General features: G+C 37.0%; 1 protein-coding gene across 2 annotated transcripts; it reads right to left on the reverse strand.

Annotated features, from left to right (window-relative positions):
* Nucleotides 1–21200: 21200 nt before the first annotated feature.
* Nucleotides 21201–58917, reverse strand: SLC35F5 (solute carrier family 35 member F5). 2 transcript variants are annotated; one of them, XM_025857162.2, is made up of 16 exons: nucleotides 58674–58917; nucleotides 57728–57818; nucleotides 57448–57589; nucleotides 53189–53332; nucleotides 50560–50622; nucleotides 48396–48477; nucleotides 47349–47539; nucleotides 42842–42923; nucleotides 42118–42205; nucleotides 39241–39305; nucleotides 36996–37100; nucleotides 33653–33812; nucleotides 29372–29462; nucleotides 24993–25147; nucleotides 24181–24274; nucleotides 21201–22044 (listed from the first exon to the last, which is right to left on the reverse strand). In XM_025857162.2, exons 1-15 carry the CDS (start codon nucleotides 58711–58713, stop codon nucleotides 24199–24201), a joined length of 1575 nt encoding a protein of 524 aa, XP_025712947.1. In that variant the 5' UTR covers nucleotides 58714–58917; the 3' UTR covers nucleotides 21201–22044; nucleotides 24181–24198. The 2 variants fall into 2 exon arrangements, with proteins under 2 accessions (XP_025712947.1, XP_073740864.1); XM_073884763.1 differs by lacking the exon at nucleotides 57728–57818.
* Nucleotides 58918–72089: the final 13172 nt, after the last annotated feature.

The raw sequence follows: 72089 nt of genomic DNA on the forward strand, positions 1-72089 counted from the left end.
GCTCCCACAAAGAAAGGCAATTTAAGTAATTAGCCAGTCTTTATGGCAGGATCATCTCCCAGCCTCAGCAGGGTGCACGGGCTGTTATGCAATAAAGGCTATCCTTCATTTCTACACTCTCATCTTCTAACTCAAACTTTCAAAGCATGCCCAGAGAGGACACTTTTCCTCAGTGACGCTCAGTGGCCCAGATGGGAAAAGGCCGATGGCTGAGTCCAACTAGCACGTGCTGACAAGCTTTTGTTTCATTTGCGCTTTATTTGTTTTTAGATGAAAACAGCGTCATTGTTTTTTTCCAGATTATAAAAGGAGTCTATGCTTGTTATTAAAACAAATCTCGACAAAAACAAATAAGGACAGTTATCACATTGAAAGTTAAAATTACCTATTACCTGAGAAAGCTAGGGTTCATATTTTGGTTTATTAGCCTTCAGGTTTATAAAATCGTAAGTAAAAATATGATTATACTAAAGAAGCTGCATTATAACCATTATGATCTTTATTTTCCTCTTACTTGATCAAAGTCATCTTTATATGTTAATAAATATAAATTCATGACATCATACTACAGAGACACCTTTGCTCAGATAACCCCATAGAAAAATAGGCCAACCTTAGCAGCCTTTGAGGTCAATGCTCAGTAAATATTAAAAGAATGCTCAGCGGGTGCCTGGGTGGTTTAGTTGGTTAGGCATCCGACTCTTGATTTTGGCTCAGGTCATGATCTCAGGATTGTGAGATCCAGCCCCACATCAGGCTCTGGGCTTGGCGCAGAGTCTGCTTGAGATTCTCTCTCTGCCTCTCCCTCTACCCTTCCCTCCACTTGTGCTTTCTCTCTTTCTAACAAAAAAAAAAAAAAAAAAAAGAATGCTCAGCTTCATTACTCATCAGGAAAATTTGTATTAAAACCATGACTTCCCACCAGAATAGCTAAAATGAATGAGACAGAGAAAAGCACATGGTGGCAAGGATATGAAGCCAGCAGAACACTCATAGATTGCTGGTGGGCTGCAAATTGGTACAACTACTTTGGAAAACTATTTGGCACCATCTATCAAGATTGACAGTATGTATACATAGAGGTCAGTAGTTATATTCCTAGCTAGACAGCCACCAGAACTACATATACGTGTTCACTGAAACATAGGACAAGAATGTGCATAGCCTCATTATTCATGACAGGCCTATACTGAAAACAACCAAATGCCCATGTATAGTGTAGAATGGATAAACAAACTATGGTATATCTATAATGGAATACTATATAATAATGAGAATGAATGGATCACTCTACACATAACAACACAGATGACTCTCACAAAGATGATGTTGAGAAAAAGAAGCCAGGCACAGAAGATTAGACATGGTACAATCCATTTATAGAAAAGAAACATCCAGAGCAAGCTGACTAATCAGGTAAAGTCAGGATAGATAATACCCTTCTCAGGGGGTAGGGACTGCCAGGGGTACCTAGAGACTTTTGGGGTATGGCAAAGTTCTCTTTCTTGATCTGGGTGCTGGATATATGCATGTATTCACCAAGTGAAAATTTATCAAGCTGTGCCCTTAGGATGTGTGTGTTTTTCTGTATTTGTATGTCAGGATGTAAAAATATTACATGCAGTAATACTACTAATAAAATTAAACTGCTCAACTCTCCCAAGCCTAGAATCAATTGGATTATATTCAGACATTTTTTTTCCCTCACAATCAAATTGTAGGAGTTTCCTGACATTTAAGGCAAAACGATATCCAAACTGCATACTCTATTAGTGGCACTTCCATTTTTAACCCTCTTCAGCTATTTTGACCCATACCCATCTGTTCCCTCTCAGTATGCATTGCTATGTTGAGTAACAAAGACTATCCCAATCCTTGGCCCCTACAGTGACCCCTGAAAGACTAGAACGGTGGTTCTTACCAGGGATTACATCAGAATCACCTGAAACCCACATGCATCTGCATAAATGCAAGCTAGGTTGTTTTTAGTTGCATGTTGTAGAGATGCTATGGATCGCTGCCTAGATTCTGCTGCAGAGCTGAAGGATTCATTTTCCTAGCTACAGGAAGTGTTGCCTGAGAGGGACTCAAGAGAGTGTAGCCCCAGGAATTATTGTCTGTAGAATGAAGCTGCCTGCTCAAGGTTAGGCTCCTTCCTACATTCCATACAGGGATACAAAGGCTGGCTCCTGCATCAGTGGGGGACCACACTGAAGGCTCATCCCAGTTCCAGGGCACCTCAGGATTAGCTGGAGCCTTTGTTGAAATTTCATCACAGTTCAAATTTTTCCTCTGTCCAGTCTTGCTTCCCTGATCCCCTCCCAAGTATAGTATCTGAGAATAGTCCCCCATAATTTTCCAGTATGCAAAGTTTGTTTCCAAGGGGACATGACCTGAGACATTCACTTATGAGAAAGAACTCAAAATATATGCTGCATTATTGTAAGCCGATGTTGTCCAGGGTAGGCTTTATGGAGAAGGTGAATCTCTAAGTCCATGCAGAATTGATGATTTTGGAGAAGCCAACTTAGTTTGCCAGGCAAGGAGCCACCAGAAAAGCCTAAGGTTAAAAGTATAGTTGGGCAAAGTAAGTGGGAGAACCATTGCAAAGGTTGGCCTAACCAGAGCAGAATGGCTTTACTGGGAAATAGAGGTACAAGGTTTCATAGACCAGTTAGGGTTGTTTGTAAAAAACAAAAACAAAAAAACAAAGCCTTGGCTTGAAATTGGTTCTAATTAAACAGGGACCCTGTGGTGATTTTTTGACAAATGATTGACAAAGGTGATGCTGCTTTTGGATAAATCTAGCAGATAGGGACAAGATTGATTGCAGGTGAGATTGGCAACTTGAAGACCAGCATGACCGATGGGGCCACAATTCTAGGGAAAGGCATGACATGCCCAGGCTGTAAGTAGCTCACAGCGTGGACATAAGATGAGAGCTGTCTTCCCTATCACAAGGCCGTCATGAGAAAGAGGAATTGGCCTTGCTCAGTGGGGCAACACCAAGCTATTAAGGAAGCAAATATCAGCGAAATGCAAGGAAGCTCATTAAACCAGAGAGCTATCCAATAAAGAATTGGACTTCTCTTTGGCAGAAGTGAACATGCAACCCTGGAGACTTTTAAAAAGAGGCTGATGGTTTCTTATTGAAGATAAGAGGGAGGCAGCAATGAGTAGAAGGTTAAACTAGAGCCCCTTTAATCCTGCTTTTAAGCCTTCTGCAAGGTTGAGAAGGAAAGCTTAACTCTGCCAAGAGAGAACTAGCTCTACTTTAGTGGCTTTTGGAGATATGGGGGCGAAGAAATGTTTCTAAGTTGCCTGCAAGTTTTCAAACCCAGAGGATGGAATGCAGCTGGTAAAACAGTCTCTAGTGTGATAGTTTAATGGTTGGGCTTTATAGAACAATAAAGTAGAAAATCCGATTCTACTCCCAGGTGAAGTAGAAACAATGCATGTGGTGTCTTGTTCCAACCACAAGACAGGAGCAACGCAGGAGGGTTGCGTGCCTCACTTCATCCAATGCTCCCTCCCAGTTTTCAAAATGGTGCTTCTCACTGTCACCTGGCTCACAATGGCTCTCTTTTCCTTCACAGCTCCTGCACTATTTGAAGAGAAAAGGGACCCCCAGCAGCAGCAAGGCAAGATTTCAACATCCCCTCCTAGTTTCTTGGCCCTCACTGCCGCAGTGGGGAGAGTGGAGGGCATCACGTTCTTCTGCAGTGCAAAGGTCAGCCTCCTGGGGCTTAGCCAGATGGCTCTTCTTTCACCTTCTAGTTACGACTGGATGGACATATCCTGGGTCTTTTAAATAATTCATTATTTTGTTGAAGAGTTTTTCTGGTGACTCCGTTTCCTTCTGGAGTTTTGTTTTGTTTTGTTTGGGTTTGAAGATGTATCTTTGTCCAGAGTTTAAAAAAGGGACTCTGTGGCATTTGATATTTGCAATATATTTATTTTTGTTATATTTCTAAAATCAGCTTTTTTTTTTCTTTCTGCTGGAGTTCTCTTTCTTTCTCAAGTTTGATTTTATTGTACTAATCATTTCCTCTCCCTATCCCACCTCCTTCCCTACTTTTCTGAGGCCTGAGCTGCTTCATGGTTTTCCTCTTATGGAGTCCATATTTTTGGTTCATACTCAAAGGAAGAAAAAAAAGAAGGTATTTGACTCACCTCCTTCCTCACACTGTGAGCCCCCATCTTTTGAACATATGACATTTGTTCCCAGAATGCCAGCCTTGTTTGTAAGTATTGATCAGAACTGCATGTGAGCACAGGTCTGTGGGCACCATGGGCACCGAAAGGGTTCAAGGCACATGGTGATCACTGTGTGTTTTTAGATTTCCTGCCTCAAGTTCACATATCTGAGACCACTTTTGCTCTTATTGCCTGGCTAACTGCAGGAGTCAGAAAGGGGAAATATATTTTCATTGGAGAATTTTATGTGGATGAGAAGAACATTCTTTCAGTAAAAACAAACTATAACCACAACTATTTTTCAAAGGGCTGAGAAAAAATTCCAAGGGACACTTCTGCGACATTTAAAGACAATAGCAAGCTCTACAAAATTGCCATAGAGTCAGCCTGGGTGGGACATCAGTGGTGAGGTCTTCACCTGTGTCTCCAGGCTAAAGGACAGACATGAATGTGCTAGGGAGGGTTATTCTTTTCAAGGACACCTACAGCCCATAATTTAGTGTCAAGATCCTTACTGGTAAAAGAATGAAACCATGTATTTGTATAAGTTGTTATTCTTTCACTGAGAGAGGTTCTAGAACAGGCTTTCCTTTAGACTTCTTGATGTATAAACCTTCCCATGTGATGTTGGCTCATTACCCTGTAAATGAGGTCAGGGTCATTAGTTCAGCATCCTGGGGACCTGTTTTCTGCTCTGTTCCACATCCACAGATCACAGCTCAAACCACAGTCAGCAATAGCATGACTGTATTTAGGATGTGAGGAGTCAGGAGAAAACCATGTAAGGAAATATTTGTGTTTCAACTGGGAAAGAAATATGTGCAATACCCAGGAAAATGTGACTTTCTTACCCCAGCCCCCACTTTTTCTCTTCAGAAGGTCTTTTAAAATTTTAAGTCTATTTTTGCAATTATTTGTTAATACACTTTCATCTTTGGGGGTGCTTGGGTGGCTCAGCAGGTTGAACATCAGTCTCTTGATCTTGGCTTGTGTCATGATCTTGGGTTGTGGGATCAAGCTGAGCTGGGAGCCTGCCTGGGATTCTCTCTCTCCCTCTCCTTCCCCCCACCCCCCCTTGCATGTACATGTGCACATATGCCCTCTCCCTCTTTAAAAAGAAAAATGTATTTCCATCTTTTAAGAACAGTAAGTCAAATGTAGACAGGAGCAACTCCACCTCACTCACTTTATATGCCCAGGGTCAACCCTCATTGCAGGAATCTACAATTCTTGATTTCTTAGGAATCCTTGCAAAGCTTCTTTACATGTATGTAATAAATATGCACATAGACACTTATTGTCTCAATTTTTTACACACAAAAAATACTAAGTTCTAATCTTTTTTTTTTCATTGAACAATTATTTGGGGGGAGACTTCCAAAAGAATACATAGAGAGTTTCATGTTTCATTCTTTTTCATGGCCTCATAGTATTTCATTTGTTCCACAATTTATTTAACAGCCTATATTGGTAGACATTTGGGTTGTTTGAAATGCTTTGCATTGAAAAAAAGGGTTAATAAATAACCAGAAACATCCTTAGCCTGTTTCTGTAGGACACATTCCCAGAGGTGGAATTGGGAGGGATATACATCTGTAATAGAGATCACCAAATTACCTCTCATAGGGATTCTTATTTCTTTAACATATAACATGTAATTTTATTTTACTTATTAATTTTTAAATGTTTTATTTATTTAGAGAGAGCACGCGTGCAAGTGGGGAGGAGGGGAAAAGGGAGAGGAAAGAGAGAATCTCAAGCAGATTCCACGCTGAGGGCAGAACCTGAGTGGGGCTCCATCTCATCACCCTGAAACCATGACCTGAGACTAAATCAAGAGTCTGACACTTAACCGACTGAGCCACCCAGGTGCCCCAACATCTAACATGCAATTTTAAAAACAATGTACCTTCACCTCATAACACATAAAAAATTAATTTGAGGGGCAGCTGGCTGGCTCAGTCCATAGAGCATGCAACTCTTGATCTTGGGGTCATGAGTTCAAGCCTCATGTTGGGTGTAGAGATTACATGCACATGTACATATATCCATAATAAATCAATCAATCTGAGGAATCAAATAAACCCCAAATTTCTTTTTAAAAAATTAACTAGAAATGGAACAAAGATCTAAATGTAAGATTAAAACTATGAAACCCTTAGAACACATGGGTAAATCCTCATGATCTCAGATTGGGCAGTGAATTTTTAGATATGATACCAAACACAAGCAACTAACATCCAGAATGTATACAGAGCTGTTACAACTCAGCAACAAAGAGACAAATAACCCAATTAAAACTTGAGTAAAGAACTCATAAAGACATTTCTCCAAAAAAGATATACAAATGGCCAACAAGCAAAAGAAAAGATGCTTAACATCATTAGTCACCAGGGAAATGCAAATCAAAGCCACTGTAATGTACAATATTGTGAATGTACTTAATGACATTGAACTATCCACTTAGAATGGTTACAATGATAAATTTTGTCATGCATATTTTACTACAATAAAAAGATATTAAAGCATAGACACTAAGAACAAAAACAAAAACAGAAAGCCACAAAGAGCTACCACTTCAACCTGCTAGAATGGCTATAATAGAAAAAAAATTCAAAACAGAACAAAGCAAGTGTTGGTGAAAATGTTGAGCAATTGGAACACTTGTACATTTATGGTCAAAATGTAAAATGGTGTAGCCACTGTAGGAAACAGTCAGGCAGGTCTCAAAATATTAAACATAGAGCTACCACTTGACTCAATAATTCTCTTAAGAGAAATGAAAATATATGTCCACACCAAAACATATACATAAATATTCATAGCACCATAGTTTATAATGGACAACAGGTGGAAACAACCCAAATGTCCACCAACTGGTCGATGGATAAACAAAATGTAGCATATCTATACCACGACATATTATTTGGCCTAGAAAGGAAAGACGTTCAGATACACACTATAACATGGATGAACATTGAAAACCTCATAGTAAGTGAAAGAAGCCAGTCACAACCTGCCACATATAATATGGTTCCATTTATATGAAGTATCTTGAATAGGCAAATATAGAGACAGGAAGTAGATTAGTGGTTGCCTAGGGCTGGGTAGGTTGGGGGCATGGAGGTAACAGCAAAGGGGTGGATGAAGATTGGGAGTGATGAGAAAGTCCTCAAACTGGCTGAGGTGACTGTTGCTCAACTCCGTGAATGCACTACAAACTGGTGAAGTGTGTACCCTCAACAGGTGAATTGTGTGCTATGTTAATTCTATCTCAAGCCATCACAAAACAAAGGTAATCTAACAACTAAGGAATGAATGCCCAGTAGGAATGGGGATATCAGCGGTCAGGCTCATGATTACCCTCACCTGAGAGCCAGTTGACCCTTGACATTTATCACAGTCCAGCACGTCCAGGACATTCTCTGGAAATGCTCCATTTGAAGCACTGGGGATCTGAGAGCATCACCTGCCATCTGATGATTTTTGACCAGTGAAAATGTGCCAACCACAACATTCACTCAAATCGTCACCATGTAACTCTTGGCTTTTCTGCATATCAAAGTAAACTATAACATGAAAGAAATTTGGCATTCTTGAGGCAAACTATTCCACAGAGCAGACTACCCAAAGGTGATTTAAAACAGTAGTTTCAGACATGTGCCAACAAGTCATGTGATTAGTGGGTCAAGGGAGCTGGTGGGCAAGGGAATGCTTGGGAGGCCATTCATCACTCATCTGTGGAAAAGCACACTTTATTCTACTGTTAACTAAGTCTTTTGATTGACTTCATAAAAAGAGCTCCTACAAAAATCAGTAAGTAAAAGACCAGTCACCCATTGGGAAAAGAACATAACTATACAGTTCACAGGGGGGGAAAAATGTAAAAATAAGATTTAAATGTGAGAAAGGGCCTGTCCTCTCCTAAGAGAAAAATGCAAGTTAAAAGTATCCCCAAATTCCATATTTCCTGTCAGAGTGGCAAATATTAAAAAGCTTACTTAGATGGTGGACTTTCAGAGGTGTTAAGAAATCAGGCCCCGGTGCATCGTTGGTGCAGAAGGAAACTGGCACAGGCTCTCTGGAAGACAATCAGACAGCATCTAACACAGCAAACACTGCCCATATCCTGTGACCCAGCGGTTCCCCTTGTAGGACTCATGCTGCATTCCATTTGTTCCTCGGTCTTTTCTGCTTTCCCAATCTCTTAGTCTCTGTGCCTCAAGTGAAGTCAGTAAATGGGTAATAATTCCTTTAAACTTTGGAATTAATTTCTTTTTGACTATAGGAATTGGCAGTTCAAAAAAAAACCTAGATGCCTTAATAATTAAAGAGAAACCTTAAAAGCTCCTTCTATGAAGGTTCAGAGCTATAAATGTAATAAATGAAACTTCCCCAATACTGCACTGTGGATCGGGTTAATAATCCTATTCAACAGGAGCAGGCAGCGCCAACTATCAGCATGCGTGCTACCATAGCGCCCCCTGCTGACCCAATGCAAAAACAAATTTCTGTGGTAGGTTTTCGTCAACCCCTCCCCCCCCCATTTCCTGCCAGTTGGGCAGGTCTTCAAAACATTAGAGTTACCTGATTATTACCTCTTCTCTGCTTATGCTCTCAACTCTTACTTGTATCAGATAAGCTTGCCGCCTACTTCTCAGTGAAGATCAAAGACCCTTGATACTTCACTTCCTAAAGAGATTGGCTGCTTTCACTTGCCGTATCCTGGATGCTTGTCCCTTCTTTTCTCCTTTCTTCAGCAATTCTAGTTCTGCCTGTTTTCCTCTTCCAGTCTATCTGTTGGCTTCTTCACTGGCCACTTAACTGTGTGCCTACATTGCATCTGAGCCCGGCACCCACAAACAACCTGCCATTTCCTCAAGGACTGCACTGGCTAGCTCCCCACGCATTCTTTCATCTAAGGTTTCTTTGAAAAGAGGTCTGTGGACCATCTTCACATTATTCACCTGGCTGCTTGCCTAAAATGTGGATTCCTGGGCCCCCCTGAATCAGACTTCCTGGAATCTACTTTTATAACAAGTACCCTAGAGAATTAGAATTCTTATGTGTACCCACACGTGCGCGCGCGCGCGCGCGCGCGCACACACACACACACACACACACACACACACACACAACCTCCCTGATTGTTTTGCTCTGATCCAGAGACTTGCCATACCCCTTAACCTTCGAAGTCTATCTCAAATGCCACTTCTAGTGTAAAGCCCTTCCTCATTCCTCGAGGGGCTAGAAATAACCCTTCCTTTCAACTCTCCGTAATGGCAACCATTGTAACCTGTTGATTTTCATTGTTTTTTTCTTTCTACTTTTCTTATCTCCCCCTAAAAGATCATAAACTCCTTGAGATGAAAGACTATTCTATTCATCAATGTATTCAGTGAAGGTTTGCAAGCAGTAGCTATCCACACAAGTATTGTTGAATTAAATTAGCACTCCCCATTAGAGAATGGCTGTTTAATATATTTATGATGTTTTTAAAGGTAGACTTAAAAAAACACACCATAGTCATTGAGGAAGCAAAATTAAGATGCAAGTCGAATTATTTCTAATAGCAAAGGTTCCTGTTGAATGAAATACAGCTCAAAGTTTAGTGAACCTCTGTGTGTGTGTGTGTGTGTGTGTGTGTGTATCTTGTAGTCATCTGGGAAATCTTGGGCTTCATCTCTTTCTATCCCTTGCTAAGCCCAACAGGTCTTGAAGCAAAAGTCCCAAGGAAAAACAATGGATCACAAAGTTATTATTTCTCCTGTTGCATTCCATATACTAAGGGCGATTTTTACAATTATGGCTCAAATTAGCTAATGTATATTTTTATATTAAGGAAAATGTACTTGCCTGCCTATGATTAAAATTCAACAAAATGGAATTCCAATTTCAAAACAAATACACTTACCAAACCCCAATAACAAAGTGCTGCTGCTGCAAATCCTCACAGCAAATGGGGTCCTTACTCTTGATGACGAGCACCTGCCTCTGTCCTCACCCCTCTCCAGCTCCTGCTAACCTAACACCCTCTGAAACATTTTAGCAGTAATTGCAAAACTTCTTTAGGTTTTTCTGAATCTAATTTTAAAAGGATAGGAGACATTATTTTTTAACTGCCTATCAATCTCATGCTGTGTGATGTTTTAATACAAGCTGAAGGTAAAAATACCTTGTATTTATTAGGGACATAAAGTTGCTTGCCAGAGCACCTCAAATAGGCTGTGTTGGGAAAACATGTCATCCATTCAGCTTCTTCATTATCTGAGAAGGGGAAATATTTCTTCCACCAAAAACTCAAAGTCAGCAAAAATACATAGGGATTACTGACCTTTTGTCAGCCATTTGCTGTCTTTAATATTAGCATTTTCCAAACCATATTCTGTGGAATGGAAGGGTCTCCACATATATGGATAGAGATTTAACAAAAAAGCAAGAACTTATGTGGGGAGGGGGCGAAATCAGTGATCAGCTAAGTTTGAAAAAAAAATGCAAGTTGGACCTCATCCCCTCTAGGGGGTCAGAGTTCATAAAGGATATTAAATAGTTCACATGGTCCTGCAGTGAAGCGGGAACGTGTAAACATGTTTTTCTAATTTATTCAAACATGGAATTAGACTTCAAAAATTTGGGGTGGGGAGGGAACATCTCTCAAGTTAAATCTTGTGGGACGCTGATATTCAGCAGGACTTGAAGTGAGAAATAGTTTCATGCAGATATGCTCAAATAATCCATCTAAAATAAATGCCAAGAAAAAAATGATCGGAGTTGAAAATTCAGAATCACACAAGTACATCCAGGACAGAGTGTCTTCTCAGTGCTACCCACAAAAGTAGGCTTAACGCTTCTGAATTAAGTGCACTCAAAAGAAAAGGTGGCCTAGTTCTGGCCTTATTTTGGTAGCTGAAGTGCTTCCATGCACTCTTAGTTGAACTTGAGGGACGTCTTCCGACTGGGTTCAGTGCGGCACAGACAGATGCTGTTGGTCAAGGTCAGCCTCTTCTTTTTCTCTCCCTCACATTTATATCAACTTTCATAATTGACGTTTATTAAAGCACCCGATCACATTCTCCACACTGTTCACTGAGTACATTCCACGTCAGGCTCTTTGCCTATGCTCACATAATTTATCACTCCCTACATAGGCCTTCGTATTTGCCTTATTTGGGGGTATACACCAGAAATGTTTTCTGGACCAGAAAGTGATTACTGCTCCCGCATTAAAATGATTTTCAAATGCATCTACCAAAGTCATACTATTATTTCTAGGACTTAGTCACTTTGATTATATCTCAGGTCACTCTGGATTCATGCAAGACCCTTTCGAGACAGTGCTGTAGTTGGTCATTTGATGAAATCATGGTTACCTGCTATTTTCTGTTTGCAGGTAGTGTTAAGGTACCTGTTAGGACTCTTTCCTTAACCTTTATGAAAGCAGTATCCATTGTATAATTTGGATTCTCTCAGCTCTTGGGGCGATTTGGGTCTATGTGGCTAGATCTGATTCTACTTGTTTCTCCTCAAAATAAATTTAACACCAAATATTTGTGGTGTCCAGCAAGATTCACATGGAGATGCTCAGACAAGAGGGAAGACTGCACTGCCCAAAAGAAGAGATATTTGCACCTTAAGAGGACATCACCAAGGTGGCTAGAGAGGAGACTCCCAATTTTCCCTCCTCCCATCATGCACCAAATATACAGCTACACAATGACCAATTCCTTCTGAAAGAGATCCAGAAATTGAGTGGCCCCTACACAATCTGACTGAGAAAATCCCTACATTGAAATGAGTACGAAAGGCTGAGACACACTCTTGCCACAAACCCCTGGCATTCTCCTTACAATCAGACCTGTTGGAATGGTTATTCTCAAAAAGACGAAACAAAAGCTGGTATGTGCAGAAAAGAGAACCCTTGTACAGTGCTGGTTGGAATGTAAACTCATACAGACACTATGGAAAACAGTAAGGAGGTTCTTCAAGAAATTAAAAATAGAACTACCGTACGATCTAGCAATCCTGCTTCTGGGTATATATCCTATGGAAAAGAAATCACTGTCTCAAAGAAATATCTATACTCCCATGTCCATTGCAGCTTTATTTATAATAGACAAGGTGTGGGAACATCACAAATGTCTGTCAACATATTAATGGATAAAGAAGTTGTGGCGTGTGTGTGTGTGTGTGTGTGTGTGTGTGTGTATGATGGAATATCATTCAGACTTTTTACAAAAGGAAATCCTGCCATTTGTGACAAGGTGGATGAAGCTGCAGGGCATTATGCTAAGTGAAATAAGCCAGGCAGAAGACAAATACCACACGGTATCACTTATATGTGGAACCTTTAAAAGAAAAAAAAGTTAAACTTACAGAAACAGAGTAGAATGATAATTGCCAAGGGCTGAGGGACCAGGAAAATGGGGAAGGGTAAAGGTTGGTAAAAGGGTACAAGCTTTCAGTTATAAGATGAATAAGCTTTAATGATCTAATGTATAGCATAGTGACTTAGTTAATAATACTTTATCGCATAATTGAAATGTGCTGAGAGAATAGATCTTAAGCATTTTCACCAGAAAAAAAAAGTACATGAGCTGTTGGATATGTTAATTCACTTGATGGTGGAAATCCTTTTACCATGTACATGTATATCAAGTCATCATGTTCTACACTTTAAATATATTAACATTTATTTTATCAATTATACTGGAAAAACAAAAAAATTTTGCTTGTTAACTTTTGTTTCCTGAAAATAACAACTGGTGTATGGCCTTCCTTAGGAAGGAAAATTCAAGCCAATGCAGCAAGCTGGATAATCTGGTTCTTCACTTACATCCATGAAGTACCCTAGCAACCCACTAACCCACTCCAGGAGGAAAATGGACTCAACATCCTGATCAAAAGACCGAAGATTAATTATTGGCCAATACTGATTCCATTATACAAGCACACAGGTCTAGTATAAAGAACACCAGAACGGGAGTCAGAAAATGTGAAATTTGTCAGCAGCCTACTTGTCAGGAAACATAAGGTATATTAGGGTGTTCACATAATTATCTAAACTGTGACACTTGAGTGATAGGATACACCGTTAGTGACTATACTAGGACAGCAGTTATAAACTGGGACTGTCCTTAGCAAATTGGGACACATGGTCATCCAAATTCTGTCCATAGATATTCTCTAGGGACCCTTCCCATTGTAAAACAATGATCCCATGTTAGCAAACTGGTTTTAAATTTTTATCTCTAAAGGTTAGGGTTGACAGATAATTGACATTTCAAAATTATTAGGTTGATTTGACAGAAATTTTAAATACTAAGAGCAAGGTTTAGAACACTATCTCCCTAAGATTCTATTTTTCAAGTCTTTCATGAGTCTTCTAATTAAGGATTATTGTTCTTCTTTTCATGAATACACTATCCTGAGTGCTTTAGCTCTTCTCGATCATCAAAAAATATTTTTCGTGTTCTACTTTCACATTTGGTTTTTAAAAAGCAATCCTATTGCTCACCTCTCCCTTCAGCCCAGTCTGAGGGGAGGAGGAAAAGGGAAAGGTGGGAGGTGGAAAGTGGAGGAAGAGGGATGGGAATGAGAAATACAAGTCCAGGGCAGGCATCTTCCCTCAATTTCTTTGCGGAGTGGACCTGAGATGGACAAAACCAACAGTGGCCTCTGGGCATTTCCTGTACTGTGGCGTCTTCACACACGCTGTGATGCATTGCTTAAAGACAGGTCTTTTCCATAAAATCTGGCCTCCAAATGCAAGCGAGGCACTCACTGCTTGTACCAATCCTCTCCTCTCTAACTCTGAGAGTTGACACCCGAAGGCTCCGTTTTCCAGCTCGTTTGGTTGTTGGCTTCCAGTCAGGTCCTGCCGATGGGAGTGAATGGCAGAAAGAAAAGAAAAAACAGTATTTCTTTGCCTTCTATGCCTCCAGCTGCATCACCTACAAGGCTCCTGTTCCTTGTTGTGATTCGGCTTCCTCTGGGTGACCCTGGCCTTGGGGTCTTAGGAAAACATGTCATCCATTCAGCTTCTTCATTATCTGAGAAGGGGAAATATTTCTTCCACCAAAAACTCAAAGTCAGCAAAAACACACAGGGATTACACTTCCTCCCTTTGCCCCATCAGCCTCGGGACCGCACTGGCATCCTGCTCTTGCTAATGTCTGAGTTGCCTCAGTCTTTTGCTTGTCCTCTCAGCTCTTTTAATACCTGAGCTATCAATTCTGTTTTGTTTAAAATACTCAAGGGTAGTTTTTGTTTTATTGGTTGAACCCTGACTGCTATTATAATCAATAAAATAGTAAGCTGCTCCAGCTGTGGAGGAAGAACTCACCGGAAGGGCTTTATGGTGAGATGGAATATAGTATCTCCCACATGGATCTTCCCCAGAGTAGTATGATTATTTGAAAATCTCACCTTTTATGTTGGCTTTAGACCTGACCATGCATAAGATGCAACTTATACTTAACGTGTAGAGCTGACCCATGTTGTTCTACAGGAAGATCTACTTTATCAAACACCTGAGATATATTTAGATTTAGGTATGAAAGAATGAGTAGAAATGTTCTAATAAAAGAAGCCTTAGAAATCAAATACTTGTTTGTATAAGGATAGATCCAGACATTTTATGTATTTTTACTGAAACAGTAAAATACATGAGTATGCAAATGATCTTACACAAAAAAATGCATTAAAAGAAATCACACGTATTTTCCATTAGGCTATTCGTAGTCTGTAATCTCTCCCAAATAATATAGTATAAAAATAAACAATGTTGCAAATGGCCTTCAAAACCAGGATAGTTTGGGCCCCAAATTATATCAGAATTAGTAACATTAAGAGGTAATTAGAATTAATTTTATAATTATGTTTAAATTTCAAATACTCCAGGATCTTAAAATATGAGGGATAAAATTATCAAGTTTATAATAACAAATTTCAGGTAAAAATCTGCATTAAATTATCCACACCAAGAAAAATATATCTAAGAAAGTTTCCTTAATTTATCATAAACATTTCATCTTTCTAAAGTTCTTTTTCATTATATCTGGCCTTCTGGGTCCAGTAAGTGAAGCTGACTTTTATAGAAAATTACTCCTATACCAAATACTACTTTCCCATGGGAATGTCTGCATCTAGCTCCTGATTGCTCAATACAGACCTATCATATAAAATTAAAATGTTGCAACTTGATCGGAATGATGCACTCTTGCCTTATATAAAAATACAAATCACAGTATGCTGACACTCAATAACTTCAGCTTTAATTTACTAGCCTAAGGGGATTAAGAAGATACTATAAAACTTTAGTAGAGCAAATATCATGGATGTAAAACAAACCTGCACAAGAATTTATCAGAATGACTATAAAGAAATGAAAACTAAATACACATACCTGGCCCCACAAGTATCTGAATATTAATACTAATCTGAATATTAAGACTCACTTTAGTGTATACCAGTTGGAACTTTATCCTGCACTATCTTGATGGGTTTTTGCCATTATCACATACTTCATGTTATACTAATAAAAGGATTTAACATTTTCTTTTTTTAAAGATTTTATTTGAGAGAGAGAAAGAGAGCACAAGTTGGGGGGTTGGCAGGGAGAGGGAGAGGGAGAGGGAGAAGCAGACTCCCTGCTGAGCAGGGAGCCTGACGTGGTACTTGATCCCAGGACCCTGAGATCCACTGTCCTGTCTGCATTGTTCCTAGCCTCTTAGCTCAGGTTTTCAAAAATAGTAATTTCAAATGAAGTTGTAGTATCCATTGTGTTGGGAAAGCCCTCCCAACCCTTGCCCCTGGGGCTCATCCTGCAGACACCCAGCAGTCCCTAATTTAAGGATACCATTCTGGATGGGTGCAAATGCTTTATTCAAGTTCCACCTGTCTCCAAACCCCAATTAGTTACACAAGTTTTTTATTATATATGCTCTTCTTCATATTTATGGTATAGCAGATTAAAATGGTGGAGGAAAGGCAAAAGGATCCTAGTTGTGATTATTTTCTTTAACAAGATGGAAATAAAAGATAAGAAAATCTAACAGTATTTTAGCCAGGTACTATTAAGTGTCCCAGTTTTTAAGATTATAAATTCACAATAGTGAATACACTAGTGACTACTTTTAAATAAAACACTGAATAATTATGTGCTATAAAAATCATAGGCTCACAATTTCAGCTTGGATTTCTCAGCTTATTTAATGCTGCCTAAAAATCAAGCAGGTAATGAAAACTACATGTTTTGAACATGTGCATTATAGGAGGCAATGTAGTGAGACTCTAATAAGGCCAGTCACTTAGAAAACTTAGCGCCTTTATCTGATATACTCAGGCTCCATAAAATGGTCATGGATGCAGGCTGTACTGGAATTTAACTTCTGCAATGCTACTTTATAAATCTGACTGAAAGCTTTTTGGAGTCCAGATGCTAAGCCCTAACAAAAGCAAAATGGAACTATGGTCTACACAGTATTACTGTTATTACTATTCTATTAAGCACCACACATATATATGGTGTTCGGCATTCTCTCTTGAACTAGAGAACTTCTAGAATCACAGGATTTGAGAGCTGGGAAGAATTTAGAAGCCACTGATAGAACTCCTCACTTTCCACTTGAGAATAGTGATGGGGCACTAATCAAGGAAGTCAGCATTTATAAAGCACCCAGGCACAAGGGGCTGAGCACTTCTGGCTTCACTATTTTATTTCAGATTAAATAATTCCCCCAAAATCAGTTTTAACGGGTAAAAGGGAAAATTCAGCTTCAAAGTTAGTGCTCTTTCCTCAGGATAAGTATTCACAAAGTGTGGCCATGGGACCAGCACCAGGGGCATTCCTAGGAAACTTAGAAATGCAAATTCCCAGGCCTCCCTCCAGACCTATTCACTGTGGGGAGGGGGGGCAGCAAGCCCTGCAGGTGATGCTGACACATGCACAGTGAGAGCCACTGCTGCTTAGCAGTGGCTAAATTTAATTTGAAGAATATATATTAAAGTATACTCTTATACTAAGCTACTACAAATGTATTGTTATACTTTATACCAGAATAATTAAGACAAGGATAGCCTTCAACAAAATTTTGTTTTGATGTTACATGGTTTAACTGACACTGAATTTTTTCAAATGTGAAAGCTATTCCAAATAAGCAAATACTGGTAATAAGATTCTAAAGAACTGTTTTCACCTTATGTCAAAAGATTCTTGAAACAGAAATCTGTCTGCCTTTCAAGGACCCACCGAAATTAATAAATACTCTTGCCTGACACCCAGCAGTCCCTAATTTAAGGATACCATAAGGACTGACTTTATTATTACTTGCTATAATTAAAACTAGGTATAGAAAAACCAAGTAGAGAAATACTGAAGGCTTAGTATGTAGGGATTTAAGTTAAAGTTAATAAAAGTAGCTCTGAAGAATGAAATCATATATAAAATTAAAAACTAAAATTTCATGAAGTGCCTTGTTAAAAGTTTCAATTTTAAAAAGTTTCACTTTAAAAGTTCCAAGTTGGAAATTTTTCTTTTCCAACTTTGAAGTATCATGAAGGAAATGTTGTCTTTATCGGAGTACTTCTCCACTGCCAATTCCCAACGCAAAAATAAATTCACATTCTCCTTACCAAAAACTCAAAATGTTCTCAATTAGATATTTTTAGCATTTCAGCAAATATGCCTAACCAGAGTACTAATGACTTTCTATAAGTAATTTTTCCTTAAATATGTCAATGATTTCATTGTTTGACATTCTAGTAGTTAATGTATATTGCACATGAGAAATTTCATAGGAAACCTTTTTTTAAATGCAATGACATGGAGCGCCTGGGTGGCACAATCGGTTGAGACTGACTTTGGTGTTGGCTCGGGTCCCGTTGTGATCTCAGGGTCTTCAGATCAAGCCCCACCTCGGGCTCTGTGCTCAACATGGAGTACGCTTGAGACTCCCTCTCCCTCTGCCCCTCCCCTTTCCTTCACCTTGGGCTCTCTCTCAAATGAATAAATCTTTAAAAATAAATAAATGCAATGACATTAAAATGATGCTTAGTTTTTATTTTTTTAAAAAGATTTTATTTATTTATTTGAGAGAGAGAGAATGAGAGATAGAGAGCACGAGAGGGAAGAGGGCCAGAGGGAGAAGCAGACTCCCTGCTGAGCAGGGAGCCCGATGTGGGACTCGATCCCGGGACTCCAGGATCATGACCTGAGTGGAAGGCAGTTGCTTAACCAACTGAGCCACCCAGGCGCCCAAAATGATGCTTAGTTTTTAAAATATATAAACCAGAATTTTTTGAGATAACCAAAAATTAGAATGAAAATAAGGTGATCTACTAAGAGTTAAAGTTAATAAACATTTTTCAATCATGCAATCTTTATGCTGGATGGCAAAACAGAAAAGCTGCATGTTAATATAACAGTAAATTCCCAACAGTCATTATTTGCTTCTAATTTGTAATGAACCCCTCTTCTATCCTACTTATTAAAGGCTCTTAAGATTTAAAGGGAAATTTCCTGTGTCCATACAGTACACGAACTACAAAACAAAACTTTTGTAGAGATAGATGAGGCTGATACTATTTAAAAAGGGAAACGGGAAGAGACAGTCTAAAAATTACAAGTCTATAAAAAAATATACCTCAGTATATCGAAAAGAAATTTTTGGTATACAACAGACATACTAAAACAGAAACCTAACTTCAAACTCTGTAGATTGAAAATCTTCTGTTAGCCATGTCACCATTTAAAAAAAAAAAATCACACAATCTTAGCTACATGAATTAAATCTGCAGATGTCACAAATACTATTTATGTATTTCTGTGAATTCTTCCTAAAATATTATTTAGTAATAAAGAATATTTCAAAAGGAAAGGAGGGAGAAATGAAGCAGGATTATAACAACTAGAATTGCTTAAAATAAAAATAACATTTATTTGCTAATATAATTCTGGAAAAAATATCTTCTAATTAATTCCTACTTTATCCTTCTTTAAAGATATTTTGTTTCCTCAACCAGCACACTGAAGATTAGTGCTACATACCTTACTATACTGACTTATGAAAACCCTTGGCTTCCTGAGAAGTCATACTTTGCAACCCCAAATTGGCTCTGCATGATTGACTGTAATAGGGATATTAACAATTCTTCCTGAAACATGGCTGTATACCTTTGAGAACATTCACATTTAACCTTGTGAACTCACTTCTACAGAAACAGTAAATTTTATTTATCAGCGACCAGGGAAAAATCAGTTTAATGTAAGGAATTAATTAAGCCAGCCTGACAGAAGCCAATATATCAATTTCTTAAAAACTTAAAATTTATTTAAAGGACTAAGTATAGGTGCATTGCATATACCTAACGGCTTTTTTGAGCTCCAAAATGCATTCATCTAAGCACTTGTAAGTGCTTCATTTTTCAGTTTTGTTTCAGTAGAGTCTGATGTTCATCAAACATCAAGTCTGACAAAACAGCAAACTTCCTTCAATTAAGGTCATAATTTGAAATATTATTCAATTGTGGGATTTAAATTACATATAGGAAGAAAAGTAGAAGACTGAAAGAAGGTATCAGAAATCGCTATTTGGTCTTTAGATTCAGAAAAATGGCTGTAGGCCAACACTGCTCTAACAGAGGAAGGACATGAGCAGTTACTGAATGTAACCCTCCAACATTTCCAAAGGCCGGAAATGCAGTTGCTGTGATCTATGGGCCTTGACACCTACATTTCTGGGAAATCACAGAATGGAAGTAATCCACAACTCTATTAAGAGGATGAACCCTTAACTACAGAGGTGCAGGAAGGAAGTCCTCAATTGCTTACTCTTCATGACTGCAGTATTCAAATAAAAAAATCATTCAGACAAAACTTGGTAGAAAAGGTAATAGGTGAGCAAAGCAGCAATAATTCATACTTGTAGTTAACTGATTTAATGATGCTTTCTTCTACAAAGGTTCTTAGATTAAAACACACACAAAACAAAACAAACAAATCCCAGCAGCCTAGTGGAAGAAGTCCTCCGCACGATCTATCCAGCATGTTAACTAAGGCTGACTGAGTCCTGAGTGACAACACCTGATCTGTATGACATGTGAACACAGAGCAATGAATAACCAAAAATCTCTCAGTTCAAACTCATCTCCTACCATTTTTAAAGAATAATTTAAAAGTTGAATTCTACCTTCACTGTTTCAACGATCTTACCCTGTAATTTGCTGAAGGTACTGGTGAGCTGTCAAACAGCAAAAACAGAAAGTAAAGTATCTAGATAATAAACCTCAACTGAAATTAGTCTTTGAGCAACCGAAATGTTACTTCATTAAGTTCTTTTTAAGAAAAAAATTCCTCAGAAGGCCACATTCTTTACACACCTTTTCCGAGTCAAGGTAACAAAATCAGTATTACTTTCAGCTTAATAAGAATTATTGGTGGTGCCAAGTAGGAGACCAGCTGTTTGTTTTTTAAACTTAATATCATAAACAGTCTTTTAAATTAATATAAAAGTTCTCACGACAAGCAAAATGATGGCCAAACTCCATTTTAGACTCACGGTAACACCAAAACAACTTTAAGAATGTAAGACAAACTGAAGCTAAATACTGTAGAGGGAATTTAAAAAGTCAGAACTGTTAAGAAATTTTGAAGAGAAATGCACTATTCTCACATAACTTGAAAAGGAAATGGGTGATTCATCAAAAGTCTAGATGAATCCAGAGACATGTTCATTCACTGATGTTCTACAGTGAACAGGGGCAGTTGCACAAGAAGTACACATAAAAGCTAAGCTTAAGAGTTGTAATTAAGAGTATTTTGTATTTAAGCTCGGTAGAGGAAAAATTGAAATGAAATTTTTAAAGTAGAATCTCTTTTGACCTTCTTTGGTATTTTAGCCATTAAACATTTATTTAGGAAAACTAGAGGCATCCAGTTCTAGAATAATTGGGCGTTTATATATGAAAAAAATCAGAAACCAATTAATAGATCTGTCATACACAAATACATATATATAAACATTTTATTTTAAGTTTTTCACTTCAATTTAAATCATTCCATTATGAAAACGTCTTAATTGAAGAGAGAATATTTCTTCAAAACTCTAATTAAGCAGAGCTTTATCCATTAAATTTACAGCAACAGAGCCTTTAGAAATACATAATTCTTCATTTTACAGTAATACTTCCCCTTTAAAAATTTGTCATAGTTTATCACAGATTTAAAATACAAGGCACCTAATGCTAGGAAAGGATAATACAGTTTATGTAGTGTGAGTGAACCAGACGTTTCTCAAATATGGATTCTCCTTAAAGTCCCACTAAATTTACATGGACACATTTGCATAAAATTAAGCATTTTTTCTGTGTTGTTAATTTGCAATATTCTATGAAACTCAAAAATATAGTCCGTACCTATTATAGGCAGCTTACTTCATCACTTTATCTGTTAAGAAACACTGATCTATATACTTAAATGATTTCTTGAAAACATTTTCATAATATAGTCCAGCATTTAACAAATAATATGTGAAAATAAAGTCTCCAGAACATCAGAATTTTATTCCTTGATTAGTTCAAATTATTTCAATCAGCTGAATTCCTTGAGATGTGTAAGGCAGGTTGGTCCTTTAGAGGGACTGTGGATTGGAAATTCCTATAACTGTAGTGATATGTACACAGCTACATAGCAAAGTACTTCATTATGAAATGAAGAAAACAGATATGAGGAAAATATATTTTAGAGTTCCAAAGAACTGAAACTGTTATTTTTCAGACTAGGCACTGAAACATTTCCTACAAAAACTTGCCAGAGATTGTCTCTTCGCTGCATAATGTTCCATTATCAAGCTAAAAATAAAAACAAACACACAATCATCATTAGTTTCCAACTGTCATAGCCTTAATTTTCTAGTTTATATTGCAAAAAGCAAATTATCTTAACATTGAAAAATATATCAAACACAGTTTATGTACTTAACAGCTGGTTAGTGGAACTGGAGGTGAGTACTAAAAACTCACAGAAGTTAGTTCCATACTAATGTCGAAGGCTGACAGGCAGCGCTGCTTTAAGACTGCATAGTAACCGTTTTATCCATGGCATACTCCACCATTACCTCACGGAGACAAAGACTCCTGCCACACCTGTCCTTTACACATTATTGTAGTCCGTCTTCACTATATCCCCATTATCCAGCTCTCACTTCCAAAAATATTGAGTCCTCGCCTGGGTGGGGTGGGTATGAGTGTGAACATGGGAATAATGCACAGCATACTAGGGAGGGTATGCATACATTATAGTACTAAAAAGCTTAATTTAAAGAATAACTATATGTATTTTTTTTAACTTGAAGATGGCAAGTAAACATATTTAGTTTCACTCTGTCCCCAAAAGCTCAGTAGAAGGACAATAAAGGGATTTTTTTTTTTAAAGGAATAAATCACATGGACAAAGAGAAGAGCAGAGACAAGAAAACAACAGCCAACCAGATAGCTCTAAAAGGAGGGGTGAAGAAACAACTAAAAACAGGAAAATTAGCATGGTTTACAGAAAAAGCAGTTAGACATTCAGATGCCCTGCTTTACTTTTCACAGCTCGTCAAGTGCCTCTTCTCCATCCCAGGAGAAGATACGAGGTGTATTCTCTAAAAGGGGTAAATAGAGGGTCTCTGGACTGGGGAAAGGCGAGGCACAATCCAACATGACTCAGGTAAAAGTAACATTTATATAATCATAACAAGGTAACTAGCTATCCAGAAGTATACAATAACTATACAGGGATTAAGAGGTGGGAAGGCAGGCAAATGGGGCGGAGGCAGAGGAGGGAGAAACTTGAAAGTAATCTATTCTCATCTACCAAAGTGGGAAAATCGACTGATGATGCCTAAAGGGGGGGGGGGCGGCAGGGATCCAAACAGCTGAGAGTTTAAAGTGCTTCCTCAGAGTAGGACAAGAACTGAAGCAGGACAGGCAGTGCGGGGCAGGTGGCAGATGCTTTGTACAAAAAATCTGTAGAATTCTAACTCTCTGAACTATGTGCACGTATAACCATCATAACAATAAACGCTAGAATAAAAAATTACCAAAGAAACCCAGAACCAAGACAATTAGCCCTAGGTTAGAGGTGAATTTGCCATGAAGACAGTGACACTTAAGACTCAAAGACCAATTTGAGTGCAAGGAGTCGACAGAAGTTGTTCAATGTTCTAGGTGAGGAAGGGAAGCTCAGTTGCTATCAGGAAACATTTCAATATAAAAGGACCTGAATCTCTCGAATTTCAGTAATTTACTGTGATCTCTCACTCTAAATGAATACATAACCACTTTTATACATGCCAAAAATATATGTTGGATGTATTTCAAGCATTCATTCAGTGAAAGATAAAATATCATGTACTCATTTGTCATGTCATAAATATAAAAGATAATATTTCTTAAAATTTTTTAAGAATGAGGAAATGTTCTTGAAACATTAAGTGAAAAAGCACAAAGAATCAGGATATCCACTATGTTAGTTATGGAAAACACAGACACATATATATAGGAAAAAGACTGGAAATACACCAAAATAATACATTTTTTACTTTTATACTAGGGGAAAAATATTTTTCTAAAATGTATCATTACATAAAATGATGATTCTTAGCATGAATAAAAGTAATAAACTTGGCATCATTTCATCTGCACACAGTTTAAACTTACCAAGCATTTAATACTTCCTATAAGCTTAAGAGAGGGACTACTGTAATCCCATTTCACAAATAAGAAAACTGAGGCACAGACAGGTTAATAACCTTGCATAAGATCACACAGCTAGTACAGGGAGAAGCTAGAATTGGAACCCAGGCAGTGTGACTCTAGAGCTTGTCCCTTACCCTCTAGACTATACTGCCCCTGAAAAAGCTAATTAGGAAAAACCAATTCTGTATTTGATCATTACAGGAATAAAGAACCTTATTCAATACTAATGCTAGTTAACATACAAACCTGGACTACAGACAACAGCTAACTAGCTCCATCCTCCTGAGAAACACCGTGCATAGGAATCAGACTCTCGCACTGTTCACTGTCTTCTGGAACCCTTAAAAAAAAAAAAAAATTAAGACAGTAGTTAAGGAAAGCTTTAGAACTGAAAGGAGCCCTTAAAAATGATCTATTCCATTGTCTGAATCTCTGAGGTCAGAACTAAGATTAGGGCAAGATTTCCCAACAACTTGCCCCAAGTTCTTTTTTTTTTTTTTAAAGATTTTATTTATTATTTGAGAGAGAGAGAATGAGAGATAGAGAGCACGAGAGGGAAGAGGGTCAGAGGGAGAAGCAGACTCCCCGCCGAGCGGGGAGCCCGATGCGGGACTCGATCCCGGGACTCCAGGATCATGACCTGAGCCGAAGGCAGTCGCCCAACCAACTGAGCCACCCAGACGCCCCCAAGTTCTTTTTATAATAGGATATAAAAATAAAAATCTTTTCAAAAAGAAAGAAATTGAAAAAGATTTGAGGCAGTGTTATCATATTTTATTATAAATTTTATTCACACCAGTGAAAGTTTTCAACATTTAAATTCATTACGGCAAAACAGTAAGCACTTAGTTTTGCCTGTAAATCAAAACATTTTTTTAAAGTAGTTGTTTTACCACCCAAAGGATCTGAACAACTTATTTTACCTGGCATAGTACACATACAAATTATAATCTTTTATTATTTCTTCACAAAATGTCTAAAAATTAGGCCAGCGTATGATTTCCAGTTTATTTAGCAAGGAATATATTTTTTAAAACTTATATTGGAACCAAACCTACCTCTGAATTCGATGTTTTCTGCATATAAAGGCAAAAATTCTTCTGATTCCCACCATCACAGGATCCCAATTATTATAATGGCATAAAAGAGTCACAATAAAAAATGAAAAAAATACAGGGATAGCGCCTGCAAAAAATAACCAAGAAAACTGCACCTAAAAATAAAAGATAGAAAAACAAAAACAACCCACAATTAAGACAATTTTCTCCTTTAATGTAAGTTTTCCATTTATGAGAATCTGCAGGAATAAGTTAAAACACTGAGAATACTAAGCACTGACAGTATATTATTATGTTATTATCAAATATGAGGATTCAGAACTTCAATGTATGATTCCACGTGCTTACATTACCAAAATACGTCTTGCTTAGGAAAAGGCCTAAAGGAAAGCCAGAAGGCATGCTTTTCATTTATTAGGTGTAGTACATCTGAGAGCAGAATTACAAAACATTAAGCTTTGTCTTCCACATCACAATGCCCATTTTTTCTTTACTGATTACTGCTGACTCTCAAGTAGATCCTCCCCACTTCAGTTTCTAAAGTCACCTTCAAAAACTCACATTTTTAAAAAATATGTTACAACATGCTGTGATATGCTGTGATATGTTACAGTTCCTTCTTGAAGACAGCACCAAAAACAGATGAACTCTTAAGTGTAATTTTTGCAAACCTTTTATTAACAATTTGCAACAAATTCTAATCCTGACTCTTAAAACTAGTTTGTTTCTGTAGTAACAAATGAAAAATTTCAAAAGGAAATCATGCTAAATAAAATAAAGATGACAAACAGGACTACTTTTATTAAGAAATGTGAGCCAGAGAAGACAAGCAGCAAGCAGAACCCCAGTGGTGAGGAGCCCCTCAGATATCACCAAAATCCATCATTTTATCAGGAAGAAAATTAAAAATAGTAAGATGCCATAAGGTGAAGAAAAAAATCATTCTTTCCTTTTTTGAGTTTACCTTTACCATCTAGGTTCAGCAAAGATCAAAAACAATTGTCAAAGAAGACTGCACGGATTGAGACTTACTGCAACCCACTGGTGTGATCTGCTTTCAAATAATGATAAAAATAGTAACTCCTATCTTTAAAATAGGAAAGAAAAACTTTTTGCCCTCTTTTAAGTGTTAAAAAAAAGTGAGGTTTAGAATCACAGGCAAGACTCCCTCTGGTGGGTGCTACTCTATTTCACAGCACCATTAGTCAGAGTAAAGGGGTTTTAAGAGAATATTTTTATGAGGGACTCAAATGCCTAACATAAGAATAATCACTGACAACTTGTAACATGCATGTCCTGCTTGTATGATACACACACAGGCTGTCAGTCTAAGACCCAGGAAAGAGCAGTTAGTAAGAGAAACTAAAAACCCTTCACATTGTTATCAAATTACGGGTATAACATATTCTGGGAATATTTGCCAGAATATATATATAATCAAGAAAAGCCACGATGCACTTAAAGTGCACCCAAGACCAGAAAAAGTATTAAAACTATGACTAATGAGAGTTAAAAATGCAGATATAGTTGGTAAGAGTGGCTTCATGAATATTCAACTAAAACCCTACTTTATAACTGAGTAAAAGCAAACTTTGTAAAGGTAGGTAAAACCCTCCCTAGTTGACTGTTAAAGACAAAGTTCACCTGTAACAATGCAGTTATTTATGTTGCCACATAATAAAAAACGTCTAATTGGATTTCCAACAAGCTATGAAGACAATTTTTCAAAATGAAGACATTTATTAACAAAATATTGTCTACATTACAAAAAATATCTAAAACCTGAATATATCTGAATATAAATCTGAATATAATCAGAGATGCTTCCTATCACACAAAATATCAATTATACTAAATAGGTTAACAATTTATTTTAGGCACGATAAAAGATATTGATAACTGCTAAAATTTCAGAAACTATATATACAGTTAGCTATTAGAATCAAAAAACCCCATGAAAGTAGATTTCTCCTGTTTTTTGTTTTTTTCACCTGGTTTATTTGAAAGAGAGAGACAGAGACAGAGACAGAGACAGGGACAGAGAGCAGGAGCAGAGGGGAGGAGCAGAGAGAAAGGGAGCTAAGCAGGGACCCCGACGCCAGGCTGGATCCCAGGACCCTAGGATCATGACCTGAGCCAAAGGCAGCTGCTAAATTGACTGAGCCACCCAGGTGCCCCTCTCCTGTTTCTATTACAGCTCTGGGGCACACCCTGTCACTTTTCCCAGAAGGTATCTTCCTACCCTCAATTCCCACCCACCAAAGGCCCACCTCTGACTCATTTAACTGGTTGTCTAATTCTAGATGTGAAGACAATAGAGAAAGGCCTAGTTACGTTTTTGTAATTATTCAATCATTTATTTATTTTCATTTTCCCTTTTCTTGTGTTTTGCCCTATCTTACAATATTTGATTAAACAAATTACATAATCATTTAATAAAATTAGATCCCCTGTGACAGTTTAAAAAAAATCCTAAAATTAACTTTCAATTTTTATTTTTCAAATCTGCAAAAGCTGATGTTTTCAAAATATAGTACAGAAAAATTCATTTACACAGCAGTCTACCAAAATCCTCTAACAACAACACTTTTCCAGTTTCACTAGAGCAAGTTTGATTGATATTCAAGATCCTGAGATGTGGGAGGACCTGAATATTATTCAAATCTGTAAAGAATCTAATGACGTGTAACTTTAGTGTTATGTCCATTTATAATGTTCACATTCTTTGAAAATGTATGGTACACAAGATAATTCTCAATTAAGGAGAAGCTCTCTGTTTTTAACCATGACAAATAAATAAGAATTTACTGAGCCATGAAACAAAGTAAATACCAGCACAGAACTGTTTTTTAAGTAAAGAGAATACGTATCACTTAGACTACTTTGCCTTTATCCTAAGAACTGCACAAAGATCTAAAGAAAAATCGCTTTAAAAATCTGATTATAACTTCTACATATTATAAGTCTTTGGGCTTTCAAGTATTTCCTCTTCAAAATTTTATTAAAGCAAACCACATACACACATACACCCACATACCATTTTGTCATTTAACACTTGGGAGTTCAGGGGAGCCTGGGTAGGTGAGTCAGTTAAGCATCTGACTCTTGATTTTGGCTCAGATCATGATCTCAGGGTTGTGTCACTGAGCCCCGTGTTGAGATCAAGCCCTGTGTCAGGCTCCAGGTGGGCGTGGAGCCTGCTTAAGATTCTCTCTCTCTCCCTCTGCCCCTCCCCGCTCGTACTATTTCTCTCTCTTAAAAAAACAAAACAAAAACTCAAAAGTTTGTAAACTTTGAACTGTGTGATAAGTGACTACATCTTTTAGTACTGTATATATGGGATGACTCTTTTCTCTGTTAACCCCCAGAGGCACTAAAGAAACTCCTCCCTTCATGCTGTGGGGAGGGATTCTCTTTTCCATGATGTTATCATTGCCAATGTTTATCATAAAAATCCCTGCATCTTTGGGGCACCTGGGTGGCTCAGTCGCTAAGCATCTGCCTTCGGCTCAGGTCATGATCCCAGGGTCCTGGGATCGAGCCCCACATCGGGCTCCCTGCTGCGCGGGAAGCCTGCTTCTCCCTCTCCCACTCCCCCTGCTTGTGTTCCTTCTCGCGCTGTGTCTCCTTCTGTCAAATAAATAAATAAAATCTTAAAAAAAAAAATCCCTGCATCCAGACCAGGACATCATAGAAGAGGGACAGAGCACCTGCCCTCCTAAGTCCAGACAGAAACGAGCATTTGCTAAGAAACATTATTCCTATGTTGCTCATATCTGTAATAGTATCACAGTATTAAGGAATCTTTGGAATTTATCCTAGAAATCAAAACACCACTACTTAAATAATAAAATATATCCCATCCCCTATTCTATACCACTGACTTACCAATGAAATGTGGAATAATCAGCTCCAAAACTGGAGAACTACATATAAAGATACTGTCCTTAACTTAGAAATTAAGAAAAAAAAAAAGAAAAGTTAAAAATGTAAGAGATTATTCATTTCTTTGGTACTTTTGATATATCTATATAGTAAAGCACCTTAGAGAGGCAGAGCAGGCATCAACTATATTATTCATGGTTGTACTGCTTATAATTTAATCACATGCCCTAACTTTCATTATCTCTATTTTAAAAATGCATCTAAAATAGGGGTGCCTGGGTGACTCAGTTGGTTAAGTGTCTGACTTTTGATTTTAGCTCAGGTCACGTCATCAGTATCATGAGATCAAGCCCCACATGGGGCTCCACTCTCAGCGGGGAGTCTGCTTGAGATTTTCTCTCTCGCCCTCTGCCCCTCCCCCCACTCATGCTCTCTTGCACATGCTCTCTCAAAAAAAAATTCATCTGAAATATCTAATAAACAGTTTGCCTTACCTTTTGCATACACATGTCAGCTATTATGGACAGAGGTATTGTAAGGCTTAGTGCAAGTGTGCCTATCAATGATGAGGTAAGAAAGCAGCCCCTAAAAAGGAAAAAAAGAAAATATACATTTCCATATTAAAAAAGTAAAGCAACCAAAGAAAATACAGGCATGAAAGATCAGGAGTAAAGACAAAAGCTTAGGACAGACTGAGACACAAAAGTAACTACGATGATTCTTAAAGTTCACCTTCAAATATAAAAAATCCAAATATGTAAGAATAAAACTGTCCAAGTACTTTGTGTGTATATATATATATATATATATATATATACACACACACACACTCATGCTATTTTCAAGATATACTTACAGATATTAATCAACTTCAGATGTACAGCTTCTATTTCATTAATATTTTTTATAAAACTGTCAAAAGAGTTCTTAAAGTTTTGTGATGATACTTAGCTAACAAAGAAAATAGCTTTATTAAACTGCAGGACAATACTTCACAAAACAGACTTTTAAGAAAGTGATAAGCCAACTTACGAGTCTGTCACCAAAGCAAAAATATCTTACCCTCATGAAAACTAAAATAGTCTTCAGATCTGTGTTGCTCCTTTAGTTTGGCTTAGCATTGAAAAGAACTGAAAATGTTTTAAGGATACTTCCTTGTTGCTTTCCTTTTTTCTAGCAATTGTCCTAATCAAAACCTAAGTTCTTCATTTTATTTTCACCTTGAACTATCAATGTTGGTATCAAATTCTGAAATATCATTCTGCACATAATTTAATTTAGTTGAAGGAAAAAAATGAAAGGAAGCATTATACCAAATAGATAAGCCATTTATACAGACTAATAATTTGAGTGTATAAAAAGAAAAAAGGAGTGCCTGGCTGGCTGTCAGTAGAGCATGACACTCTTGTTCTCAGGGTCATGAGTCTGAGCCCCACACTGCAGGCAGAGGAAGGAAGGAAAAGGAAAGAAGGAAAGGAGGAAGGGAGGGAGGGAAGAAGGAAGGAAAGAAATTATAAGCCAAGATAAAACCAAAATGTATATAATAAGGACTACAGACCCATGGAAATTCTAGACTAGTAAATTCTAGCTCGGTGTATGACAGAATTAATACTGTCCTGCAATAAAAGAGCCTATCTCTCGATAAAGTGTCACTCAACATATTCAACAGAGGCTGTACCATTAGTTCTTATCAGTACAGTAAAGAGAACTCAAGCGTTAGTGGTTCCTACTACATAAGCTGCTCTGTGAAAAGACAGTTCAGGAGGTCAATTTTTTTTTAATGTGGCGTATGTTCTTAGAGATTTATAACACAAAGTACAATCATGAAGAGTCTGAAACAAGGTATTAAGAAGAAAACTGTTTGACTTACACCAGCTTTTCCCAATTTAGCTGATGGTTGAATCCTTTTGTCATCTATTATCATTTCAGGGACACACTTTAGGAAATGCTGAGACAAGAGAACTAGGTGCTATCATTCAACATCTATACAAATGGTACAGTATATGGGTTTAATAGTGCACCTCAATTTTTTTTAAATAAACAATGAGTGACAACTACACATCTTTAATTTACAAAGAAAGCTCACAACCACACTTTGAAATCTGTAGCTTACTACTCAGCACTTGGATTATGTATGCTTAAGTTTCCTGTACTTTTTATAGGTAAACATACAATAGCCCTGATCCCCCCCAGCAAAAAAGGGAATCGTCCTACATGCAGATTATAGCTTCTGATTTAAATGTGTATTTTCTTATGATTTAAAAAGATGTAAAATATATAGAGATATGCTTCTTACACTTGTTTTGTTGCCAAGAACACCCAGAATTTAAGGGATATGTTTGTTTCATTACTGACTGATTTACTGCTACTGAGCTGTCACCATTAGTACTCTTAATCACTTGAGTGTCAAAGTATATCTGAAAAATAAACCTTCTTGAGGTCCTGAAAAATCCATCCTAGGTAAGGATGGATTTATCATAATATAGGACTACAAGTGTCCAATTTAACTATTCTACAATACATACTCATATACACAGTTGGGAATATAAGTTGTGTTCCCTCCATGGGGAATGATACTGCAATTCTCTATCAAAATGTAAAGTCCTTATGACTGACTCTGTGCGCATTTAACCTACAGAACACTTACATATACATGCAAAGATATATATAGGAGAATATTCAATGCTATTTTCTTTACAAAGCAAAGAACTGGAAACTTAAAATGTCTATCAATAAGGAGCGGGTAAAACACATTATGTTCTACCCAGTATGTCACATAATGGATTGGAACATAATATACCAGAACACTACACAGGCTTTAAAAAATGAATTGAGCCTAAGTGCTGATATGTAAAGATTTACAAAACAATCAGTGAAAAAAAGCAAGTACAAAACAATATCCATAGTATGTTCCCATTTGTGTGTTAAAAATAAGACAAATTGGGGATGGATTAGGAGACTGATATACACTTTTGCATGTATAGAAAATTTTGTAGAAGGTTTAGAAGTTAATAATGGTTGCCTCTGGGAAAAAGGAACAGAGATTTAAAGTGAAAGAGAGATAAGACTTCCTTTTCGTTGTATACCCTTTTGTATAGTTTTGTATATACTATTCTTTTCATTCTCAAAAAATTAAATTAAAAAAATTCCAAAACATGTTATTATTTATTTAAATGGAAAGTTTTCCAAGGGAGCAAACTAAAAAAGCTCACACAGAGGGATTACATGTCACAACTCCTACTTGATCATTCCCTAAAGCCTACATTAAATTCTGCTAAACATAGTAAAACTCTCTACTGTATATGTTTAATTAAAACTGTAGCTCTCAATAAAGAATGAGCATTTTAATATTTGTAGTGACACAGTCCCGGTTTACTATGAGGCTTAATGTCATACGCATCATAATAAACCCTTCTCTAGTCTAACATCCAAAGAAAAATTTAATAATTGCTTTCAAATATATTAATTTGCCTTGAAATTGTCTAATTTAAACTAAAGTTCCTAGAAAACATGAACCTGTATTAAAATACAGTGAGTACATAATTGTAGTAAAAAATGGCTGAATATCAACAATCCCTCATGATTCAACAGAGTTCAATCAAAAAACTACCAGTAAGTAGTTCTATCTGTTCAGAACCAAGAGTAGGGAGAGGCAAGAGAAATGAGAACAAAAGGAATACCAGAATTGATAGTAAAGAAGCAACAGGATGAGAGAGAGTATATGATACATATTAATATAGAAAATAAAATATGTAACTCTTTGCTTAAATAATCTGAGCACCTAAAATATACATAATGAAAGATGGAAGAATGAATGAGTAAACGGATTCTGATATCAGAGAGTTTTAGATCAGCAAAGAAATTTAAGTACATAAATTAACTACAAAATAAAGTATATCTTTAAGTACTACATGAAAGGGAGTAAGTGTGGAAGAATATGGAGAAAACAGAGAAATTTCCTTAATTGAGGAGGGGGAAAAGTACAGGTAGAGCATTAAGGAAGTCTTCATGGAAAGGGCTACTCAGTCTTTTGCAAGGGAAAACTAGTCAGTAGTCTTAATTGGCATATCATAAAATCCATTTAGGAGTTTAAGTACAATTTGTGGGTTTTTTTTCGGTTCCTGTTAGACAGAAACATGACTAAGTATCAAGCACTGTATTTGAAAGATTTCTTAAATTCCATACATGATATTGTCTTCAAACTATTTTAGGGTCATTACCACATATCAACATATTTGATATAACATTTCAAAGCACGTTAACATCTCAAATTAATCAGGGTTTAGGGTTACATATCTGGCTCACTTATATGAAAAGTCCTAAGAATAAATAAAACAAAAAAAAGTCTACGAACAACCAAACATTCCAAAGTCTCTTAAGTTCCCTAGATTCTCACTCAGAACTCATGTTATTCATATTTAGAATATAAACCTCCATTAGATAATGACACCTTTCATTTATATAACATCTACTTTTAAAACACTTCTACAATTTAAGATCATTTATATGCATCCATTCATTCAAATATTTATTCAACAAATACTTATTGAGCTCCTTCTATGTGTAAGGTATTAGTCTATACAATCAGTGCACAGAAGTTAAAACACAAAGTTCCTGCTCTAGTGGAGTTATTAAAATAGTGTGAAGTGTGTGTGTGTGGGGGGGAAGGTGCACAGAAGGAGCCATCAGAAGACAGAAGAAATATAAATGCTTTAACTAACCAAAAGTCCATGAACGGGTATCTAATAAATCATAGGGTAATAAACAGTACATACCACAACCACAGGAACTCTGAGAGAACTGTTCCAATAAGGCCATTAATGATAATGCACATCAATACTACTTTATTGGGAAACTCAAAGTCCTCAAATCCAGTATAATGAAGTAAAAAGAAACCTGGCCATAAGAGCAGCAGATTAAACAGACCTACAAAACCTAAATATGTATAAGAGAGACAACAGTTAGTAATTGAGATTTAAATTTTTCAAACTTATAACTCTATAATTAGAAAACATTAGATCTTGTACAAAGCGTTCCAACAGGTTTCCTTAACTGGAACTTCTGTTTCTTTCAGTCAGATGTATAGATAGCTCAACAGAGAAAACTGTACTAGCAACCGGTGGTCACTGAGTCTTCAAAGTTCCACTATTTACACTGCACGGAGCAACTACTATGGAATAAACTACTTAATTCAAAAGGAAAGGTTGTTAACCTTAGCTACTAATAAGTTAGTGTCTTCAAACTTTAAGAAATAACTGGTATATCTGTGTGTATGGATATGCAGCCTAAATTAATTATGAGGAAGTAGAGAGTCAGCTCTCTGATTCAACTCATATTTATGTTTAAAGCGCCTGTGGTATTGCTGGGAATAATGGAGGAAGTTTCCAAACCAGATACATTCTTGGTTCTTGCCTTCCAGGTGCTCATAAGCTAACTGGTGAGATAACATACATACACAAATAGCTCCTCAATATAGGAGTCATACAGACTGACTATCTGTAAAGAAGGCTATAACATTTAGTGGTCAAAAATGTGTGCTCTGCAGTCTGACTGCCCTGAGTTCCAATCCCAGCTCCACCATTCACTAGTACTGTAAATCTTATACAAGATGTGAAACCTCTTTTAAGCCTCAGTTTTCCAATCCATAACTGTAAAATCATATTTAAATAGATTACTGGGAAAATCAGATGAAACACTTATAAAATGTAGCACAGTACCTGGCATAAAAAGTTAGTAAAGGTAAGCTGCTATTATTATTAAAAAAATATAAGGTTACATATTACTACGTGTGAATACAAAGACTACAAAGGAAAAATTTACAATTTTATAGTAATTTTTATTGCACTTCCTATACAGTTGAACATCACAGATCCATTAGGTAACTATAGAGCTTTCTTAAAAGAAAGTTAAATTACAGTAAATACATATTTTATATTTGTTGCTAAATAATACACTAGAATTTAGGATGCCTAGTTAAATCTTAATAGGATTGGAGCATCCGCTCCCTATCTGCTGCTAAAGACTTATAGCCACCCACTGTCTCTGAAGAACTGTCTTGGAGAGCAAACAAGCTTGCCTTTCCCATGAAGTTCCCACCCTCTATAGCCCACAACTAACCCATGAAGGATGCACAAGGCCACTCTCACGGCTGAAATCCTAATGGCTCAAGGCCAGAAGGTCTCTGAGGGGTACCTAGACATTACCTGCTCCTTCACCAGCCCCCTCCACTTCCTGCTCCTGACATGCCATGAACTGGGCCAAACCTCAATTATACATGAGCCCACATGGTTCTTTCCCCTTCTCCATCCTGCTTTTCTTACTCCCTTGTCAGTATTCCCTGCAGATTGCCCCTCAATAAATCACCCATAAGAAATCCCTGTCTCATATCCTGCTTCTGGGATACCCAATTTAAAACATCTAGTGATAAAAAAAAAAAAAAAACAAAAAAATGACACATACAAAAGGGACTCATGACCTGAAAAGCTTACACAACATTAAAAAGTTGTAATTAAAACACCAAAATTTGGCATTACCAAAAGCCAAATCTAGTTTGGGGTCCCTGGACTATATCTACGAATATAGTCTACGGAATCCCACATAAATTAACAACCTTTGGACCTAAAGACAAAGGTCCCAATTGCTTCCACCTATTCTCCAGATCCTTCAGAATCTGGCCTGCATATCCTCCTGTTCTTCCATAAAGTGAGCCTCCAGTCCAATCACATAGACCTACACACTGTTCCCTGTTATGCTCTGCTCTATCCCCATGCCTAAAGAACCCTCCACAACCCAATCCTAACTTCTTTTCTAGTCCTGCCTATTGTAAAGTCCACATCAAATCAATACTGTCTTACATCATATATGAAGACGACCAATTAAGTTACATGTCTGCGTGTACTGTAGTAACAGTAAACTGAACAATTTTTCCTGAAAACTGCCAATCTTAAAAAAAAAAAACCAAACACTCAAAAAATATTAGCATTTCGTTCCATTCCAAGTGGAATTTCCTATGACTCTAAAATAAGACATCACTAAAATTACCTTCGTATTTAAGGTATATTAATTGAATTCCATACTTAAACTTGAGTGATCACTTGGTCTGGCAGCTTTCCAAATGTTTTGTTTCTGTTAATCTTTAAGTGAAGATATTCAAACTTTTTTTTTAGCAGAAAAATCTTTTCTACAAATTATAATGCAAAAGCCCCACAGAACAGAGCTGTTCCAGCTGAAGCAGGAAAGGACTCCAAGAACCAGAACCACGCATGCAACTCCACCTCTTCCCACCCTTCCCAGGATCCTCTGCAAATCAGTTTGAAAGCTACTCATCTAGTCCAATTTGCTCATTTTGCAGATGAGTATGAAATCAATGAAATCAGAACAGCCATATTCCTGGTCTCCTGATTCCCTATTAGCTGCACTTTGAACTTTCATCACCATGCTTTTTTATCCATTGATACACAGGTATCTTTTGGAAGACATCTACAGATATCCAACAGAGAGCACAAGTTGTTTACTGAGCTGATATCAGGCAAGGAAGAGCTTATAAATCGTATCAGGTATTTTATTTACCAAAATTAAGAACTGATGCCAGAAACTACAATTGGGTAATTTGAAAATCTGTATCATAAAAGAGTCTATATCTTAAATGCAAATGGAAAGCCTTTAAATGGCCCATGAGTTTTAATGAACAGTACACAGACTAGAATAGTATTATACATATCATTTGGGAGCAGTTTCTCCAATCCTATGCTTCTAACAATTCAAAAATAGCAAAACGTGTAATACAACACGTATACTCTCAATGCTTATAATAGCATAATTCTATCATATCAATGAAGAAAATATCTGATTCACAGGCTAAAGACATGAATGCAAAAAAGGCACTAGGAGGAATTTCTTTCTTGACCTCACACCGAGGAAACCAGCATTCCTTCCGAGGTACACAATCATGCAGGGCAAGGTATGAGAAAAACACTGACTGGACTTCAAAGTCTCTAAAATCTGACGGTTTTAAAGAATCATAAGGAGAAGGAGAGAAAGGCTTCCTTATTCCCTCCAAAAACAAAACCCTAAGTTAACATTCAAAGAAAGTGGCCTCACAGGTAAATATATTCTTACCAAAGAACATTGGAATATCCAACTTATCTTCTCTGTCTACTTTTCTCTTAATCATAACAATATAGACAGCATAGAGCATGGCTCCAACAAGAGACCAAATGGAACCTGTAAAAATCAACATGAGTTAAATCATTTGTTCATTAACTCATTCAACACACACTATTTAAAATCTATGTGTCAGATGTGACTTCAAGAAGTACATAAATATGAAGAGATAAAAGTAGATCCCATCCCCTCCCATGTCCTCCAGGAGTACAGGACGTTTAAAGAGTGTTTAAAGAGTGAACAAACCCATGCAAAAACATCCAATGATCTAGCCAAACATGCATGTTATAATATTAAAACTCATATAAGTAACACTTTGGCTTTTAATTTTGAAATGCTACTTCATATTTTCCCCTACATAAACAATTTGGCACCTGACACCGTCTGGCCTAACAGTATTTCTTTCCATCCCTACACCATTGCTTATACAGTCCTCCCCACTGTGATCTATCATCTTTATTATATATTCCACTACCGTCTCCAAGGCCCAGTTAAAGTTCCCCCTTCTGCCACAAAGCATCCTCTTCCTCCTCCACTGAATTTCCATCCTCCTTGTCTTCTATTTTAGACCATTTAATACTTACATGGTTAATTATAGTATTATTTATTCTCTACTGGTTTCATTTTGTAAATCTCATATAATGATTAAAATCAAGAACTCCTTGAAAACTGCAAACACATTACTTATACTTTTTAATGTTCTAAAATATATAGCATAACACAGGGTTTGTAGTATAGGCATAATAAATACTGGTTCTCTTAATGTACTAACTCATTCTCAAAAACATTTCAGTAAGCCTTTAAAAACAGCTGAATTAATGTGCTGTCTGCCAAGTGACCACATTTAATACTTATTATCCAAAAGTCCAATGTTTTATCAAATCTATTTTAAAAAATTATTCTAAAACATTTTCAAAAAGCAAAAAGAAAGCCTGCCAATAAATTCTCACACATATACAACAAATACATGTTTTGTTTTACACATAACAAAGCTGCTCTGGGTGAGAAAGAGGTGATACAGTTCAAGGCATGGCTCACTGGGCAGTGACCAGGGATGGTTTAGAAAGCACCTCTCCATTCAATGAACTTCAAATATCTAAACGAAGTATCCCGAGGGAAGCCATTAAGCTGGGTTCCCTGATTATCTTTGTTATTGTTTAATCTAAACAATGGATCAAAACTGAATGTTCACCATAACAGTAAATGGTTCAGGTAAGAAACATGAGTGAATCACAAAATTAGTGGGTGCAAGTATAACAGAAACAGGGTATTTGTATAGTCTCAAAGTATCTCCCCACAAGATGCTTATTACTTACAAAGAAAAAAATTAATAACTTTACACTGGAGCAACCTGGCAGACACCAACTTAAAATTAACTAGTCACTAGTAACGGGACAATACTATGTGCCTTCTGATATGATGTGTTGATCAGGACACTTCTAATATCACTTGCATGGCATTCTTACCAAAAATACATAACATAAATTTTACCATAAGGAAGTATCAGACAAAGCAAAAGTGAGGAACATGCCACAAAACAACCATATCCTTCAAAAGTGTTAAGGTTATAAAAGACCAACGACAACAAAAAAGACTGAGGGACAGTTCCAGATTAAAGAAAACTAAGGAGATGAAAACTAAAGGCAACAAGTGATGCTGCACCAGAAAAAGAACATTAGTGGGAAGAATTGTGAGATGTGAAAAGGATATACATACAGACTAGATAATTTAATCATAATCAATGTTGGGGTGCCTGGGTAGCTTAGTTGGTTAAATGGTGACTTGATTTCGCCTCAGGTCAGGATCTTAGGGTTATGAAACTAAGCCCACATCAGGCTCAGCACGGGGCATGGAGCCTGACTAAGATTCTCTCCCTCTGTCCCTTCTCGGGCCCTGTCTCTCCCTCTCTAAATATATATATATATATATATATATTATAATCAGTGTTAATTCTTGACTTTTATAACTACACTGCAGTTATGTACATAGCAGAGAATCTGAGTGAAGGCTATATGAGAATTCTATGAACTATTTTTGAAAATTTTTACATTATTTCCAGAGGAAAAGTTAAAAAAAGACCCCATTAGTGCCCGCCCTCCGTGTGTGTGTGCACACACATGCACACAAGGACACAAATAATGACATGCACAAAACTTTCTTGTATACCCTTAACAGAAAGAATGCAGAGACACATACTTACCTATTGTATCTCTTCCAGCAGATTTTTCAGACCCTGATAAATTCACCAGCACAACACCTCCAATGCTATGGGAATAATAGGATTATTGATGAGCAAAACAATACACTCCTTAAAAAGGGCTAATAATAAAGATAAAAATTATTTACAAGTGATCTAGACTACTTTCAAAACTGGGGAAAACTATAATTCCCAAAGAATTTAGTGATTTAATTAATATCTAACAGTATTAATGGGACAATATAAGTGCTATACTTGTATTCACTTAATTCTCACGAAATGTACAAATTACCTTATAATAAAGGTATTATTGCTACTACCATTACCATTTTACACCTGAGAAAACTAATACACAAACATACAAAGTAACTTGACCAAAATCACATAGCTGGGACTGAAACTTTGCCAGTCTGCTTCTAGGTAAGTATTTTTACCTCCTATGCTACCTACTGCTTTTCAGTTAAGGAAGTAACCAACTTGTCAGCCCTCTTCCAAATTTTTTTTTTGAAGATATACATATGGTATATCCATGCACACCTAGCAAGAGCACTAACTCTTGCCTACCAATAAAACCTAAATTAGCAATAAAACTCTCCTTAAATGTTTAAATGATTAATTAATGGATGAAAAAAGACTGAATTAAAGATGTAGAGAAATCAGAGATCATTCATTCACTCAACTATTATTTATTGAAAAAAAATTTTAAGTTATTATTTATTGAGCTAAGCACTGTTACAGCTGCAAACAAAACAGATGTGGTTCCTGTTCTCGGGGAGCTTATACTGTCTTTCTATTTCTATGCATCTTGTAATTGTACATATTTTTAAAGCAGATAAAATAGTGTTAATTTTTTTAAAAGCCAGTCTAATTCTTTCACCTAGTGATCCAAAAAAACTAAGTGACATAGGAGAATATGAAAAAAAATTTTTTTACCTTATGGAATTATATCATCATAAGTCAAATCTAGTCCTTACATTAAGTATTCATGTCTCTCAATTAAATATTATAATTTTCTGTTAAACAATCATTGTTTAAATTCAGCTATTATTTATTGAGCACCCACAACATACCAGAAACTAGAGGTTTCAATTTCATTTAGATAATAATAATCACAATGACTAAATATATTGAGCACCTATTATACACCAGACACTGTTCCAAGCACTTTTAAAGTTTTAACACATTTAATCCTCATAAGAATCCTTTGAGACAAATCTTACTAGTATTCCCAATTTACAGGTGAGGAAAGAGGCAAGAAATTTGCCCCAAATTGCAAAACTAGTAATCATGGAGGCAGGATTGAATTCCAGGTAGTTTAGATGGAGAGTACCCTGTCTCTTGAAGTGAGACTTTTTAGCTACAATGTTCAAGATAGTATTAAGAACATGTAATAAATACACAAAAAAATTCTAAGTAATAATTTTTCTAGAACACAGGTCAAGCAAACTTCCTTAAAGGAACAAATAGTAAGCATTTTAGGCTTGCAGACCATATAGTCTCTGTTGCAAGTGAACTGTCATTATGGTGCTTAAGTAGCCAGAGATAATATACTAACAAGTGAGAGTGGCTATATTCCAATAAAACTTTAAAAAATTAGGAAGCTAGCTAATCTTAGTCCACTGACCCCTGTTCTAGATCTACTTTAATGAACTCTGTCAAAATATTTACAAGTTCAACATTTTATAAGTATTTCCTTCTTTTTTAAAACTTTATTAATATAGTACAAAGAGAAGTTAAAAATTTGCATGAATTCTGAATAAAGTTGAATAAAACCTCATTTACTTCCCCGATACAAATATATTTCCCCAATACAAAAATATGTTTGGCTAAAACAATTAGTCAATCATGCAATATAAGAAACTTCTAGTGGTCATAAAATCTAAATAGTAAATTAGTTGGTCAACCGGCCTACATCTGGAAACTACCATGGTTATATCTATAAAGGAAAAACACATCATAATAAGAGTACCTCAGTCCCCATGATAATCATTTTTAATATACATTCCCTCCAAACTTTAAAACAAGGCTGGAAAGTAGATACTATCATCATTTTCTCACTAAAAACCCCTCTCAGAGAGTTTAAGGGAACTGACAGAAACAAAGAACAAAGCTCTGATTCAAACCCAGTTCTGGCAGCTAAGAAACATTATTCTCTCCATTAAATCATTCTACTACCTTCTCTGATTTCTAATTTTTTCTCAGTAAAAACAACAGCTTTATCAAACCGACACATCTTTTTTGGGTATTGTTGGTAAGCAAAGCCCTAGGCTAGACTGTTGGTGGCACAAATAAGTATAAAACAAGGCCCTGGCCTTTAAAGGTTTATAATCCACAGAAAAGACATGACAAATACAAAGTTACAAAAAAATAAAAGACTTAAATACAGTTATTGACAATACTAATGTTATACAGTAATGCAAAGTTGCCAAATGATTTATACAGAAAATAACCGAAAGATCACTTGAGGCTGAGCCAATCAGAGAAGACCGCATGTGTGATGTCCAGAAGTAGAAGTAAAACCCAAAACCAAAACAAAAAACGGACTTGTTTTAGGAAAAGGAAATAGGGACTTGGAGGTAATGAGGATTAAGTCGCCACATTAAGTTAAATGTAAGCATCAGTACAATACATAGTATTATACCGTCTGTCCTCCCATGAATGGGAGCCAAAGCTGCCCTGGGATCCTTCCAGTTACTCCCCCCAGGAACATTTAGAAAACTAGTTAAGGATGTGACACAGGCTGAGTAGCATGCTGTCCATATAAAACCTTTTTTTATCCTCATCTTTCTCTGCCTATACAGTATACTATAATATAAACTATCCTATGTCACTACCAGAAAAATTTTAAACAGAAGTAACTAGCTATTATGCTATACTTACCTTAAAATTACAGCTAATAGTTTAGAAAGAGTAAATCTATCTCCACTGTTACTTGGAAACATTGCAGCAAGAATTAAGGTAAAAAGTCCTATAAGGAAAAAAGATACATCAGGTTAAATACTGTCAAAAACAGCCTTTAAACTAAAACCAATGCTTATTTTAACAATACAGATTAAGTATAGCCCCGTTTACTTTAAACTAATAAGACAGTGAAATTGAGCACTCAGAATAACATTATGACCTCATCATAATCAAGCATGTGTGCTCAAGTTGTTTTTACAGTTTCAAAAATATTTCTCCTCTCCCAGATTTGGAAGATGATTCAATATTAAAATAAATATCTTTCATAGGGTAAATTATGGTTCTGAAATAAGCAATTACATTTAGCCAAAGGGTCTAGAAAAAGATCTTCAGAAAAAATGTGAAAGGAATGACTATAATACAAAGAACCAGCCTATAAAAACTTAATGTTGTTATATAAAAATATACCATAAAATAAAAGGAATATAAATAGCACAATACCACAGCATAAAACTACAAATATTATGTAGTTACAATACACTAACGTACATTAGAATGAATGTAATAATTTGTAGTAAGATAAAAATGTGTGTATATGTGTGTGTATATATATATGTGTGTGTGTGTGTATACATATATACATATATATAAAAGAGAAATAGATTTCAATTTATAATGTAGATTTTGAAGACAAATTTCTTACCAGAAGTTGAGGACAAAATATTAACTATAGCAACTTGTGTGTCTGAAAGTGCTTCTTGATATGACAAATTTGCCAGAAACCACTAAAGAAAAAGAAAACAAAGTGAAACCTAATGAATGACCTGCTTATATCTGTCATAATTTATAGGCCCCTCCTTCCCCAAATATTTAAGAACTTTTAAAAGTTGCTTTCTATTGAAAAATCACAGACCTAAAAAGAGGGCATTTATAATTAGATCTAAGATCTTTGCTATTCAATTTTGCTTAAGAAATTAACAACAGTTGGTTAAAATTAGCATTCAGTTTTTTAAAAAATGAGAGTAAGACTGAATACCAAATCAACTTTAAAATTTGCTTTATCCAAACATTTCTAGCATTCTATTAAAGTTTATCTAAACCAAATTTAAATTTGGGGAAATTCTCAAATATTAAAATATGTACAGATGAACACAGCATGATGAGAAATCTATTGAACAAGATCACACCTATGGGGATGGATCAAAACAGCAAGCTAGGTAGACTGATATATAAAAGGACATAATCGTTTCGGAAATTTAAAAATGTCCAATGAAAAATGTGAATTTGCTGGCTAATTATGATTGTTTCTCTGATTCTCAGTTTGGAGATATAATACAGAGTTCTCATAACTGGATATAATTAAAGGAAGTTTTCCAATGATAAGGATTTTTTTTCTTTTCTTTTGCTCATCTAGGCTAGGATATTCTTATATTCTCAATACTGTGCCTAATACGATTTAATGAAAAAGAAATAAGCCCTCTTTTTGATGAAGCCTGGTGTGTGTGTGTATGAGAGAGGTTCCAAAATTCATATATTTTCACTGCTATCAGATATCTAAAACATATTACCACAACTCATCCATTTTTCTGTTGATGGATCCTTTTGGACTATTTCAAACAATGCTACTGTGAACATTTACTACATGTCCCCTGGTGCATATGAGCATGAGTGTCACTAATATATACACTAAGAAGCAGACTGCTGGCTCCATAAAAATAAATTAACTGCTTATCTAACTGTTTTTGGCATCACTGTTACTTAAACATAATCATATTCCACTGAAGAATAGGGCAGGGACTTAAGACAGGGACATCTCATGATCTCTCAGAACTTGTAGTTAAGTGAGTACTATAATTAGCATTTACACTTCAACGAAGCAACAAAGACATATGCTCAGAGCACTGCTGGAAGATAGCAGATAACTGAGTTTAGCAGACTCCATTTAGTCTACACTGTACCCAAGATGAAAGCCAGAGTAAAACTAGGGCAAAGTGATTTTGATGCCGTCTGTAGTCCTCCTACTTCCTAGATAATTTCCCTGGACTTTCTAAACAAGAAAATGAGGTAGCAATTGCTAAGATGAGCAATATCAAACATATATGAAGTACTAGAAAAAAGAATATTCTGCTCTTAATTATCTTTTGGAGCTCTATCTTCAAGACCAGACAATACTTATAGGGTGATAATTAGCTTTCTTGACCCATTTTCCTTACCACTTTAACACATAAATACTGTGCTCATTTTCCAAACAATCTCCACTGGTTTCTGCTAATGCACAATAAAGAAATAAAGACAGATCATTCAGGTAGCAGACATTCAAAAATCCTAAGAAATCATCATTAGCTAGAAACTCTTTCTAGAAAGACCTTTCTGTACTGCACCTCTCCCCATTCTCTGGTTCTCAAACCCAAGGCACTCTCATTACAAAAGAAGACCTATCTAAATTACCTTCCAATAAAAATTAACCTTACAATGTTTCCCTTCATTATTCCACAGTTGAGGACAACCACTTACTAATAAATAATCTTTCAAAAATAATTTATATATTTCATTATTTCATGAGTGGTAATTTTAAATTTATCATAAAAAAATTCTAGGTAAACACTGTATGACCTAAATTATATTCTACAGAGAAAAATTAAAATATCGTAAGTGCTAATGAGACAAAAGATATTCAAGGAGGACTGACAAATACAGGAATTATTAACTCCTCTGCCCTGCACTGTACAATCACTAGCCACTAGCCCCATGTAGCTACTGAAGAACTGAAATGTGACTAGTCTGAATTGAAATGTTTAGCAACTAAAATTGAAATAAAAACTGAAATTGAAATGAAATGGAAACTAAAATAGAAAATAAAATGCTTAGAATATTTGGTACTAAAAAAATATAAACTATCTCATCAATAATTTTTGTATTGATAACATATCAAAATACCTTTCATACAGTGGGTTAAATAAAAACACAGTATTAAAATTAATTTCACTTGTTTCTCTTGATTTCTCTTTTAAAAATTTTAAAAATGTAATTAAAAGTTTTTTTCTAATTGTAGAAAGTTAAAAAACACCTATGACACCTGCATTTGAGGCTCATATTATATTTCTATTGAACAGCACTGTTCTAAACCTTATCAACGCTTATCACTCTTAAGTTAGGTTTCCAAAAAGCTATATACCTGGACTATACTACTCTGACTTTCTACAGAAATGCCTTTACTAAAGACTAATATAGTTTTCTACTCTTGTAACTTACTAAAGGTTTTTTTTTTTTAAAGACTACTGAAGGTAGAAGCACCCAAGTGCAGACCAACAATGAATAGATAAACAAAATGTGGTATATCTGTACAGTGATATGTCTGTCTTCGGCTCAGGTCATGATCCCAGGGTCCTGGGATCCAGCCCCGCTTCGAGGCCCCTGCTCAGCAGAGAGCCTGCTTCTCCCTCTGCCTGCTCTGCCTACCACTTCCCCCTGCTTGTGCATGCTGACAAATAAATAAAATCTTAAAAAAAAAAAGGAAAAACAGTATATGATTCCACTCATAAGAGGTACTTAAGAGTAGTCAGATTCACAGAGACAGAAAGTAGAATGGTGGTTGTCAGAGGCTGGGGGAGGTGAGAAAGGGGAGTTATTTAATGGATATAGAATTTCAGTTTTGCAGGATGAAAAATGTTCTGTGATAGGTGGTTGCACAACAGTGTGAATGTACCTAATGTCACTTAACTATACACTTAAAAATGGTTAAAATGAAAAAAAAAGGTTAAAATGGCAAATTTTATAGCATGTATATTTTACCACAATTTTTAAAAGGTTTTTTGTATGCACATACGTATCTGTAAATCAGCATGCTATATGGAATAGTACCTATGTAATGTATTTATGTAACACATTCTCTCGAGTTGTGAGTTGGGAAAAAAGTTTGCTTTATCTAATGAAGGGAAATATTTCCTTTTAATAGGCAATAAGCTGTATAATTCAGGAAGTTTTCCTTTTTGCCTTTCCTTTTACCAATTTACCTAAAGATGAATTGTGTGCTCATTAGAAGTAGCTTTCTTTCTTTAAATCGGAGAGTTCCTGATATAATCATCCCATTCCACAGCTGGCTTCTTTCCACCCCCTCACCCCACACACACTACCCGTTTAATCTCTTATCTTTCCCCTTTGTTTTTAACTTTTACTATATAGATGTTTTTATTATTCTTCACCTCAAGTGTCATTTGAAAATTAAGTAACATATGATAAATCTTAGTCTTGCCTTACATTCATTTAAAACAAGCAAACAGAAAAAATAATTAACAGCATAATCCAAATGTATGTCTTTAATTTTAGTACATATGTAATTATCAAAACTCACAATGATTTTTTGATTTGTATTGGTGAATATATTAATTAAGGTATCACTCAACTAGATGTTATTCAGGAAGAGGATGGAGAAAAATGGGCTCTGCAATGAGGCAAAACTGTGAAGTAAAAAAATCTTATAATCAGGCGAATGATACTGACATTAGCACTGCATTACCTGGTGTTTAAAAAAGCTCAGTATAAATTTAAATCTTAAAGGCCCATACTAAACAACCTTGGATTAGGCTACTCCCAATGACATATACAGGAAAGAGCCCCGAAATTCATTATCAAATTCTAAACTTCAGTTTTCACTAATTCAGACAAGTCTAATTCTAGCTTATTCCAAAATAATATTTGCTGTATGATTATTCTATGTGAAATCTTTGGCACATTTTTCAGTTTCTTTATTAATATAACAGAAAAGCTATTAAAAATAATACAAGAAATTCTGTAGAAATGTTTATATGAGTACTTGCTAAAATATTTGACCACATTTACACAAATTTACTATACAACTACAAAACCACTTATTTGACAAAATCAATGCATACAGTAAACTCTTATCTGGATATTTACTAGCCTTTGTATATATAATAGTGTAAAATAACTATTAATTATCCTGACTGTGAAGCAATGCCAAATTCTGAATATACATATATAAGTAGTTGTTGTGTTATAGTATTGATTGAATTCTTTGAGGTATGGTAAGCATTTATTGACTTTGATACTCAAAGTCCCCAATGATGCCAGATAGCTGAGTTTTAAAGTCAATTAAGCAACCTAACAGTGTTACGTTTCAATAGGATACTGCTGGCATGTATATTGTCTTAAAATTCAAGTTCTAAACATTTAATAAAGAGAAGACCTACCACGAAGCAAAAAAAAAAGCTAATTTTTGCTACTTGAGTTGCAGTAAGTTTCCCCACAGTTTTGAATAAGGATTCTTGTTCTTTCACAGTAGGATATGACATGCGAGACAACTTAGCTTCCAATGCATGGCTTGATGGAAGCTGCCGAATCTCCATGATATTACTGAACCTTACACGAGACTTTTTGGGAGCTTAAAAGGAAAAGTATAATACAAAATCATTAACATGTCCCCTCACATCCAATGAAAGTCACAAGTTTTAATTTACTCATAAATGATAAATGCATATTCTTTAATCCACATATTATCAGACTTGGACAGCAAAGAAAACCAGTTATAGTATTACCTGGGGCAGTTATGCTCAAAAAGTTAACAGGAAAAACATTTTCACTATAAAAATGTTTTAAGATTTTAAAATGAGACCAATGTTCAAACAAGGGTTCTGCAAGTGTGTTCATACACAACTGCCTAGGTCAGGATTATAGTATGGTTATTATTTTAGCATTTATGGTAAAACTTTTTTTATTTATGAGAATTATGTTCCTGGTCAAGCATGCAGAACATTCTTCTAGAGGTCCATTCTTTGCAAGAGAGTAGTACGGATAAATATTGTGCTTATGCTGAAGCTGATATTCTTTACTCAATTCACAGAACCAACAAAACGCCTATAATTTGCTATTAGGAGTCTCAAATGGCATGGTTGAAGAGGATCTTGTTCATTTAAACATATTATATATTATATATGTATATATATGTATGATGAAACTATATATATATATATACATATATATATATGTATACACACACACACACACACACACACACGATGAAACCATAGAGATTTCTGATATTCGGAAATTATTTCTGGTTTAAATAAAAACTTCCAGTCAAACGTCTGGAAGATTAGAGGCCAAACCAATACTGCATGGAAAAAAAGAAATGCCAGGTGATCCCAGTCAACCCACAAAATCACTAAGTTTGGGGATGGCTTAAATGAAGCTAAAATTTCCTCCCATTTCTAAGTTATAAAATTCTAAGTCTTGCTTACTTTCTTCAGTATCAATGTTTGTGTTCTCAGGTTTTTCACTTGGAATATCATGAAATTTCACAGGAACATAAAGAGGTTCACTCTAGAATGTAACAAAAACAGAAACAAATATAAACAGCAAGTATGATACCTAATATACTGGCTAAAATTTAAATTGATGGCATGTAGACATAAATACCACTCAAAACACAGCTGTTCACCACAGCAGAATTTTCCCAAAATATATTGGAACAGGACTGGCACATTATATTTAACATTTAAATGTCATAAAAACAGACCTTTTTCTCAAGCTAACAGATTATCTCCAATTCCTTTTCATTTATTCTTTTAACAAATACGTGCTGAGCTTCTACTATGTCAGAAACTGTTCTAGATCCTGGGGCTATGAGACTGAAAAAAGACAAAAGTCTCTGTCCTCAAGGATCACATAGTTTAAAGGGGAAGGCAGATAATGAAGACATAATCGAGATCTAATATGTATATGTATTTGCCAAATTGCTTTCTCTTATTACTTAAGATTCAATTAAAGATTAAGATTCCTGAAAACCATTACAGGATTAATAGACAAGAAAAAAACGGCTACCACTTATCAGTTCTTGTAATGTACCAGCTACCAAGTCCAGAGCAGTCAAACATGTCTTTCTCATTAGTCCTCATAACAACCTCATAAAATGGTACTTAAAAAAACAGAGATATAAAATAATCAAGTGGTAGACAATAGAATTACCAGGTTTATCTAACCATGCTCTAAAGGTCTATATTTTTAAGTGGTTCTGAATTCCTCTACAGTTTTTATACATGTTCTTTAAATGATCTATATTTAAGGCACAATTCTCCAACTAAGCTGTTTCTTAAATTAACAGAAAATGTTTTCTATTAAATTCTCTTTTAGCTCTTGGTATAGAACTCTGCCAATGAAAACTATTCAGTAAATGAAGAGGCAACAGGATCTGAAAATAGACACAGTCTCTTTGTTACACTGAACTTTTCATTACAGCATTTGGCCTAGAACAATTTGACATACCCATCTTACTGATAATAGCAAAACTTAGTATTAGAGTAGGCAGAAGAATAGTTTGTCACCTCAACTCTGCCTTCTACCCTGATAAGAGACAAGTGGTATTAATTTTGCTGATTCTTAAGATCCTAGAGAAATGGAAGGACATTTTCTCTAAGCTTCATAAACTCTTTACAGCACCTGGTAACCTACCCTGAATGCAACTATAGTTCCAAAAGCCAGACAAGTAAAAAACCGTACTGGCAATAAGGCCACGAAGCTAATGCTTTATAAACTGATGCTAAGCTTTAGAGTAACTTTAAAATTTTTCTCAGATAGAATGCCACATTTGGAACATCTTAAAGAGATGCCTTAGTGATGGTCTAAAAAAAAAAAAGATTTCTACACACTTTCTCTCAAACTAGACTCAAACTAGATTATAAATGCTTAAAATAAGTGAATATGTTAATTACTTCACTTGCTCACTACTTATTATCTGTCTCTTCTGCCCTCCCCAAACACACACTCTCACACACTAGAACATAAGGTATATATTTCTAGAGCCTAAAACAAGTGCTTAACACTTAGGGACGCCTGGGTGGTGCAGTTGGTTGAGCATCCAACTCTTGCTTTAGGCTCAGGTCATGATCTCAGGGTCATGAGATGGAGCCCTGCACTGGGCTCTGCGCTCAGTGGGGAGTCTGCTGTAGATTCTCTCTCCCTCTGCTCCTCCTCCTCATGCCCTCTCTCTCTCTAAAATAAATAAATCTTTAAAAAAAAAAGTGCTATTAAAAATTTGTGGAAAAAATCTGTGGAACAAATGAACAATCTGCTTATATATTCTCAGTGTCAAACAAATATATTTGCTTCTAAGTGATAATAATAATGAACACAAAGTGATGAAGCTGGTAAGAAACAAAGGACAAAGGACTGTCCCTTAGGATTTTCACTCCTTAACCAATGTCCTCTTCCCCTCTCTCCTAGAAGGCTGAACTACTTACTTCTAGGTCCCAAGAAATAAAGTACCATATTACAATTCTTATGGCGGGCACCCAATATTAGGATATATCTACATCCTAATATAGTGGTGTTATAAAGCTATTTCAGTCCTTCCTGTCATGGCTCAACTCCACCCATTCCACTCCTGATGAGAAAAAAAGCACTTACCAAAGAACTATTCATAGTTGTATCTGTTGTGCAAGCAGCAAAGTAACCTTCAGCATCTGCAAACTACAGATAACAGGACATAAAATTCGATTAAACTCATGTTATAAAGTAAGGCTGCTGTCAGCCACACTCAAAGGAATAGAATAAAAAATCCAGAGTATTATAAGGGTATAATTATTATTAATCATAATAGCACTAAGGCCAAGTATTCAATTATGCAAGGTAGGTATTATCATCTTCATTTTACTAATGAAGGAAGAGGCTGAGAGATTTCATCTAAGTAAGAGACAGGATTAAAACCGAAGTCAATCTAAATACAAAATTTAAGACCTTTTCACAATACTGTTTATTGTAACATTTCAGATTAGAAGGAAAAGGATGGGTGGGTTTGTGCAAAAGAGAAATAACATCTTAGTATTATCATGATAATAGTATTAACATCAAGAACCCCCTAAATGGATCAATGGACTGGAGAACCGCACTTGGAGAACCCTACGCTAGTGCTGTACAAGCATGTTTCTATTCACCCATGGCTACCCTACCCTATCATTATCCTTGCTTAAAGTCTGAAGAGGTTAAATAACTTGCTCAAGGTCACGCAATCATTAAATGACAGAACAAAATTCAAACACCAGAGCCCATGCTCTTAAAGAATTCCCATTAAGTCAATAAGGAGTCAATGTAGAAAAACGAACAAGATACAGACAACTCCAGAAAGAATCCTATTGTGCAACAAATACATAAAAAACCACTGAAAGCATGCAGATTAAACAAAATATCATGTTCACCTATCAAATTGGTAAACGTTGAGATTGTGGTAAGGATTCGATCTCATGCACTAACAGAGATAAGAATTATAGGTTTTAATTTAGCAATAGGAAGCAAAAGCCTGAAAATGGCATTATTGTTTTATCCACCAATTATACTTTGGAGATTTATCCAAAGTAAATAACTATAGATGTGTATAAAGATATTCCTATTTACTTATATCAAAAGAAAAAGTGGAAACAATCTATCAAGGAACTGTTAAATAAAATAGAAAAGATAATAACAGATGTTTATTTACTAGCCTGCAGAGGTATTCATGATACATTAAAGTAAAATCAAGTTAGACAATGATATAGATTAAACTTACTTCTACTATAATTTTAAATATATGCACATAAGCACATAGCCACAGAGAGTATCAGTATATACAGTGGTTGCAGAATGGTGAGATTACAGATAGACTCTTCTTATTCTTTATTCTTCGTTACCATAATTTGTCTTCAACAATGAACATGCATCACTACTACAATTTAAAAAAACTTAACATTAAAAAATGTTCTAGAAAGACTAAATTACACAGGAAGTTGTTCATGATATACCACTAAGAACAGAACGCCAACTGTAAAACAGGACATAACAGTATAGTTTCACTTTTGTAAAAATATAAAATAAAAATACACACGTGAAAAAGAATGGCAGGATATATGTCAAAATACTCTGGAGTTATTCCTTGAATGGTGGAATTTACTATTTTCTTCTTTTTCTTCCTCTGTGTTTTCCAAATGTTCAGTAATGTGCATGTAGGTATATATACATATAACATACTCCTACATGTAATACTACAATGTATATGCATTTCTATAATGTATATGTATTACTTTTACAAAGTAAAAAATGGAAGTGTTCATTAGAAAAGAGAAGAAGTATACTAGTCTAATGCACAAAAAAAGTACACATAAAAGAAAATAATTAATAGAGAAAGAAAGTATTTGGGAGGAGTGGGGAATGGGAGTTAGTTATTATTAAAAGGCTACAGAGTTTCTGTTTGGGATAATGAAAAAGTTCTGGAGATGGACGGTGGTGATGGCTGCATAGCAAAGTGAATGTAGTTAATGCCACTGAGCATTTACAATGTTCACTATATGCCACTATACATTTAAAAATGATTAAAATTGTAAATCTTATGTCATACATTCTTTACTACAATAAAAAAAGAGAGGCAAGAAAAAAAGGGCTAAAATGGTAAATCTGATGTTATGTATATTCTATCACAATTTTAAAAGAGGAGAAAAGGAGAAAGAGTGGAAAAGGAAAAGAATTAAAATAAGAGGACTGCCATTTCTGTCAACACTATCAATCAGCATGTTATGTTACATCAAGGAAAGAGTATAATTTGGTTAGCCAAACATATGAAAGATGGCCTGAAATAAGCTGTTTTCATTTTAATAAATAAAACCTTGGTTTACTTTATTTCTAACAAGCAACTTTACAACCATTTAGATGATACTCATCCAGTATACAAATGACCAAAGACTCCAGATATTCTTATTCCTCACATTCATCTTCATCTCCACATTAATGATTTGGGCTAGTTCAATATTTTTAACAACCCAGAGGATATTATGAGATAAGGGAAAGACAGTGATTATGTACCTTTGATTTCTCACAAGATATTTTGATACCAAGTTGATTAAAAAAATAAATTTAAAATTTTGGACAAAAGTCGGTTTCTCCGACATGATATGCCATCTTCACTCACTTAACTGAACAACTTGAAATCTGACTGTCCTTCAAGAAATAACTTTTAAACTCTGAAAAAATAAATCCCCTCTTCAACAAACACTTAAAATTTAAAACTTACAAAAGCAGCATGCTTTCCTCGAAATCCTCTTGTACATTGTTGTCTCCATGGCTTCCAAATAATAAATCCCAAAAGGTATAGAACAAACATAGATGTTTTTGCAAAGGTGCTGAAGAACGGCTTGTTGTACTGAGTAAAAACATACTGTAAAGGAAAAATTTATATAAACTATGAAATGACTTTAAACCTTATTACTTATCTCCAAAAAAATAAGGCTATTACATGATTTTTAACTCTAAGAGGTTCATGTGGAAGGGAAGATCAGAAGAGATTACAAAAATATTTTATACTCATTTCTACATATTTGCTATATATTATAAAAAGGATAATATTCCCAAACAAAGCAGCAACAACTTCCAAAAAAAGCTTTGTTCAACATTCATTAAAAACCTACTATGCAAGAGGAGCTAGGAGCTAAGGAGCTCCTTGGGCTAGGAGCTAAGGAAAAATAAGATAGCCTTTCCTTTCATATATATATGAAAAGTACACAGCATAATATGCTAAGTACCACAACAAGGGTATACAGGTACCCTGGGATTACCAAAGGGAGAAAGAGATTTGAGGATTGTGGAAGATTCCTAAGAGAAGCTATCCTTGAGCTGCATGTGTAGGGCTAAATAATAGGCAAGAGGAAACAGCATAAAGAGAGGCAATGAAGCAGAATGGCGTATGAATAAAATTGCATGAAGGTTAATGTTGCCAGGAAGTTATATAAAACCTATAATCTTCATTTAACTTAGAATTCATGGGTTTTTTTGTTTCCTTAAAAAAAAAATGTCCTAGTTATGTACACTGAAAAGCCCAGAAAAAAATGACAACCCAGGAGGAATGAGCACCTATAGAATACAGAAGTGATCTTTATCGTCTTGCAATAAAAGAAACCATGGGTTCTTAAAGAAATGATCAAATTCAAATATGGGGCAAGAAAATTACCAGATGAACCTGAGGCATCTTGCACCAAAAAGCAAATAGGATGTTAAAGACCAATAGGATCATATTGAAAGGACAGTAGAGCCAATTTGAAGAGGCTCCCACTGGTCAAAGATAGTACAGTTTAAGCACCAAAAGGAGTAACTACAATTGTCTGAAACATATGAAATACACAAAAATCCATGAATGTACGATGATACCCTACGGTTACTATTAGAAGTTGCTAAGCAACATTACTCTAAAACAAAGAATCAAGATTTATTCAACACTTCCTATATGAACCATGTTTCAGGAAAACCAAACAGTAGTGGGGAAAACCTCTCCTTAAAGAATTCAGCTAAGGGGCGCCTGGGTGGCTCAGTCGTTGGGCATCTGCCTTTGGCTCAGGTCATGATCCCAGGGTCCTGGGATTGAGCCCCACATTGGGCTCCTTGCTCTGTGGGAAGCCTGCTTCTCTCTCTCCCACTCCCCGATTGTGTTCCCTCTCTCGCTGTGTCTCCGTCAAATACATAAAATCTTAAAAAAAAAAAAAAAAAAAAGAATTCAGCTAATAAATGCACATGGAATGACCCTTAGAAAAAAATCATCATTTTACAACCCCTAATGAAATACTCTATCTGGGCAATAATCATATGGATATTTGACTATTACCTAAAGGTTGATGAGAAACTTCATAGTGCTGAAGTTGGCATCACCCAAAGTAAGACTTATAGCCACTATGTGCCTCATGTGTTGTCACAGGAAGTACCCAGTACCACCAAGGTATTTTTTCCTAAAAACTGAACCTGAATCAAATCAGGACTTTACACCTAACTACCATTTTATAGGAAATAAGAGAAAAGGAGGAGCAAGTTAAATGATACCCCAAGGAAACAGCCAAATTTAAAATGTGTATTATGGAGCGAATATGTGTGTCCTCCCAAAATTAATATGTTAAAATCCTAACTCCCAATGTGATGGTATTAGGAGGTGGGGCCTTTGGGAGGTGATTAGATCAAGTGTAGAGCCCTCATGAAAGGAATTAGTGCCTTATAAAGATATCACAGAGTGCTTTCCTGACCTCCTGGCCTTTTGAGGACACAGTGAGAAGACTGCCACCTAATAACCAGGAAGTGGCTCCTCAGCAGACACCTAATAGGCCAGTACCTTGATCTTGAGCTCTCCAGCCCCCAGAGCTGTGAGAAATAAATGTATGTTGTCTGAGCCACCCAGGCTAATGGCAGCCTTGTTGTGGCACCCCAAATGGACGAAGACAGTGTGATATATCCTATAGGAAAAATGATCCAGTTTTTCCAACAAATCATTAGCATGATTTAAAAAAAAAAAGGGTGGGGTTGGGGGAATACAGTTAAGGAATGAAAACGACTTAAAAGAAATTTGAATATGGACCAGGTACCAGACGATCTTAAAAAATTATCATTAATTTTGTTAGACATATAATTTTGTTAATGGCATGGTGATTATATTTTTAAAAATTAGGACCTTTTCAGTTTGAGATGAGTATGAAAGAATTTACAGGTCAAATGACAAGTGACTAGAATAGACTTGAAAATACTTCAAGAAAACATGTCTAGGGAGGGGTTGATAAGAGAAGATTGGCAAAATTTAATAGTTTATATGAAGATCCATTATACCATTCTTTCTACTCTGTATATGTTAGAAAATTTCTGTAATAAAAAGATTGATTTTCTTGTTGAAATACACAATATATCTTAAAAGTTTAATGTACATATTTGGCTGAAGAATTAGACATATTACATATGCTCTTGGATAACAAAATTATAAAATATCCTCTTACTACAGAGACAGATTGCTAAATTATAATGTGATCAGGTCTTCTTCTGCCCTAAATTTTATTACCTGACAAATAAAAACCAAACTATTTATTTAAAACTAAAAGTTTTACAGATAAGCTTATTTCCCCTTCAACATTAAAGAGATCTCTTTGTGTTAAACTACAGAATGTTCATCTAAAAAAAAAAAAAAGGTTACAGAAGAGTGAAAAATAATAAATGGCCTGTTGTATTCCAGAGCCTACTTCCAAAATGGCTAAAAATTTATTTACTCATTGGCTACAAGTCAGTGTCAACTATTTACTTAACTATGATGTGAGATGACCAGCAGTGACAAACTGCTTCTTCTGACATTTAAATTCATTTTATAAATACTATTTCCTTTTGTATATTAGCCTTAAGACTACAACATGTAAGCTGAAAAGCAGTAATTTCTGAAAATAAAATTGCACATCTTTTTATAGAGATCATTAGCCAAACAGAATAAAATATCTACATATATAAGTAGAAAGAAAAACTTTGTGCACTATTACTATCAAGAGGACACTGATAAAGGTAAAATAAAATTTAACTGAATGCAATCACCATATACCATGTATTTCACAATGTTTGAATCAGCAAATATATAAATGTGCATGCACCCATGCATATGCACAATAGTGACCTGTACATGAAAGCTCTGATTACTTTCACTCATCTGTTCAAAACTATTCTTACTTTCCACTAAATGGTGACAAATGGCTTTGCATCCTAGATACTTGTTCCACTAGAAAATATTGTTTATAAACAAAGAAACTGAATTTAGAAAGAAAACAACAGATACATAATCAAATATTAAGAAAACATGAATATGGTCTCATTTTTAAAATAACCCTCCTGGGCGCCTGGGTGGCTCAGTCGTTAAGCGTCTGCCTTCCGCTCAGGTCATGGTCCCGGGGTCCTGGGATCGAGTCCCGCATCGGGCTCCCTGATCGGCAGGAAGCCTGCTTCTCCCTCTTCCACTCCCCCTGCTTGTGTTCCTGCTCTCGCTATCTCTCTCTCTGTGTCAAATAAATAAATAAAAATTTTAAAAAATAAAATAAAATAAAATAACCCTCCCTAGGGGCACCTGGGTGGCTCAGTCCTTAAGCGTCTGCCTTTGGCTCAGGTCACGGTCCCAGGGTCCTGGGATAGAGCCCCACATTCGAGCCCCACATCAAGCTCCCTGCTCAGCAGGAAGCCTGCTTCTCCCTCTCCCTCTCCCACTCCCCCTGCTTGTGTTCCCTCTCTCGCTGTCTCTGTCAAATAAATAAATAAAATCTTTAAAAAATAAAATAAATAAAATAACCCTCCCTAAAAGACTGAAGAAAACCGAAACAAAAAGAGTATCTTTTGTTTCAACCTGAATTGACATCAATTCACTTCTCAAAGAAAACATAAATAATTCAACATTCAAAATACTGCTTTAAGCATGAGATAGAAATGATTATCAAGACACCACAGATTAATAGCAATATTACTATAATGCAATATCATTCCTAGACAAGAATTACCTACCGAAGTAAGTTCTGAGGATGCGACCCATATCACATCAACAAGTAGGAGAATAACAATCCCAAGAGCCATTCGCCTGCGCTGAGTGAAACCACTGCTCTGGGAATTCATCCGGTTCATGATAAATACACACACCATTTGCAATCTGTTTTTTAGAAAATACAGATCACATTAGAGAAAATTTTTGAAAAATAACCGTAGAAAATTAGTGTAAGAGAAACATCTGACATTTCTTAGCTGATGTTGTTTTAAAGTCACACAGTAAATTAAAAGTGGAGTTTACCTTATTTTAAAGGCTTTTCTAAGATCTTCAAGAGCAATGCCTGAAAACTTGGCAGATCTGAGTCTAAAAGGAGGTGAAGAACTCAGCGCACCTAAAAACAGCCATAAAATGATGCTTATAAAAACATCAACCACTCAAAGTAAGGTTCATCACATGTTTTTTTACCCTTAAAATTCAAAATGAACAAATGAAAAATACCAAAATGTGCTAAATATAATTGACATTTTTCTCTAGCCTCGTTATTCACTGTATATTTCAAAATTACATTCAGAGAAGTATAGGGTACAGAAAAAAAAAATCTTCAATAAAAGGCAATATTTAAGAGTAGTCAGCTACCGGCAAAAAGCTCCTCCGAGTTTCGTAAATACAGAAAGTCCATTCGCCTCTCCCTACAGAGGAATCCATCCCAAGGGACAATGTCTAGACTCGCGCCTGTTCTGTCTTTTTCTGTCTTCGATCTCTTGGAGGGGAGTCTGATTATTTGAGAGGAAGTGATTTGTTGTGAGTCTTGGGGGTGCGTTTCCAATCGCCTCACGTGGTAGAGGGAGAGGATACTCCACGCTCCCCCACCCACCCTTGCCTGTCACTGCATCTTGTTTCTTTAGATCCAAAGAGTAATTCCCCAGACGAGTGAGGAAACAGCTGTTAAAGGGAATCCTCCTCTTCTTTTGGCGGAGGAGGGGGGGAGGAGTGAGGCCGGTGACACCTTCCCCAGGGAGTGAGAAAAAGCGCGGAGGCGGCGCTCGAGCAGCTCCCACTAGTGTCGGAGTCCAGAGCGGACTCCCACGCCCCTGTCAGCCTTCCCCTCACGACGCCCCTTGGAGACCAATACCATTTCGGCCAGGAAGCTTCCACCGACTCCAACAGCTAGGGGTGGGGCCGTTCGTGGGCACTCGGTCCCGGTAGGGGCTCCGAGGAATTTCGGGGCCCTCCCCTGACTGCCTACCTGGCCTTCCTGCCCCGCGATGGTGTCGTGGCGGCACCATGAGCGGCCTCGGCCCGGACCCGCCGCCGCCCAGCGCCACGGCCGCGGCCTCACAGAGCTGTCGCGGTGCCTGACATTGCGCTGGAGGGAGGCCCAGCCCCTGAAGCCGCCGTGTCCCTCGGGGCGAGACTGAGGACGCCACCCGGCCCCACTCGGCCCGGGAGGGCGGGGAGCGGGCGAGTGGAACGGACCGCGCAGGAAGCGATGGCCGCGGAGGCCCGGAGCTGGACCCCGGCCCCGCCCCCAGCCTGCCAGCCAGCCCCGCGGCCCCGCCCCCCAGCCGAACGGCGGCGGCGCTGGGGCTACGTCACGGCGGCGCGACGGCGGGCCGCGCGTGGGAGCGTCTCCAGGGTGTCTCGGCGGCGTGGAGTGGTGTACTGTTGGGATCCTGGCGCAGGGCTCGAAGATGAGGCAGTGAAGCTGGGAGGAGCGGAGATAGAAGTAAAGCAGGGCGTGGTGGAAGAAGAGGGAAGCGAGAGTGGGTAGGTGGGGCGGAATGAAGGACGAGGGAGGTGGCCGGGGCTCCAGATGGCCCCGCCCTAGAAAGAAAGCTAGCAACTCCATTTCCTACAAAGTTCGGCCACGAAACTCTCCATATCTCTTTATCGAAGAGAGGATCGAAAAGCAAAGTGGCCTGGGAGAATTTTGCTCTCTGGAAACTTTTGTTTGTAAACTAGATCCCAGCTCTCGGAGTAAGCGGTGTCCCTTGGGGAAAGCTACTTCACCTCCCCGGCCCTCAAGTTTCCTCATAGACAGAAATGACAGCACCTGCCTCATCTGTCTATACTATACACTCATATGTGTATACACGCACATATATATGCCAGGATTACATTAGTTTACAAACGTGAAGGGCTTAGATCAATTCATGGCATATAGTGAAAACTCCACAAATGTAAATAGTAAGCTGTATAGATTTTTTCTTAACTCTCTTTTGAATATCCCATAAGAAGAAATGCTTGGCCAACGTCCTAACTTGTATTCAGAAGACAAAAACAAGACTAGACGGTTGTGTAATTTAACTGGAGTTATCCACCACCATCGCATTTTTAACATCTTCAGATGGCACAAAGAAATTTTCTTAACTTTCATAGTGACAATATAGTGCATTTCTTAATTCTCTTAAATCTCTTCTTTCACTAAATACATATTCAAATAATGAAACAATACCAATGGACATTTTTTTGTATTGACACAATCAGTTTCTAACAAATGGTCAGCATCAAGCACCTAATGAGTCATTCAGAAGCCTATCATTCAGAATTAGAAAAAGCTTAACCATGTACTTGAAATTACTACTCAGGGGAAATTTGGTTGCATACATTTACCGGCATCCTTTTTATTCTTATCTCTCTTTTTTAACATTCTTTAGAGTGTCAAGCTCATAGTGTGCTATATTTATGATATATAGACTGAAAGAATAATAGCAGTATAAATACCTCTCAAGATCTAAGGGTCAGGAAAACTATGTTCTAATTCTTAATCTGACCACAATTTGTTATGTAATCTTGAGGATTATTCTACTCTCAATTTTGCCTGAGTTCTCCATCTATAAATATAGGGATACTGTTAGCTTTTTCTTAATTAAATAATGTAAATGATAGTACTTTATAAATGTATGTAAATGCAAGTTACCATTATTACCACCTACTGCCAGAGCATCTGCTAAAGGACAAATGCTGTGATATTCTTGTGATAATGAAGATAAGGTAATTCTAGACCAGCTGTCTTCAAGTAGTCCCCAACCCTAGGTTAATCTTCCATTACCATTTTCTCCCCCTACCCTCAGAAGGAAATTCCACTGTACTCCTGTGTGACAACAGACTCTGGTGTGGTTTCTGTGCTGTGACATCATCCTGATCTCAGGCATTCCTTTCTTTGGACCCCAAGTGCATATCTTGCTTGAAGATAAATCCTCCATAACTTCCAAGTCTTGCACCAAATGCCAGCTGTCTGCATTTTCAAATATAAGTTCCACAAAAGCAAGGATTTTTGTCAATATCATTCTCCACTATATCCTCACCATCTAGAATAGTACTTAGCACAGAGATGGCAGTCAATATTTGTTGAATGAACTTGAACTTCCTGCTGTCTCTTGACCTTTATACCTAATTCCTTTCCCAAGTCTCCATTTCTGTCAGTTGGTACCACCTTTATTCTAGTCTCACAGGCTTAAAATGTTGATCTTTTATTAATTTCCTTTTCAGTCTTCAAAGTTGATCACTCCTCACTGAGATCCCTCAATAGTAGACCCTTAAGATTCATCAGGTATTAAGTCTTGACACCTTCAAAAAAAACAAAAACAAAAACAAAAACAAAAAAAAACACCCAAAATATAAAGAATATGATTTCTCCTGTAAAGAACATATGCCACAATATGAATATGAAAGCAAAGTTGTCTGTGTACAAGAGTCACTAGCTAACTCTCCTATACACCAGCCTCAAAATTCAAGCTCTAGTAAAATTATAAATAATTATGTCGTGAATGTGTGAAGCCTCTAGTTAAGTATTGAAAGCACCTATAAATAACAAAAATGGAAATAAATGAAGAATACCCAAATGAGAATAAGCAAAGGATATTTATTCAGAGCTTGCTATAGCAAGTGGTCAGCCACCATCACTTGAATTGGGCCAAGACCCAAAAGCAGTCAGGGAGTGTAAAGCTTTACAGTAGGAAAAGGATTCGGGGATGCCCTGATAGGTTTTTGGCACTAGGAAAGCTAACTAGAAGCAAGACATCCTATGTGATTGTTTAGGAGTGAGTAAATGCGTTTCTCTAGTTGGCCCTAGGTTGGAAAGGACAAAAACTAAGGAAGCTGGCTTACTGATCAAGTCCTGGCCATTTGGGGCTAGTTGCCACAGAGATTGTGGTTTTGCCTTTCTGGACAGACTGCTGCAGAGGTTGTGAGTCAGAGTTCTATTTTTATATATGCTATGGTCATTGTCCCTTTGTATTTTCAGTCTCTCACAAAAGTCTACTATGTATCATCCTACTCTCTGCAGTACCTACCAGAATGCTGGTCACATAGCTCAATAAATATTTGATTTTATTTGCTTCCAAGGCATAGTTTAATGGATTGAGATTTGCAATTTTAAAATATTGTACATAAAAGACTGCTTTTGAATGTGTCCCTTCCTGCATTTTATGGGGTAAATCATGTGCTACAAGGAAAGTCATGAACTTGGGAGGTTCTGAGATACCTCAGGTACAAGGGTTTATTGAACACAACCAAGTCTTAGATTTTAAAGCATTTCAAGGCAGATTAAAGGAGCAATATGTCAATGGAAATTTGAATAACAGTTCTAAACATCCATAGAATAAGCATGCCAAGACAGTGCTTGATTGATGATCATTTATTGCCATGTCCTTGAGGGCATGGACTAGAGCTCTGAAGGCATGATCGCTTCAAGCAGATCTAGATAGAGAAGGCTTTAGGAACAGGTGGAATCTGAACTTCATTTTAATCATGGGTAGGATTTTGATGAGGGGGTAGGGAGAGGAATAATATCTAAGAGAGTAGAAGAATGTGAGCGTAGGAGAGGAAAAATTCTTTTTCCTTTTACCCTCCTAGATTCTCCTGCTGGGACCCTGTAAAATTGGACTGACAAAAGACAGATTGACAAAAGAAAAACAGTTTATTAATGTGTACAGCTCACATCATTCAGGAGAAACCTCAATGAAGAGTAACTCAAAGAGGTGGTTAGTACTTGGGCTAATATAGCATCTTAACAAAACAACAATAATTTGTGGAGAAAAAACAAGAGAAAAAGTTTTCAACTTTCAAAAGCACTAAACCATTGGAAGGAATATATGAGAAAAATTAATGGAATAAAGGTTTGTGCAGGTCCATCTTTGCACTGACCTAAAGATGTTCTTCATGGCCATGAAACTTCCCTGGGCAAGGGGATTTCTGGCAGTCCTCATTTTTCAGAAGTTTCAGCTTTTAGTCAGATAAAGGAAACCTCAGGAAGGCTTCTTTCTGCATCTATTAATTCTCATTTACTCAAAATAATCCTTATGCCAAAGTAGCATATTTTGGAGTGGCATATGCTGGTCCCCTACATGAACAACTGGAAAAGGTGTGCCCAGAGGCAAGTTATAAAACTGATTAGGCAGAGCACAGCATATGTGTAAAGAAGCAATGGGAAATGAGACAAATGAGGTGAGTTTTAGAGTTGCAGCATGCTCTGGAAACAAGGCCAGAGAGGTTGGACTTTTATTTTGTATATGATGGAAACTAAGAATTGCAAATAAGTGAGAAACACGTTTAGTAAATCAGAAATTACTGTCCATTAGACATTTACCAGCACGGTCATACTATGGAGACACTGCATAAGACAAGGAGCCTGCCTTCAAGGAATTCATGTTATAGGCAAAACTGGTTATGTAATTAGGGCAGGTATTTGCTAGACTAGAAGATACTGAATCTAAATGTACTTCTGTATTACCGATTAGCACTGTGTACTGTGCTGGCCACCAAATTGATGCTTATTTTGAAAAGGGTCTTACTTGAATATTACTTGCTTTAATATCTTCCCATTGAAAGTGTAATTGTCAAGGTACTAGACAAAATACTAAAGAACATCTAACTAATCCTGAGGAACTTAAAATGGCACTGTCCATGCCTACCCTGTGCCTTCAATTAGCTGACCAGGCCCTGGCCAGCTAAGTGACCCATGCCAACAGTCTAGAGCACGGTAATGAGCTCACTGAGAGCCATATCCACTTCCCAACTTGATCTTGACCTCAGCTTCTAACTTGTTCTCTTATCTCTCATCTTTGGCTTACGCTCTGTTCGATACTTGACATCTGATACCACTCATCAAGGACAGCCTTGGCTCTTTCTTATCATTTGCACCAACACCTGAGCTCCCATCTGCTGCTAGACATTAAGTAAATAAGCCAACCTGAACCTCGTAGCCCCTGGAACCCTTCTCGGCCCATGTGGCCCAGGCACAGCCTAGGTTGCCTCAACTCCCAACAGGGAAGATTTGAAAGAAAACACAGACTGAGGCTAAGACACGTGTAATGGATGTGACTATTCTTGTTTTCTCCTGCTTTGAGCAGAGGCCCCAAAACACAGCATCAACAATAGATAGCAAAAGACAGTTAAGTTTTAAGGTGAGGTCTCAGACTATGGGGGACTGATAAAGAGGTATCCAGTTTTACCATCGGCACACCCCTTGTAGCCAGACTGTATTTGTAGACTAAAACTCTATGAGAGGATTCAAAAGATGGGAAAATAATTGCTCGAAGAGAGTTGTCACGTGATCTGAACATCCCCATCAGCATCTCCACTGGAAATTGGGAGGTATGCTTCTCTCCTCTTCTAGCCAGCCAAGGGAGGAGGGGAGAGCAGGCACTTCAAGGAAGCATTCAAAGGTCCTGGCACATGTTCTCTCAAGTTTAAGGAACACAAAACACAAGGACTGGTGCCCAAATCAGAGTGACAAAAGGCACTGGAGCCTACAGAAGGCTTGCTGCTCTGACTGCAAGATAAAGAAAGGGAATTCTCATGGGAAGAGCCTGTATTTTGAGGTGGGGCCAAAGAAGGTGAGTTTCTCCCGGGCCAGAAGGGAACCCCATAGGAAGGAGCAATTTGGGATTTTATTTTATTTTATTATTTTATGTTAGTCACCATAGTGACATAGTCATCATTAATTTTTGTTGTGGTGATCCACGATCCATTGTTTTCGTATAACACCCAGTGCTCCATGCAGTACGTGCCCTCCTTAATACCCATCACCGGGCTAACCCATCCCCCCTCCCCTCTCCCCTCTAAAACCCTGTTTGTTTCTCAGAGTCCATAGTCTCTCATGGTTCAATTTGGGATTTTTAAGGGTGACTGTATCTATGAGGGCTGCTTAGAGGGATAAGGTATCCCTAACGGAGAACTACTCAGGGGAAGATCGTGAGTGGTCAAGTGAATGAGACAGGATCATGCCAAGGTAACTACAGGAAACACATTTCCCACCAGAGGCATTCCCTGAGAATGAAGACCTGCATTTGGAATATACAACAGCAGTGATGTTCTGGTAAAGATTTAACAACTAGATCTTCAGGACAAGGGTCCAGATGTATAGCATTTCTGACTTCCATGGTATGATTCCATGGCTCCAGACTCCCAGCACAGCCAACTTCAGGCTACCCATGTGACATCTAAGTGGCATTAGAAAAAGATGCACGGTAGAACATCATTATAAAGTACTTCCACCATGCAGATGCAGTAGACATAGGTAAACCCAAGACAAGAACATCAATTATAGTAAAATGTAGTTAACTAGGAGGTGATGAGTATTTATTATCTCATTTTAAAACATTTATTTAATTGTAAGTTTATATATAACTTAATTTTTAGTGATGGCTAGACTTAACAACCACCTAATATTCCAGATCATTGAACAGTGTCCTGGGATCAAGTGCCGCTTCAGGCTCCCTGCTCAGTGGGGGGGAGTTAGGGTTTGCTTCTCCCTCCCTCAGCCCTCCTCCTGCTCATGCACACACCCTCTCTCTCTCAAAAATAAATCATAAAAAATAAAGGAAGAAATGGGATTAATAGGTGGCAAAGTAGACAGAGTGCTGCTGCAAGCTGGAAAACAAGAGTCAAGAACCAACTAATGATAGGGGGTAGCAACCAGAAAATTGTGTCACAGGAGGTGGGGGAGTATAAAACCTGTTGAAAATACCCTAATTTGGCTCCTAAAAGATGCATTTAAATCTTGGGTCTCTCTTTTTTTTTTTAAAGTAGCGAACTTCCGTTTATGTGGCTATTGTTAGATTAGATTTTAAAAGCTGGACCTTGCAAAACCTAAAATACCTAGAGTACTGCTTTGCCTTCCAAAGTCCTCTGTGTTGTGTTTTCAAGGGTTTTGAACTGCAGTTCAATTAAGATATAGAATAGGGGCTTTGAAATTCAGCAAGGTGTGGGTGGTGAGCAAACCAGGCAGCCAAAGCTGTCGGAAAATCCTCATCTCAGAATGACCTTCACTTCTGCTTCTCCCTGCTGCCGGTAGTATGCATCCTTAATGTCTCCTTGGCACAGCTGTTATCACTGCAACAGTATGATTTTTGAGGTCACTAAGTATGAGAAGGACACGCAAAATAGGAAAACTGGAAAAATGTAGTTAGAGCCCACTAGATTTAGCATTAATGTCTTAGCAAATGTTAAGAATGTTTTTACCCCCAATTTCCCCAATAGACTTTATTTTTTTAAAGCAGTTTTAGGTTCACAGCAAAACTAAGTGGGAGGTAGAGGGTTCCCATATAAGCCCTTCTCCCACCCTCTACCAGCATCCTGCATCAGATTAAGGTAGTATTTTTAAATGTGGTGATTTTACATATACAAGCCATTTTTCCGTGCCTCTCCCATCTGACAAAAATAAACAAAAAGTTCTTTTCACACTGTGCATCTGCTACAGCTAAAAGGGAGTCTCTGGTACTTTAGATGATTGACCCTTCAGTTTTCCTGACAGACCAAGGTGATCACCCCTACCCCCCTCAAGGGCATGAAAACTTACCCCTCTGTATATTCCACACAGGAATTTTCAGGGAGAGATGTCAGCTGCCTTCATCCCACTACCTTCCCTGCCAGACTTAAACTGTCAATGGTTTTTTCTTTTAAATAAATGAAATGGATAAATCTGAAACTACAGATGGTCCCCAACTTAAAATGGTTGGATTTTTGTAGGTTGATTTTTTTTTATTTTTCTTATGTTGATGCAAAAGTGATATGCATTCTGTTGAAACTGTACTTTGAATTTTGAATTTGGATATTTTCCCAGGCTAGTGATAGGTGGTAGATGGATCCTCTCTTGTGATGCTGGGCAGCAGGCTACGGCTTCCAGCCAGCTATACAATCACAAGGGCAAACAACCAGCACACTTAAAACCAGGCTGTACCCACATAGCCATTCTGGTTTTCACTTTTAGTCAATCAATTCCATAAGATAGTCAGCACTTCATTATAAAATAGGTTTTGCGTTAGATGATATTGTCCTCCTGTGGGCTAAGGTAAGTGTTCTGAGCATGTTCAAGGTAGGCAAGGCTAAGCTATGATGTTAAATGGTAACCATTTAACAGATGCCAAAGGCTAGGTGTATTAAATGCATTGTAGTCTCAATTTATGATGGGCTTATCAGGCTATAACTCCATCATAAGCTCGGGAAGATCTGTAATTGTATATTGTGCTATATTTGCCTGTCTGTATTTTATAATGGGTAAACTAGGGCTTTGAACTGTAATTCATTTTTTTCTTTTTTTTTTTGGTTTTATTTTTTATTTTTATTTTTTGAGTAATTTTTATTGTTATGTTAATCACCATACATTACATCATTAGTTTTTGATGTAGTGTTCCATGATTCATTGTTTGTGCATAACACCCAGTGCTCCACGCAGAATGTGCCCTCTTTAATACCCATCACCAGGCTAACCCATCCCCCCCCCCCAGAACCCTCAGTTTGTTTTTCAGAGTCCATCATCTCTAATGGTTCATCTCCCCCTCCGACTTACGCCCCTTCATTCTTCCCCTCCTGCTATCTTCTTTTTTTTTTCTTAACATATATTGCATTATTTGTTTCAGAAGTACAGATCCGTGATTCAACAGTCTTCTACAATTCACAGTGCTCACCATAGCACATACCCTCCCCAATGTCTATCACCCAGCCACCCAATCCCTCCCCCCCCCCCCCCTCCCCCCACCCCTTTTTTTTTCTTAGGTTTAGAATTCCTCATATCAGTGAGGTCATATGATACATGTCTTTCTCTGATTGACTTATTTCACTCAGCATAACACCCTCCAGTTCCATCCACGTCGTTGCAAATGGCAAGATCTCATTCCTTTTGATGGCTGCATAATATTCCATTGTGTATATATACCACATCTTCTTTATCCATTCATCTGTTGATGGACATCTTGGCTCTTTCCACAGTTTGGCTATTGTGGACATTGCTGCTATAAACATTGGGGTGCACGTACCCCTTCGGATCCCTACATTTGTATCTTTGGGGTAAATACCCAGTAGTGCAATTGCTGGATCATATGGTAGCTCTATTTTCAACTGTTTGAGGAACCTCCATACTGTTTTCCAGAGTAGTTGCACCAGCTTGCATTCCCACCAACAGTGTAGGAGGGTTCCCCTTTCTCCGCATCCCCGCCAATATCTGTCGTTTCCTGACTTGTTAATTTTAGCCATTCTGACGGGTGTGAGGTGGTATCTCATTGAGGTTTTGATTTGGATTTCCCTGATAACGAGCGATGTTGAGCACTTTTTCATGTGTCTGTTGGCCATTTGGATGTCTTCTTTGGAAAAATGTCTGTTCATGTCTTCTGCCCATTTCTTGATTGGATTATTTGTTCTTTGGGTGTTGAGTTTGATAAGTTCTTTATAGATTTTGGATACTAGCCCTTTATCTGATATGTCATTTGCAAATGTATTTTCATCATAAAGATTACATGGCGCCAACCTAACCCTTCCTTGTTCAATCCCTGGGCAAATCTGTAGTGGAGACACTTGAGTACAAACATAATAGGGATACTGAGCAAATTAACACAAATCTAGTGCTTTAATTCATTAGCTTGCTCTTTATCACATACTTATTCTGTGCTAGATATGGTGCTTGCCACACAATAATAAGTTAATTGGAAATGGCCCTGTCCCTGAGGAGTTCAGTCTAATGTGGTGGTTCTCAATGAGCTGATTTTATCCCTGCAAAGGACGTTTGGCAAACCTCTGGAGATATTTTTCGGTTGTCTAATGGGGAACGTGCTACTGGTGTCTGGGGGGTAGAGGCAAATAATGTTGCTAAACACCTTGAATACTTATACTCCCTTAAAAAAGAATGTCAGTAGTGCCAACAAGAGTCCTACCCCAAAATGTCGATAGTGCTGAGGTTGAGATACTTTGGTATAATGAATGGAATTATGTTACAGATTTACAGAAGAGTAAACTCAATTTTCCCTGGAGGATTCCCCCTATTGGGACTCCTTACTTAGAATGAAGTGTTTTGAGGTTAATATAGACATCCCAAATCTGCAAACAGAAATAGGTCCAGCCAACATCAGAAGAATGCACAGGACGAGCAGCTTGTTTTGCTTACTGTGATGTTTTCAGATTCTATTACAATGATGCTCAACCTAAGGGCCAAGGTAGAATGACATGAAGAGTCTGTAAAACCTTTGGTGATGGGTTACACTCCTACTTCACATCTAGGAGAGAAATGCCCAGCCCAACTCAGAGAAGTGGAAGCTAACCTTGACCCTATGCTGTCTCTCTCTCTCTCTCTCTCTCTCTCTCTCCTTCTTCCTTTTCTTCTTTTTTTTCCTCTCCCTTCTTCTCTAAATCCCTCTAGCTCTTACATGTACCTTATTTCACACTTGACTATGCATAGCTTTGAAGATATAATCTTGTCATTTCATGAATAGAAATATTGTCTTTTCAAGAAATTACATAATAGGAAATCTCTTCTCTACTTCTTTGTCCTCCCCTGGCCTAATAAAATGGTAACCATTTAACAGATGCCAAGTGACTTAAGGGAAGGAAAGAGCTGTATCTTAACATAAGATTCTGTGTAGAGATAGGAAAAGAGGGAAGACATCAAATATGTCATAAGATGACACCTAAATACAGTACAATGAATCAGAAGAAAAAAATGCTAGAAAGGCTATTCCTGAGACACCCAGTACAATTTGTACAATGGACTGTACGTTAGATAGTAATGGATATTAAAGTTAAATTTACTGAATTTGGTCATTGTTCTGTGGTTATATAAGAGAGTATCAGGAAATACATCAGGAAAAGGTAAAGGGTTATGATATCTGGGATTTACACCTAAATGGTTCCACAGCACAGAAAGTAGTAATACTAATAAATGTGTGTGTGCATTTATATGAACATATACATATAAAGAAATGGTGATAAAGCAGATACGGCAGAATGCCAACAAAGAGTTAAGAGGAAGAGTGTATGAGAGTTCATTGTCCAATTCTTGGCAGTGTTCTATAAGTTTAAAGTTTCAAAATAAAGAATTTGAAAATTACATATATATAAAATATTGGGAGGAAATTTAGCGTACACTTGGCAGTTGCTTGAAGGCATCCAGCAAAGAAGAGTGAATGACAGTTTCCTCAGATGGAAATTACACCTTTGCCATCTGCTATAAGCATGATTTACTTATGAGGCTACAGCAAGTTTCATGTGTGGAGATGGAGTTAAGCCAATTCAGGAAGTGTTGTGCTTTTCTTATTAAGCAACATATGCCAAAGCTACATTTGGATGAAAGCCTGTAAAACTTGGATGGAGAGATTCTCTAGCTTCCTGTTCCAGCTGAAGGGGCAGCATCCAATTACTTATTCCTACACAGTGAAGAAAAAATTTACATTCTCATTCCCCCTTGAACTTCTCAAGTGGTAGATTAATGGTCAAGGTAAAAGTCAGAGAGGCCTTAGGGGGAAATGTCTAATTATTTTTCTTCCATCCCTTACTTCAAGCCCTGAAAATGTTTGGAGCTTCAGTTCAGTGCTAGTTCTTGTAGACTATGGGCTAATTTTTTTTTTTTTTCCTGCCATGGCACTCCTAAACACTCTGTGTGTTTTCAAGTTTCTATACCCCAATGCCTGAAATTCTATGATGATCTAGAACGATTCCCAGCTATTACATACACTTATCTCACCATAGTGAAGAAGTAAACTCCTTATCATCCCCACCACCCTAATTTGGAGCATCATTGATTGTTTGATGCATTGGATCATTCAACAAATGTTTAATAAATGCCAAACCTCCTCGTCTCCCAGTCTTTCACCATCTCAGTAAATGGGCATATCATTCACCCTGGGGTTGGGGAGTGTTAGCCTTTAGTCACCTGTTTTCTCACACCCAGGTACATCAACAAGTTCTGTCAGCTCCACCTTCAAAAGACATCTAGGCACTTTTCACAACCTCCAGCCCCACACCCTAGTCCACACCACCATCCCCTCTCACCTTGACTACCAAAAGTACTTCCTATAGATTGGCCTCCACACTTGCCTTATACAGTATGCCTTTTCTCCAAGCTGCATTTAGAATAATCTAAAAATGTAAATCAAACCATATCATTCCCATTCTCAAGGCCATCCAAAGTTCTCTTTGCACTGAACAATCCAATATTCTTATGGAACTTACAAGGCCCTAAATACAGGGGCCTCTACCCACCTTTCCTGCCATTTATCCCCTAGCTCACAAGGTTTCAGCCACACCACCTTCTTGCAGTCAGTCCCTCCAGCATCCTTAGCCCTTCCTGCCTTAGAACCTTTGCATCTGCCATTCCCTTTCTCTGGAACACTACTCCTGAAAAGTTCTAAGTCATCTCCTCAGAAACATTTTTCCCCAATCCACTGTCTTCCCATCACTGCACACATACACACCCCTATCACTTTTTATTATCCTACCTCACTGTATACTTTTCTTCCTAGCACTTAGCCCTAACTGAAAATGCAGTGTGATTTATTATTTTGTTTGTTTTCCATCAGATTATCAGCCCCATGAGTGCAGGAACTTTTTCTATCTTGTTCACCATGGCATCCCTAGCATCTAGATCAGTGTCTAAAATATGAAAGGAGCTAAATTAATATTAACTAATGGAATGAATGCATGACAAATGCTCTCTGACAAATTTTCTTAAAGAAGCTCCCTGCTCCAGAGCAGCTAGCCTACAGTTAATGTTGTTGGAGTCATTGTCATTGTCTTCAACTTTTCAGAACTCTTGATGTTACTGCTCCCTTGTCTTCCTAGGAGCTCTTAAAAACCAGGACTATGAGAGAATAAAGGAAGAGATTAACAGTTTGGAGGAGATCAACTCACTTTTCAAGTGTGGCATAGCACATGGGTGTAGTATAGGCCTGAACATGTGGGATCATCTGAGATGACAGGAAAGGCAAGTATGACAAAAAATGCCTCCTCTACTGGACAAGGACATAGTCTGAAATTCTACTGTTAAGAATTAAATTATCAAGGGGCACCTGGGTGGCTCAGTCGTTAAGCACCTTTGGCTCAGGTCATGATCCCAGGGCCTGGGATCGAGCCCCACATCAGGCTCAGCAGGGAGCCTGCTTCTCCCATCTCCCACTCCCCCTGCTTGTGTTCCCTCCCTCGCTGTGTCTCTCTCTCTCTCAAATAAATAAATAAATAAAATCTTAAAAAAAAGAATTAAATTATTAAGTCATCTGCATTAAGATGTTGATTCTCCTTCAATTCTCAGACAATTCATAAGTTCTCAGTGAATGGTACTCTTCTCCATCCTCAGTGCTTCCCACATGACTTTGCAACATTAACTGTGTATGTATTCAATAAATATTTGTTAAATAAATGAATCAGCTCTCCTCTTTGAGTTTACTACCTCATTTTC

This window comes from Callorhinus ursinus, unplaced genomic scaffold, assembly GCF_003265705.2.
Source record: "Callorhinus ursinus isolate GAN/ISIS: 27379988/994484 unplaced genomic scaffold, GSC_fseal_2.0 scaffold2, whole genome shotgun sequence".
NCBI classification, from domain to species: domain Eukaryota; kingdom Metazoa; phylum Chordata; class Mammalia; order Carnivora; family Otariidae; genus Callorhinus; species Callorhinus ursinus.

Coding starts and splice junctions, on each gene's coding strand:
- SLC35F5 (XM_025857162.2), bottom strand. CDS start 58,713: ATGGTGCCGCCACGACACCATCGCGGGGCAGGAAGGCCAG. Junction 57,819..58,673: donor TCGCGGGGCAGGAAGGCCAG/GTAGGCAGTCAG, acceptor GGCTGTTTTTAG/GTGCGCTGAGTTCTTCACCT. Junction 50,623..53,188: donor GAGGAAAGCATGCTGCTTTT/GTAAGTTTTAAA, acceptor TGTTATCTGTAG/TTTGCAGATGCTGAAGGTTA.